General features: G+C 32.6%; 2 protein-coding genes and 2 non-coding genes across 5 annotated transcripts; 2 read left to right on the forward strand and 2 right to left on the reverse strand.

The window, feature by feature from the left end:
• Positions 1–1089: 1089 nt before the first annotated feature.
• Positions 1090–1196, reverse strand: LOC123212621. The gene has a single exon (XR_006501581.1). It is a non-coding gene; the product is annotated as a small nucleolar RNA R71 (small nucleolar RNA).
• A 6652-nt stretch (positions 1197–7848) lies between these two features.
• LOC123212619 lies at positions 7849–7955 on the forward strand. The gene has a single exon (XR_006501579.1). It is a non-coding gene; the product is annotated as a small nucleolar RNA R71 (small nucleolar RNA).
• An 18169-nt stretch (positions 7956–26124) lies between these two features.
• On the forward strand, positions 26125–40760 carry LOC123210046 (beta-galactosidase 9-like). Of its 2 annotated transcripts, XM_044628208.1 has the most exons (15): positions 26125–26680; positions 27156–27299; positions 27522–27610; positions 28672–28777; positions 29285–29372; positions 29562–29683; positions 30636–30839; positions 31852–32084; positions 33295–33410; positions 33876–33973; positions 36826–36936; positions 38033–38143; positions 39090–39295; positions 39438–39786; positions 40391–40760. In XM_044628208.1, the coding sequence occupies exons 1-15, from the start codon at positions 26594–26596 to the stop codon at positions 40529–40531; spliced, it is 2205 nt and encodes a 734-aa protein (XP_044484143.1). In that variant the 5' UTR covers positions 26125–26593; the 3' UTR covers positions 40532–40760. The 2 variants fall into 2 exon arrangements, with proteins under 2 accessions (XP_044484143.1, XP_044484144.1); XM_044628209.1 differs by lacking the exons at positions 26125–26680; positions 27156–27299 and having other exon boundaries at positions 27522–27643.
• A 6150-nt stretch (positions 40761–46910) lies between these two features.
• LOC123212532 (RPM1-interacting protein 4-like) lies at positions 46911–53855 on the reverse strand. Its single transcript, XM_044631702.1, has 4 exons — positions 53679–53855; positions 48088–48651; positions 47260–47427; positions 46911–47136 (listed from the first exon to the last, which is right to left on the reverse strand). Exons 1-4 carry the CDS (start codon positions 53682–53684, stop codon positions 47107–47109), a joined length of 768 nt encoding a protein of 255 aa, XP_044487637.1. The 5' UTR covers positions 53685–53855; the 3' UTR covers positions 46911–47106.
• Positions 53856–72089: the final 18234 nt, after the last annotated feature.

Consider the following 72089-nt stretch of genomic DNA (forward strand, 5'->3'; position numbering starts at 1 on the left):
TACTAGTAATCTTTTATTACCTTTAACCAAACACAATAATTATTTATACCTATCAAATTTTATCAAACATAGTAATCATTTATACCCAGTAATTTTCTAAGTAATCTATCTTCAAGGTAATCTTTCTATTTTAGTAATCAAACATTACCCAAATCAAACGCCCCCTAAGGGTTAATTGGAATACATGTTTTTGATTAACTAATCATAAGGAAGGACAGGTAATTAATACCGTAACGAACATTTGAATAATTAATTTGATATTTTTGGTATCGATGATAAATCGTAGTTCTAATGATGGAAGTGACCATAGACCAAAGTTTGTTTAATTGATTATTTGTTTTAGATTTTTTTTTCTGAATTTTTTATTTACTATTTTTTAAAAAATTCGCGTTCAATTTAAAACCCCTCTTATTTCCTTGTTTTGATTGATTTGTGACAACGTACTAATTAAAACTCTTTGAGGGAACAATCCCTACTTTTTTTTACTACATTTTTGTTGCAGGAATTTAGAATTTTAATTTAGGTATTGACGATAGCACTTACCAAATTTTGGCATCATTGTCGAGGAGTTTTTACTTTGTATGTTTGTTACCCGATCTTCGAAATAAGCTGATTTACAATTTGATCCAAAGATTGAAAAGACTGCAAAAGGGTTAAGAAAAGAAACGAAAAAAAAGACTACAAGCACACAGATCTGCTTACGAAACAAAGGAAAACATGGTTGAAAATCGGACTTTAAGAGAGCTTGCTGCTCCAGATTTGAATCAACAACCACACTGTATTACTTTTCCTAATTTAGATGTTAATACTACATTTGAATTAAAATCTAGACTGATCCATCTCTTACTTATTTTTCGTAACTCCGCAGGTGAAGATCCTTATAAACATTTAAAGGAATTTCATGTGGTGTGCACAAGTATAAAACCGAATGGAGTAACCAAAGAACAAATCAAAATGAGAGCTTTTATGTTTTCTTTGAAAGATGATGTGCAAGATTGACTTTATTATCTCCCAGTTGGAAGTATCACCACTTAGCATGAGATGAAAAGGCTATTTCTAGAGAAATTTTTTCCAATATCAAGAGCTACTAGCATAAGGAAAGAAATTTATGACATTAGGCAGCATAGTGGAGAGTTTTTATATGAATACTGGGAGCACTTTAAAAAACTTTGTGCAAGTTGTCCACATCACCAAATTAGTGACCAACTCCTTATTCAATATTTCTACGAAAGACTCTTATCAAATGATAGGAATATGATTGATGTAGTGAGTGGTGGAGCATTGGCTAATAAAACACCTAAAACAACCCAAAATTTAATTGCAAACATGGTTTCAAATTCACAATAATTTGATAATAGATTGGACCATTCATCTCGGCGTGTCAATGATGTAAATGTCTCTTCTATTGAAAAACGACTTGATGATCTAACTTCTCTTTTACGTCAAATGGTTATAGGAAAAATAGAGGCAACAAAAGTTTACGGAATCTGTTAAGTGAGAGGGTATCCAACTGATATGTGCCCAACACTTCAAGAGGACTATTTTGAACAAGCTAATGCAGTAGATGGATTTATAAGACAACAACAGCGAAATCATAATTATATTCCTTATTTACTTACAACCTAGGTTGGAGAGATCATTCTAATCGTCATTATGGGAATACACATGTGAATCAGCCTGCGAACAACTTTTAACCATATCAGCAATCTTACATTCCTAGACAACAACAACTAACTCAAAATTTTGATTTAGGTACGTATCTTGAAGACATTGTTAAAACTATGGCTACTAACATTGTGAAATTTCAGTAGGAAACTAGAACTAGCATTCAAAATCTGGAAAATCAAATAAGTTAGATGGCTACTGCAATCAGTAGGCTGGAAGCACAGAATTCAAGCAAACTACCATCACAAACTATAGTGAACCCAAAGGAGAATGCTAGTGCAATAGTGTTAAGGAGTGTAAAAGAGCTAAAAATGTCGAATAAAGCACCACTTGCACCAACGCAGCAAGCAGAAAACAGAGAGGAACTGGCAACAGAAAATAATTCTTTCGAAAATATAGTGATAGGTAAAAATCCTTCTTTCAGCGAATATAAACCTATTCCTTTTTTTCCAAAAGCTTTAAATCTGAAGTATGAGATCAATGCAGATTTATATGAGACCTTTCGAAAATGTGAAGTTGGTACGTGTTGTCGTTGACACCCAAATTAAATCCTAAATTCCTGCAACAAAAATGTAGTAAAGGAAAGTAGAGATCGTTTCCTCGAAGAGCTTTGATTAGTATGTCGTCACAAATAAATCGAAACAAATAAATAAAAAAATGGGGGTTTTGAAGTGAATGCAGATTATAATGGAAAACACTAATTAAAAATTCAGTAAAATAATCTAAAAGGAATAAATCAATTTAACAAACCTTGGTCTTCGGTCACATCCACCATTGGAACTACGACTGATCATCGAAACCAAAAATATCAAATTAATTATTCAAATATTCGTTGTGGTATTAAATTTACCTGTCATTCTTTACGATTAGTTAACCAAAAACATGTATTCCAATTAACCCTTATTGATTAATAATTCGGATACGATCTCGAATTTAATTAAACAATAGCATTACGAATTAGAAAGACCAACAAAACAAGACAACACAAACGTACGACGTTGCATTTAATCTAGTTGATTATTTTCCTAGGATTTAAAGTTTCTGAAACAGCAAACGATAAACCTAGTTGCCACTTCGATTAGATGGATTGAACAATTACGGATTCAGCACCTAAACTAGCAATAGATTATATTAATTGATAAACTAATTGCGCACCTCAGAAATCAACCAACACAATCATGAAAAAATAATTCAGAAAGATAACCAATACTTAAATAATTACAAGATGCATTAAAGAACAAAAATAAATTTCACAATCATTGTAGTTCCATGGTTTCAGATCCCTTCAACCAAGATAAATTATTCAGCCACTATAAACCATCTTTTGCTCTCTAATTCTCTAATTACAATGGTTGATAATTCTCAAATAAAAATAAGAGTATATATATTGTCTTCCTACTAAAAATCTGGAAATTGAAAGTCAATCCTAATCTCCTAATCCAATCAAACAAAATGATGCATATCTTCCCAAAAAGAAAGGAAAAGATATGTATTTTTAATGTATACATTTCCTTATCCATCTTAATTAATCCTCTTTTCCAACTGGTAATTATCCATTTTCTAGGAAGCAAATCTTGATATTTAGTGGACCCTTGCAATAGATCTGGATGTCCAGATTTTATTTCTGCATTCTGTTTTCGTCTTTCACGTGCCCACGCCTAGTCAGCATCACGAAATTTTCAGTTTAATAGATCTGCTCCAGTTTTTCATCTTTTTAGCCCAACTTATTCCAAAAATGCTTAAAGCTTCCTAAAAGCAAAAAGATAAGTAATTCCATTAGATTGAATCAAATTTCCACACAACACAAGCGAATTATAAATCAAAATAGTAACAATTAATGGCCTTATCAAATTCCCCCACACTTATCTTTTGCTCGTCCTCGAGTAAAACAAAAACAAAAACAAAACAAACACAAAAATGTTCCATCAATCTCTTTTCTCATGATACCAAAAAGTGTGCATACCTTAAGATTCAAACCAATCAAGATTCAAGCATCAACACACATCATTATCAAACTTTACAAGGAAGTATGCTCAAAGACAAATCAAGACAATCACATTCTAAAGCATGTATAAAGCTTTGGTGAATCATCCTCACGGTTATCACTCATATCTCTCATGTGTTTAATGGTTCGGTGTTTCGCTCAAATTCTTCCAATGCAAACATTCTACCATAAGCTTGCTTATACACCAAATCTCCACCACTTAGATTATATACATGCATAAATCAAAAGGACTTTATTTTAGGTTGTAATGGGGTTTTGGGTAAAGGTGAGGATTAATGGATACAAAAGGTTAAAACCATGAATATTAACAAAACATTTAAACACCTAAGGGGGTTTTCTTTTCTGTTACAACATTTTTTTTTTCATTTCTTTTTTTTTTCTTGAATAACTAAGAGAATTGGATAGCAAAGATAACAACATAAGGCAATCTCAATAGCACTCTCCATGCCAACTTCTTTTCATCATCTCTTCTTATACAATTAAGTTTCCTTTTCCCCCACACTTAAATTTCTCAAGATAACAAATTCACCAAGCAACAAATTTAAGTTTAAATGCCTTGCTCATTTTCATGGTTGGGTGAGGATTTTTACTTGAAGGCTTGGGTTTGAAATATGGTTTTAGCACAAAGAATCAAGGGCTTTGTAAGGCTCAATGGGCTAACTAGGGAAATTAAAATGGGTTGGGCTTTTAAGCTAAAGGGTTTAAACAAGAATGTCTTTATCATTTTCATGCATGCATATTTCAATGTGGTCTCAAAACGGTTCAAAGCAAGTTCTAGAGATATATTCACATGGGAGAATATCACTCATCAAAGAAAATATAGATTGATATGAATGTTTCAATCTTTTTCGGCTCAAAACTCACGAGTTAATTAAATTCACCTTAACTTCAAACAAACTCGAGCACTCAATTATCAAAATTTGTTTAAGTGCATACCCCTAATTAATCTAACAAATCAGTGTACAATGCTCTCCTATTGAATCGGCTAAATTCCAAGGCATGCATATAAATTAATTCATTCAAAGTGAGATTAATGGACTGTTTAGCTGACTAAAAACAGGGAAGGATACGCTAACTGCCATAAAAGTCAAACTTTATCCAGCAAGGAGCAGCAACATAGACAAAACAAAGCAAAAATTTTAGGCATAACAGAATGCGCCTAACACAAGGAAGACAGAACAACAAAAAAAAACTGACAGAGAAACAGAATAGAATAAAAGCAGAACAGAGAAGACTAGAACAGAGAAGAACATAACAAGTAAACAAAACAGAGCAGGAAAAAAAATAAATAAATAAAATAAAACTGAAGGACAAAATAGTACACAACAGAAAAATAAAACACAAATAAACCCTCCCCCACACTTAAACCAAACATTGTCCTCAATGTTTAAACAAAACAGAATATAATGAGAACTGAAATTTAAAAGAAAAGGGAAAGAAGACTTCTCTGGATTTGGGGAAAAGGAACAGTAGTTTGAATTTTTGGAGAGTTGCAATTGATGGAGGATTCTTCAGATTTTGATAACAGCTCTGGTGTATGAGGCCTCCGATGGGTGGGTTTTTGCTGCTCTTTGATGCTTGTGAACGGGTTCTGACCATGGCATTGCAGAATGAGGAAAGGGGCTGCTAGGTTTTTATTTTAGTTGGAGAGAAATTGTGACGCGTAGGTTTGGCGAATATGGTCTCTGAAAGCAAATAAACCCAGCCTTATAATTACGCTAAATCATATGGCCTCCGTGAATTTAAGAAAATAACAAAGCAGAAGTTGGACTTTTGACAAAAGCACATGACCCAGTTCTAGAATACCAAACTGCAGATTCCTCCCTCGTGAACATTTACAGAAAGCTAATTGGGACCTGCAGGAAGAAGAAGACGATTGAACAGTAACATTAAAATAAACCTAAGCAAAAATCATAAAATAATTGCTAATTAAATATCTAAAAATCATAAAACTAAAATTGGAAAACATAAACCGAAATTAAAAACAAATTTCTAGAAAATTAAAGTTGCAGCATTAATCAAAATAAGATTGAAAGCTTGGGTTGCCTTCCAAGTAGCACCTTTGTTTACAGTCATTGGCTCGACGTAATGTCTTCATCTATTTATCCGGGATCTTTCAGCTCCACTTCTCCGATGTTTTCAGATGGCACTCCTTTGTAAAACAGTTTGAGTCTATGGCCATTAACTTGAAATACTTTTGATGTCGCTAAGCTCTGAATCTCTAACTTCTTTGGAATTTGCACTAGTTTCTCTTCTTGTTGCTCATTTAACTTGCTGGAAATGATCACTGGTAAGATTTTTCCATCTCCTAGGTACACATATTTAAAGTGATTTGGAAGAGGTTTCAGCTCCAGCTCTAGTACCTGCAAAATAGAAGGTAACAATTTTTTATTAGACATTGGCAGCTCAATATAAAATAAATTACCTGTATTTTTCAGCTCTCTGAACTCATTCATCTTTGTCCCTGCATTCTGCACATCTGAAATTAATTTAAATTCATCTCTTTCTTTCAAAATATTTTTATGGTTAGCCACCTTTAACTCATCATCACCATCAAGTATATCTTGTGCTAGAGAATCAATTAAATCAACTGAATACACAGGAAAATCCACATCAGAATATTTCATACCATCATAAATATTAAATTGAACAGCTTCACCATCAAACTCCATGGTCAGTGTGCCTTTATGAACATCAATTTTTGTTTTAGCTGTTTTCAGAAAGGGTCTTCCTAGCAAAATAGGTGCAGATTGGTCATTATTTTTCATGTCAAGAACATAAAAATCAGTTGGAAAAATTAATTTATCATTAACCTAAACAAGAACATCTTCAATTAACCCCTTAGGATATATATTTGATTTATCGGCCAACTGAATAACTGTGTCAGTTTTTTCTAAAGGTCCAAGATTAAGAGCAGAATAAATGGAATATGACATTACATTAATAGATGCTCCTAAATCTAACATGACTTTTTCAATTTTTGTTCCTCCTATGGTGCAAGGGATGCAAAACATACCTGGGTCTTTGCATTTTTTAGTAAGATTTTTGCGAATTATGGCTGAAACATTTTCTCCTACCTTTATTTTTTCATACCTTTTGAGTTTTTGCTTTCTTTTCAATGTACACAACTCTTTCAAAAATTTAGCATAGAGAGACACTTGTTTTATTGCATCAAACAGTGGAATATTGACTTCACAGTCTCGAAAGGTCTCATATAAATCCGCATTACGTTCGTACTTCAGTTTTAAAGCTTTAGGAAAAGGAGGAGTAGGTTTGTATTCGCTGAAAGAAAGATATTTACCTGTCGCTACCTTTTCAGAAGAATTATTTTCTGCTGCCAATTTTTCTATGTTTTCTACTGGTTGTGTCGGTGCAAGTTGTGCTTTAATTGGCATCTCCAGCTCCTTTCCACTCTCAACATTATGGCACTAACATTCTCCTTTGGGTTCATCATAGTTTGTGACGGTAGTTTACTTGAATTTTGTGCTTCCAGCCTACTGATTGCAGTAACCATCTGACTCATTTGATTTTCTAGATTTTGAAAGCTGATTCTGGTTTCATGTTGAAATTTCACAGTGTTAGTAGCCAAAGTTTTAACAATATCTTCAAGAGATGTACCTGAATCAGAATTTTGAGTTGGTTGCTGCTGTCTAGGAATATAAGGTTGCTGGTATGGCTAAAAGTTATTTGAAGGCTGATTCGCATGTGCATTCCCGTACCAAAAATTAGGATGATCTCTCCAACCTGAGTTATAGGTATTCGAATAAGGATTATAGTTATGATTTCGCTGTTGTTGTCCTAAAAATCTGCCTACTGCATTAGCATGTTCAAAGCAGTTCTCCTGAAGTGTTGGGCACATATTAGTTGGATGTCCTCCCACTGAACAGATTCTGTAAACCTTCTCTACCTCCATTTTTCCTACAGCCATTTGACGTACAAGAGTAGTTAGATCATCAAGTCGTCTTTCAAGAGAAGATACATTTACCTCATTGACATGCTGAGACGAATGGTCTAATCTATTCCTAAATAGTTATGAATTCGACGCCATATTTGCAATTAAATTTCGGGCTGCTTAAGGTGTTTTGTCAACCAATGCCCCACCACTTGCTGCATCAATCATATTTCTCTCATTTGATATAAGTTCTTCGTAAAAATATTGAATAAGCAGTTGGTCGCTAATTTAGTGATGTAGACAGCTCGCACAGAGTTTTTTAAAACGCTCCTAGTATTCGTATAAAGACTCTCCACTCTGCTGCCTAATGCTACAGATTTCTTTTCTTATGCTGGCTGCTCTTGATGCTGGAAAAAATTTCTGCATAAATAATTTTTCCATCTCATGCCAGGTGGTGATACTTCCAGCGGGTAGATAATACAACCAATCTTGCGCATCATCTTTCAAAGAAAATGGAAAAGCCTTCATCTTAATTTGTTCTTCGGTTACTCCATTCGATTTCATTCCAGTGTACACCACATGAAATTCCTTTAAATGTTTATGAGGATCTTTACCTGCAGAACCACGAAAAATAGGTAAAAGATGAATTAGCCCAGATTTTAATTCGAAAGTGGTATTAACATCTAAATTCGGAAAAGTAATGCAGTGTGGTTGTTGATTTAAGTTTGGAATAGCAAGTTCTCTTAAAGTCTGATTTTCAGCCATGTTTTCCTCTGTTTCGCAAGTAGATCTGTGTGCTTGTAGTCTCCTTTTTGCTTCTTTTCTCAGCTCTTTTGCAGTCTTTTCAATTTCTGGATCAAACTGTAAACTATCTCGTTTCGAATCATGTAACGAACATACAAATGAAAAAACTCCTCGGTAGCGGTGCCAAAATTTGGTACGTGTTGTCATTGACACCCAAATTAAATCCTAAATTCCTACAACAAAAATGTAGTAAAGGAAAGTAGGGATCATTCCCTCGAAAAGCTTTGATTAGTATGTCGTCACAAATAAATCGAAACAAATAAATAAAAAAAAGGGGTTTTGAAGTGAATGCAGACTATAATGGAAAACACTAATTAAAAATTCAGTAAAATAATCTAAAAGGAATAAATCAATTTAACAAACCTTGGTCTTCGGTCACATCCACCATTGGAACTACGATTGATCATCGAAACCAAAAGTATCAAATTAATTATTCAAATATTCATTGTGGTATTAAATTTACCTGTCATTCCTTACGATTAATTAACTAAAAACATGTATTCCAATTAACCCTTATTGATTAATAATTCGGATACGATCTCGAATTTAATTAAACAATAGCATTACGAATTAGAAAGACCAACGAAGCAAGACAACACAAACGTACGACGTTGCATTTAAGCTAGTTGATTATTTTCCTAGGATTTAAAGTTTCTGAAACAGCAAACGATAAACCTAGTTGCCACTTCGATTAGATGGATTGAACAATTACGAATTCAACACCTAAACTAGCAATAGATTATATTAATTGATAAACTAATTGCGCACCTCAGAAATCAACCAACACAATCATGAAAAAATAATTCAGAAAGATAACCAATACTCAAACAATTACAAGATGCATTAAAGAACAAAAATAAATCTCACAATCATTGTAGTTCCATGGTTTCAGATCCCTTCAACCAAGATAAATTATTCAGCCACTATAAACCATCTTTTGCTCTCTAATTCTCTAATTACAATGGTTGATAATTCTCAAATAAAAATAAGAGTATATATATTGTCTTCCTACTAAAAATCTGGAAATTGAAAGTTAATCCTAATCTCCTAATCCAACCAAACAAAATGATGCATATCTTCCCAAAAAGAAAGGAAAAGATATGTATTTTTAATGTATACCTTTCCTTATCCATCTCAGTTAATCCTCTTTTCCAACTGGTAATTATCCCTTTTCTAGGAAGCAAATCTTGATATTTAGTGGACCCTTGCAATAGATCTGGATGTCCAGATTTTATTTCTGCATTCTGTTTTCGTCTTTCACGTGCCCACGCCTAGTCAGCATCACGAAATTTTCAGTTTAATAGATCTGCTCCAGTTTTTCATCTTTTTAGCCCAACTTATTCCAAAAATGCTTAAAGCTTCCTAAAAGCAAAAAGATAAGTAATTCCATTAGATTGAATCAAATTTCCACACAACACAAGCGAATTATAAATCAAAATAGTAACAATTAATGGCCTTATCAAATTCCCCCACACTTATCTTTTGCTCGTCCTCGAGTAAAACAAAAACAAAAACAAAACAAACACAAAAATGTTCCATCAATCTCTTTTCTCATGATACCAAAAAGTGTGCATACCTTAAGATTCAAACCAATCAAGATTCAAGCATCAACACACATCATTATCAAACTTTACAAGGAAGTATGCTCAAAGACAAATCAAGACAGTCACATTCTAAAGCATGTATAAAGCTTTGGTGAATCATCCTCACGGTTATCACTCATATCCCTCATGTGTTTAATGGTTCGGTGTTTCGCTCAAATTCTTCCAATGCAAACATTCTACCATAAGCTTGCTTATACACCAAATCTCCACCACTTAGATTATATACATGCATAAATCAAAAGGACTTTATTTTAGGTTGTAATGGGGTTTTGGGTAAAGGTGAGGATTAATGGATACAAAAGGTTAAAACCATGAATATTAACAAAACATTTAAACACCTAAGGGGGTTTTCTTTTCTGTTACAACATTTTTTTTTTTCATTTCTTTTTTTTTTTCTTGAATAACTAAGAGAATTGGATAGCAAAGATAACAACATAAGGCAATCTCAATAGCACTCTCCATGCCAACTTCTTTTCATCATCTCTTCTTATACAATTAAGTTTCCTTTTCCCCCACACTTAAATTTCTCAAGATAACAAATTCACCAAGCAACAAATTTAAGTTTAAATGCCTTGCTCATTTTCATGGTTGGGTGAGGATTTTTACTTGAAGGCTTGGGTTTGAAATATGGTTTTAGCACAAAGAATCAAGGGCTTTGTAAGGCTCAATGGGCTAACTAGGGAAATTAAAATGGGTTGGGCTTTTAAGCTAAAGGGTTTAAACAAGAATGCCTTTATCATTTTCATGCATGCATATTTCAATGTGGTCTCAAAACGGTTCAAAGCAAGTTCTAGAGATATATTCACATGGGAGAATATCACTCATCAAAGAAAATATAGATTGATATGAATGTTTCAATCTTTTTCGGCTCAAAACTCACGGGTTAATTAAATTCACCTTAACTTCAAACAAACTCGAGCACTCAATTATCAAAATTTGTTTAAGTGCATACCCCTAATTAATCTAACAAATTAGTGTACAATGCTCTCCTATTGAATCGGCTAAATTCCAAGGCATGCATACAAATTAATTCATTCAAAGTGAGATTAATGGACTGTTTAGCTGACTAAAAACAGGGAAGGATACGCTAACTACCATAAAAGTCAAACTTTATCTAGCAAGGAGCAGCAACATAAACAAAACAAAGCAAAAATTTTAGGCATAACAGAATGCGCCTAACACAAGGAAGACAGAACAACAAAAAAAAACTGACAGAGAAACAGAATAGAATAAAAGCAGAACAGAGAAGACTAGAACAGAGAAGAACAGAACAAGTAAACAAAAAAGAACAGGAAAAAAAATAAATAAATAAAATAAAACTGAAGGACAAAATAGTACACAACATAAAAATAAACAGTAGAAAAATAAAACACAAATAAACCCTCCCCTACACTTAAACCAAACATTGTCCTCAATGTTTAAACAAAACAGAATATAATGAGAACTGAAATTTAAAAGAAAAGGGAAAGAAGACTTCTCTGGATTTGGGGAAAAGGAACAGTAAAATTCATGAAGTTATGAATAATCCTGATGTGGATTTTCCTATTTATTCAGTTGATTTAATTGATTCTCCAGTGCGGGATATTTTTGAACTTGATGGTGATGATGAGTTGGAAGTGGCTAACCATAAGCATATTTTGAAAGAAAGTGATGAATTTAAATTAAATTCAGATGTACATAATACAGTGGCAGAAATGAATGAGTTTGTCGAACTGAAAAACACAGGTAATGTATCTTATATTGAGCTGTCAGTGTCTAATGAAAAACTAGCACCTTCTGTTTTGCAAGCACCAAAGTTGGAGCTAAAACCTCTTCCATATCACCTCAAAGATGTGTACCTTGGAGATGGGGAGACTTTACCAGTAATTATTTCTAGTAAGTTGAATGAGTAGCAAGAAGAAAAATTGATACAGATTTTGAAAAAGCACAAAACAACCATAGGATGGACCATTGCTAATATTAAAGGAATCAGTCCCTCTACCTGCATGCATCGAATTCTTCTTGAAGATGGAGCTAAACCAATTCAACAGCCATAAAGGAGGTTGAACCCGCCGATGATAGAAGTAGTAAAAAATGAAATTTTGAAGTTGCTTTAAGCCAGAGTAATTTATCTAATTTCAGATAGCGAATGGGTTAGCCCTGTTCAAGTTGTACCAAAGAAGACCGACATCACAATGGTAAAAAATCAAAATAATGAATTGGTACCCACCCAGCACTATAAATGCACTCCAAATTTCATTTGGAGATTGAATTGCCTATAGAGAACATATAAACAATCCAAGAGAGGGTTTATGAGGTACCCTCTACAATGAATCTCATCATCTTCTCATTGTTTACAAGTGGCCTTTGGCTCATCACTATTTTCATCACTTGGTAAAGTCAAATCTGTCAAATTCAAGTCCAACATATATTAGACACTTAATTCAATGAGGAGACAGATAATTTTATCTTTCTAGTGAATGAAGTTTATGCCATAAAAAATGCTCCAACTTGTAGACTTATAGATTAAGGAATTTTTTAAAATCTGATTTTGTTGAAGCCAACAAAATATCATCTTAAAATTGTTAGAGAAATGTGCTTGAATAAAGAAACGTCAGAAGGCTTTAAAAGTGTAAAATCACTCTCTTTGATGTGATTTTGCCCTTATTAGTTATATGGGGTTGTAGGGATATGACAGATCACCTCTAGAATACAACAAAACTCTTAAATTAATAATGACACTACTAAAAACTTGCCAAAAAACACAACAATGATTAATTTTGATGTGATGATGTTGAACTAAAGAGAAAGTATGATTGTATAGGGAAATTGGAATGAATTAAAAAATATGAGTCAAACCTCATTTTATAAACTTGAAATAACATCTCTATTGACGCCATGAGTCATGATTCTTTTAAGCCAAAAGTTATGTTTTAAACATAACTTTCTAATTAGACATGTCCAATCTTGAATAATCATAATTTTTAGTTTAAGTTGAAACAATGTAATTTTTAAAAGCAAAAGTTATGTTTAGTTTTGTAGGATCATGTCCAGTATTAAGAGTCATTATTAGATTATATATATATATATATATATATTCATGACTTCTTAAATTTTTCTTCCTAATTTTTTTCCGAACTAAATATACACTAACATAAACATAAAACAATTACAAGATATGGTGTTATGATTTGTCTTTCACTTTGCAGAATAGCTTACATGATGAATGTAACTAAAAAATGTGACATACATAGTTTTAGAATATTAGCATTAAAAGTGATCAAGAGAAAACATATGGGTGACATCGTTTCTTCTTTGTCCTCTTCTTTCACTTGGTAGAACATGTTGCAAGACAATGTTTTGGACCGACGCCTTCACTTCCTCCATCTACTATTCAAGATAGACCGATGGAAGTCATAAATCTAACAATTAAAGGCTTGGGTTCCAGTCCAGAATACAAGCTAACCATGACGTGGTTTCTCCTATCTTTTGAACAACATTAAATCATTTATTGATAATAAGATGATAGAATAAATATAATTTATGTTATTTATTTTTATTTTGGTTCATTGCACGCATCTAGTTTCTTAGGCATGCATTTTATTTCATTTTAATTTTTATGTATTACTCGAGGTTTTATGAAAAATAAAAATTCCAAAACTAAGAAATGCATGTTCAAATTACTTCAAATTATAAACTATAATAAAAATATATATGGAAATATCTTTTGACCATTATGGGTAATCTTCAATAGACTTGAAAATTCATGTCATCAAATCATGTTAGTGTCGTGTCAATTCAAGTTTTGGGTTAGAGACCCTTAATCCTAACCTGGCCCAAAATATAATTGTGTCAAAAAATTTTAGTCCTAACCCAACCTGAATTATTTAGATTGAACTGACACAATCGGAAATGACCTAAAATTATCTTATGTTTCCACTTATGTAAGTGTTTTTGACATTTTAATTTATTCACTAAATTACCCTAACATACAATTAACAATTCATATAATATAACATTTTGTCTTATTTACAAAAGGTCTAAAAAATTTACATATCAAAACCTTTAAACATGCCAATAATCTTGGTAACTAAATTTCATTATCACTAACAAAAAAATAAAATTAATTTTTTAAATAAAAAAAAAAATAATTGATCCAAACCTAGATCTAATTGAAGGTCCATGCCCAATCCATAGTCTATCCAAGACTCCATCAAGTGCAATCCAATCAAGACCAATAGAAGAATACCAAGTCCAATCTCATCACTTGACAAATTCGACCCTACATGAAGTGTGAAGTCCAAAACCTTGTTTTGAAGAGAAGCAAGCACTGACCCAAGCTATGTTCAAACCCATTTCATCCCTACCTTCATTTTGGGGTCTCAAGCCCTCCTTTGGTCATTCTCTTATCACTTGAGTCTATTAAAAGTCCAACAAGCCCAATAGAGAGTTTAATTAGTTCTATGTATTTTATTGTCTAATTATGCACTTTACTTGTTGTTTGTGCTAAACTATGTTTAATTAAGTTTAATAGTTGTCTTGGGTGAAGCTAAGCAAGTCAAAGAAGCTCAAAGAAGGAGACAAGAGTTGACATATCACATGGCTCTAGGAATTACTTCTTTTGGCAAGGCAATTCATGACAATTTGGCCTTCCCTTGCCTTACATTCTTCTTTAGGACATATCACATGGCTCTAGGAATTACTTTTATTGGCAAAGCAATTCATGACAATTTGACCTTCCCTTGCCTTACATTCTTCTTTGGGATTAACTTGAAGATTAGAGCCAAATGACTTTGAAATGAGCTTGAAATGTAATTTACCTTCATTTATGTTTCATTTAAATGTAATTTGAAGCCTATTTAAAGGCTCCTCTGGTGATGTATGTTTTTTTTTTGCTTGAATATTGAAGAAAATCTTCCTTGCAAGTATTTTGCAATTCCCCCTTTATCCAACTCTTGACCAAGGGGTTGGTGGTGATTCAAGGCTAGTGGATTCCTTTTAGGCCTTGGTTTATTGGTTAAATTGTTACTTGTTTGTTTTTACTCTCATCTCTTATCATTTTCTCCCTTAGTCGAAGTTTCTCTTGAAACCTACTTGGGTGAAACTTATTTTTCTATTGAGTTATGGTAGTTTAGAGGTGTGATTGGAATTGAACTTGCTTGATCATCCCGATATAACTCACCTAATATTTGAACTTGAACTAAAACCACATCAATAATTGAAGTAATTATAACCATATAAAGATATAACTATAGACAATATGTAAAAGTTTTAATTGTTATCAATATTTATCCTTCAACATTTCTTTAATTTGTTTCTAACAAAATCTATTACAATAAAATTTTTTTTTTAAACATTTGAGTCAATTCAAATTATTTTCGTATCAACACTAATCTAAGCCGGTTTAGTTTTAAGTATTGTCGAGATAACTTAAATTAAATTTTGTATAAAAAAATTCACAATCTGATTTTTTTTAATTTTATATGGTATTGAGTTAACAAATTATATTAAAAATTATGTGTTCTAATTATAATAACATATATTAATAATTTATAATATTCAATCGATTGGTTAATGCAAGTCAACTAACATTTGACCACATGTTGACGTCAAATCAACTACTGTTGACTATTGATTGACACTAATTAAAGTCGGCAAGTCCCATTAAGACCAGAAGATACCAATTCGTCAAATTTTGGTGGTTTTGATGAATTTGATTTGACCATAGAGAATGATGAATTAGTGAGATTTTGTGCAAGAATATAAAAAATTAAAATGTGGAAAAATGACGCATGTGGTTTTCTATGTGGTTTGGTTAGAAAGCTTTACAGGGTTCTACATCCACAGTTACTATTGAGCTTAATAAAAATATTACAAGATAATGAGAAATGAGAAAAGTTGACTTGCCTTTTTTAAGTCTCATCTTAGTCCTCTTGATCCCTCCCTTGTTGTATATATTTATAGTGAGGAGGTTATATTTGAGTAAATATAGTAATCATGGGTAATTATATAATAACGTCATCCGAAATAGTAGTTAGGATAAGTGTATTGCATCCGTTGTTGTTAAATTTTAGGATGTTGTTTATGCGATGATATGAAACTCCTCCTTCGTACTAAAATAGTGTAATTCTAGTTGAAATTACATCAACCATACTAGTACATTTTTAGTTAGTATCACTTTGAAATGGTTCAATTTTGATGCAATTCTAACCCTAATTTCAATTGTAATGAATGTGACTACGGATTTTTGGCTAATTGTATATGGGTTTATGGTTTTGACTTTTTTAAAATTAAATATTGGGGTTTAAGTGATAATTTTAAAATTGGTGGGAGATTAATTAAATTATTTGTATTTTAGAGAATAAGTGATATGAATACAATAATATATAAGAATGAATAAAACTATGCATACAAACAAATTATACAAATTTATTTGTATAAACTGTAAAAACTTGTGATTGGGTGAAGTGATTATTTATTTTTTTCTCACTTTAAAATTATTTAATCAGATACCATCACATTAGACTATATACATAAGTTTGTACAATTTAATTGTACATATAGTATTACTCTATAAATATTGCATAAATCAACAAAAATGCACTTTCACCATTAAAACTAATGTTTGACTTTTGACATTTTTAGAGTTAGAACTTGTTGTTTTGACATAATTTTGAGTGAAAAATCATTCTTCTCCCTATAAAATTTTATATTTGATTTTTTTTTTTAAATTAGACAAAATTTTAATTAACTAATTGGGTATATATTTTGGAAGAACTTAAAATCTTGTATATACTTTTGAAATTGTGTAATTTATAATAAAATGTTGAAATTTGAATAAAAGGATTTATATATAGATGGTTTTACATTTCAACAATAATTAAAAATGATATAAAAGATTATTATTAACAAAAAAAAATCCTTTATTACTATTATAAATGTCACAATAGTTTATTAATTAATTTTCTATTTAACTTTTGTGGTGTTTACAATTTCATTAAAAACAATAACAATTGGTTGGAATATTTTTTTAGTTTTTAATGACAATTGCAAATGTTAGTATAAATTATTATAATTATCTATTAACAATAATTGTAAATACTAGCATAAATTATGATAATTACTTATTAATGCAATTGTAAATGTCGATATAATTTATAGTAGTTATTCTATAATGACCATTGAAAATGCGGCTAAACGTATTTTAAGTAACTTTTGGAAAAAGAAGAATTGAATTGGATCTCATAAATAATTGTCACAATATCATGAAACATTTAGTGGCAATTATTTTGGGTTTACATCAACACCGTAAATAATTGTCATTAAAACTTATAACAACATTTTTCTATATGTCGATAAAAATATTAGTGACATTTATAAATTTCACTAAAGTTCATAAAAAGTGCTACCAAATATTCTTTTGTTGTGATAATTAGAGCTGATATTTCAAATAGAGTCTTCTAGAGGATGATAATGGTCAATTAAACTTATAATCATAGTGGGAGTGGGATTAAGTTGATGTTCAATTAGATACTATCCAATCATTGATAGAAGTTAGTCTATATGATTTGAGAATCCCTGAAGGAGAAACTTCATTTATAACTTAACTTTAAAGAGACATTGTATGACAAAAAGATCAAATTATACATATATCTGTATTACTGACAAGTTAAGAAGTCAAACGATGACACTCCGTTAATCAATCGGTCATGATATCTTACTAAAAACTAATCTTGGTCTATATTCAGATGGATGTTGAATTGAGAGCTTGACACGAATCCGATCACTACTAATTTAGTGGAGAGCCTATAGGTTACATACAAAAGGAGTTTATCAAACTCTAGACGGATAAGATTATTTGAGTTGAATCCAATCTAAAACTTGAATAGAGGATTTTGAGTCTTTGGAAAGGTCACTGGACATGCATAGATAGTTGATAAATTTTACAATAAAAATAAAGAAGGTAATGATTTCTCTAAATACAAGAAATTTAGGTGAGCTAAGCGATAGTGTCATCGCATAATAATACTACTTCAGACCCTTCAATTTTGTGAATAATGTGAAAAGACCAAAAGACTTATTCTCATTCAAGTTCTAGTCCATTGTCAAACTCCCATCCACTAAGTTTAAAAAATTCAAATATCCATTTATCAACTATTAAAATTAATAAAATTTGTCAATACTAAAGGTATAATTTTCATTTAACTAATAATATTAAAAAAATAAAATTTTATCTCATTTTCATACCTTAGTTTGAAAAACTAATAATTTCTCTCAACCTAAGTTTTGAAATAAAACTTTTCCCCCTAGAGTTTCATTATTTTCCTTATCTTTTTTGACAAATAGAATCTGAAGACAAATCGACAATGCATGAAGACAAAGTTGGGACATACAAAAAATGCCGACAAAAGATAAAAATCCAAAGACAAAGAACATCAAAGATCTGAAGATGAGACAAATGACACCTTTGTCATCTTGCTCGTCTTCGTCGTTCAAAAATGAAAGGCACGTGAAGATTGCATAAGCCTACTCTTCATTATGATTGGGTTATCGATTCGTTTGTCTTCGGCTCAGGACAATGAAGAAAAATTAAAGAGCCAACGACAATGACAAATCAACTCTTTTTCTTTGTCCAAAATGAAACCTTATGGAAGATTCTAGAGAAGATGGGATGTTGGCACTAACAAGGAGAGAGAGAGAGTGTGCCAATGGAAAAAGAAGATGGGTTGTCAGTAGGATTACAATCGCTAGAGAAGAGAGGAAAGAAATAAACCCTAGGGGGAAAGTTAAGTTTTTAAAACTTAGGTTGGAGAAAGTGGTTAGTTTTTAAAATTAAGGTAAAAAATATGATAAAATTTTATTTTTTAATATTATGAGTTGAATGACAATTATATTTTTAATATTAATGAATTTTGTTAACTTCAACTGCTGATAAGCGAGTATTTAAATTTTTGAATTTTAATGGATGAGAGTTAGACAATAAACTAAATCTCAGATGAAAATTAGTTTTTTGGTCTTTGGGAAAATGATTTGACTTAACCTCTAAAGTGGATGCACTTTTCCCCTTTCCAAAAATGATTAATTGTTGAAGAAAGAATTGGTTAAGATCTGGTGGTTCTTTAGTACTATGAGGATATTTTTGTTAAAAATGACAACAATCATTTGTTTATTTCATTGAAAAAAAGTCTCAGCAACATGAGAGTTTATCTACCACACAAATACGAGCTAACCTATCTACCACACCAATTTCCTTCAAATAAGGAAACAACTAATAAAAAAATTAAAAGATAATTTCCCTCCTTTATATTTGGTAACTAGGAGTAACTGCAATTTCAAAAGGGCCAAAGGACTATTTCCCACCCAAACTATGCTGAATTCTCAAAGTTCCTTCAGTTAATTTTGAAAATCTTATTTACCCACCCATGACTATTTAAATCTATTAATTTAAAGATAAAATTATCATTTTATATTTAATATTAAAAATAAACTTAAATATGATTTTATTTCCCCCCTAAATTTAAAAACTAACTTTTCTCCCCTAAACCAAGTTTGAAAAAATCACATTGCCCCCCTAGGGTTTAGTTTCAAAACGCGTTCAATTTCTCCAGTGCCATTGTCAGCCATCTCTCCTTCTCAACAATTTCCCTTCCTTCGACGGCTCACCTCAACTCCACCTCAACCCCTCCGGTGTCGAGAGACGTCTTTTGGAAAGACGAGTCGTCTTTACCTGGGAAGACAATTTCTCTTCCTAGACGATGTCTCTCAGTACCGGATGGGTTGGGGTGGAGTTGAGGTGAGCCGTCAGAGGAAGGAAAACCGTCGGGAGGGAGAGACAGCCGACGATGGCGTCGAAGAAACTGAACACGTTTTGAAACTAAACCCTACAGGGGAAATGCGATCTTTTCAAACTTGACTTAGGGGATAAAATATTAGGTTTTAAACTTTTAGGGTGGAAAATGAGATTAATTTTTTAGGGGTTAGAGTTTCGTTAAATTTAACTGGTCATGGGGGGGTAAATGATATTTTCAAAATTAACGAGGAAAACTCTGAGAATTCAGCATAGTTTGGGCGAGAAATAGTCCTTTGGCCTTTCAAAAAAAAAAAAAGACTTGTTTTATTGTACTAAGTACTAACTACTAACAAAAATACATAGCTAGAATAACCTAAAACCCAAGATTATTGCTCGGAATTCTATATGGTTTGATTATCATCGTATTTGTAGTTTACTAATACCAAGTGTTGAACCTTTGTGGTGGCACAAAAAGTTATGTTTAGTTGAAGTACACTATTTGGTTGCTTTTCAAGCATGTGGGGAGGTATCGTCAGTTAACACAATCCATTGTTTGTGATTGAGACTCACAAATTACCGAAAAGGTTTAGAAAAAGTTGTTTAAACTTGGGGGATATGCATGTATTTTTCCACTAGTTCTCGTTACAGACGAGTAACCAAGAAAGTGAGTCTCAACCGGTAAGATTGGGGATAAATTTATTGGATATTCTGCCATTTTTGTGAATTTGCAACTTCGTCGCACCACCGCCGTCGCACCAAGAGAAAGAAGAGGCCGGTGACGAAGTTGGGAAATGAAGTTGAAGAATGGGGGTGAAATGCTAATTTTGAAAATTATGGGGGGACGACTGTATTTTGAAAAATATGGAAACCCTAGGTTTGGGGGTGAAAATGTTGGTTTTCAAAGTTTAAAAACTTTAGGTAAAGTGAAAATGTTAGTTTCTAAAACCTAAGGGGGGTGAATGGTAAGACCCTCACATCAATTTTGGGAGATTAAATTGAGGGGTATTTTTGTCATTTCATCTATAAGGGTAAAATAGACATTTTACCCTTATACAAACATAAATCATCCATATTAACTGCTCATGGGTGAAAAAAGTGGATTTTCATCTGAAGTGGGTGGCACTTTAAGAATGCATCAAAAGTCGGGGGTGAAATAGTCCTTCTCCCTCAATAGAATTACAATTATATAGGAGGTTAGGATAGCTAATTTAAGAAGACTATTAACTACTCCTATCTAAGTTTAGGAAGGAGATTATAGCATTCCTATTTTATACAAGGGAAAATGACTATTTCCCATCCATTTTTTAGCCGTATCTCAAACACATACCCACGTCTGATGAAAAACCCAAACACCCACCCAAAGTTTAATCTGTTTGCATCCGCCTACAAATTTTCTGTTAGATGAAGGGGCAAATTCGTTATTTTATCAATAATATTAAGTAATTAAAATTTTATCTCATTTTCCCCCATTAATTTGAAAAAATAACATTTGTCCCCTAAATTAAGTTTTAAAAAATTCACTTTTTCCCCCTGAAATGCAGCCACTTTTTCTGGCGATGGCGGAGAAGTTTTCATTCAGAGGTCGACCACCTTCGGATGATGATCGTCGTCCAAGAAGGGTGACCCTCGTCCACATCTGGACGACGCTTCATCGTCCAAATCTTTGGACGACGAATCGTTGTCCATTCTGGACGACGAGCGTGGTCCAGAGAATGGACGAGCGCTCGTCACTCTCCCTCCACCCACGTCGTCGCAGGTGGCCGAAGGGAAAATGAAAAAAAATTAGGGATTTGAGGGCGTGAAAGTCACTTTTCAAAGTTTAGGGATGGGGGGTAAAGTTTAACTTTTAAAATCGGAGGGGAAAAATGCGATAAAATTATATCACTGGATTATAACAGCAAAATGACAGTTTTACCCCTCTATTTAACGGAGAATTTAACGTCAGTTTAGAGATGGGTGGGTGTTTGGGTTTTTCATTTAGCGTAGGTATACTTTTGAGATAGGGGTAAAAAATGGGTGGGAAATAGTCCTTTCCCCTTTATACAATCTATATAACTCTCTATGATTCACTATCTATGCAAATATCTCAACATATCTCAATAATATCTCAACATTCATCAAGCTTTGGAACGTGGTAGGGGCGTTCGATAAACCGAACGGCATGACAAGGAACTCGTAGTGTCTGTCGTGTGTCCAGAAAGTTGTCTTCTCCATGTCGACTTCTCTGACCCTTATCTGATGGTATCCTGAGCGCAAATCCAGTTTACTGAAAATTTTGGCCCCTGCCAATTCGTCGAGGAGTTCATCTATCGCTGGAATCAGAAACTTGTTAGGTACCGTCACACGGTTTAAAGCCCTGTAATCTATGCAAAATCTCCAGCTCTCATCCTTCTTTCTCACCAACAAAATTGGGCTTGAGAACGGGCTCATGCTGGATTGGATAATCCTCGCCTTAAGCATCTCTTTGACAATTCTTTCTATTTCAGTTTTCTGAAAATGTGGTTTGCGGTAAGGTCTCAAGTTTGGGGGCTAGTCCCCCTCCACCAACCAAATGGCATGGTCTCTATCTCATTTCGACGGTAGTCCGTATGGTTCTGCAAACAAATCTTCAAACTCTTCCAACAATGGCGTCAACTCTACTAGTATATCTTTCCTGTCCGACTCCGAAATTCTCCCTTCATTGCTCGCTTTTAAGGTGAAACCATCACTCCCCTGCGCTATTAGTTTCAGTAGACTTTCCACAGACGTCTCCAGTCTGGTCAACAACACATCCCCTTTCAATTCGACCATCTGCCCATCCCATTCAAAACGCATGGTCTATTTTCCCCAGTTGGTCTTCACCTCCCTAAGCTGACTCAGCCATTCAATTCCCAATATCACGTCTACTCCACCTAATTTGAAAAGAAGGAAGTCTTGAATTATTTTTACCCCCTACACAATCAACTCAACTCCTTTACATTTCCTAACTCCTCTGACTTTTCTATTATCTCCCAATAAAACTGCAAAGGTGGTTGGCTGGACGGAAATTTGCATCTCAGTTACCAATCGATCTAAGATGAGATTGTGCATCGCCCTGTTATCCAGTAGTATCAGCACCTGCCTTTCTCTGATGGCTCCAATAAACTTCATTGTTTTCGGAGAATCTATTCCCACCACTGAGCTTGAGTTGAGGTTGGCTTCCATCTCCCTTGCTTCGGTGTCGTCTTCATCCACCTCTTCTTCCTCATCCACTGAGGTGTCTTGCTCGCATGCTATCATTATCCGTAGTTGTCGATACTGGCATCGGTACCCTAGGGTGTATTTCTTGTCTCATCGGAAACACAAGCCCTTCTCTATTTTGGATCGGTATTCATCATCGGACAACTTTCAAAAATTGTCGTCTCTTTGTTGGTTAGAGGAAAACGCGATTGAGGCATTCGGGGGTCTCCTCGCAGATGTCGTGTTCGTGTATGGAAAGGTGTTTTTCGACCTGCCTTAACCAAATGGGCGTAAATTTAAGGGAGAACGAGTTGGGCTGACGGCATGGGTTGGTGTTGGGCTAGGTACTGGGCGATTGGGTTGTGTATTTGGGTTTGGATTTGGTTGGGTATTAGGCCGGTAGTATGAAAGCTGAGTAGGCCGTTGGATTGCGTGGGTTGGCCTGCGTTTGGGGGAACTGGTTGTCGCGTTGGAACTGTCTGGATCCTCGGGTAAAATTTTCTAGGTCGGTTTCCCCCTTTGTTTTCAATCAACGCGTTTTTCCTTTCTATCTCCTATACTCTCTCCATTGTCTCCTCCAAAGTTGCTAGACAAAACAACCGCACTTCTTTTCTGAGTTCTTCCAGAAATCTGTTCATGAAAATCACTGTCAATGTACCTTCTGACAACACTTCGACCTCCGCCGACAATAGCTCAAATCGGCAACGGTACTCATGGACGGATTTCGTTAAGCGAATAGCAAACAACTCCTCCTGAGCAGTTCGTTCGTCATCCGTTCTGAACCTCCTAAGGGTGGCGTTTCAAAAGTCCTCCCATCTAGTGAATGGTTGTCGCCCCCTCCATAGAGACCCCCACGACTGTCAGCCTCTCGCCCTCCGCTACTCGGGTTACGTCAAAGTAACGTTTAACCTTCTCTAACCACTCCAAGGCTTGTTCACCAGCAAACAGTGGTAGGTCCAATCGACGGAACTGAACGTCACGTCGCCCTTCCCCCTGGTAATCATCTCCTCTCTGTTCGATTTTGGATGTTTCCTCCCCCCCATCAACATTCTCTTCTCCATGTGGCGGCCGAACTGGGGTAGCCCAAGTAGGAGGGTGCCTGTTGGGAGTCGGCTCTCTCCCATTTGGTGTCATGTTGCTTTGGTTCGCAACTGGAACTGTGGAGGGTCCTGGGTCCATCGGAGTTTTACCTTCGTCGCCTCCTTCCTTACCGATCATGACCTCCTTAAGGTCCCGAAGATACCCTTTGATGACCTCCATACCACTCTCCATCCCTTCCAGCCTCACCTGCGTGTCATTTGCCTTCTCCCTTACCTCCTTGTCTAATCTTTCCAAACGATCACCCATCCTTGTCAACCCTTCACGAACCTCCGTTACCTCCTTCTCCAGCCCTTCTACTCGATTCTCCATTCTGGTCATGCTCTGATATCACGTGTTAGGAACCTGGAGTTGTCGCAGTTGGCACTAGCAGACTTCTACCGCAGGGAAGTGTGCGGATGATGTTCCCAGATAAACGAGACTCATTTGTGGGTTGTTGTTCGTTTACTTTCAATGTAACAGTGAATAAACACAAAAAACAGAATTCAAATTGATATTCCAATCGTAATCATTCTTGTTAAGAAACAAAGACAATCAGTTTTGTATCCCCATGTCATTTGGATTACAAAATCGAGCAGCACACTTTATGGACTTAGACTAATAATCTCCTCACGAAACAATATAACTGAAGCCCCCCCAAACAGTTACAAACAATCAAAAGAAATGCAACAGCAACATAGCTAAAACTCTCACTGAATACAATGACTCAAAGAAATTCAAGAAAGTTTAGTGCTATCCAGCTTTCGAGAGGCTGGAACTCTCCCCCACTTCCCTTCTACTTCTTCTCCAAAAACCCCGCCTCCTCCTTCTCTAGGTCCCTATTTCTTAATTCCTCACAACTGCTCTCCCAATCCCTGCGTGCCAGCTCAGCTTTCAATATCTTCATGATTTCTTTCTTTCTCAATAGGTCCCAAAACTTTTGTTGCATGTCTGCTGCTTTTGATGCTTCGGAGTGCTGCCATCTGGAGCTCCCATAAATTGCTCACTAAAGTCACCACCACTGCTGCCATCTGCATTAAAATTACAGCCCTCTGCCACCATGATTTGCTTTCCAGTGTCTTCCTTTGCTCGTGCCTTTATTCTTGCCTTCCTTCCTCCTTTCTTCTTCCTCACGTATACTCGGGCTCTAACAGTGTCACATGCCAAGATGATTGCATTGGTAATGGGATAGGAGTTTTCTAAACACGATTTTCTTCACCTGATATCTCCCTTCAAATGCGAGTGCTTGAAAAAAATGGTTGTGATTAAAAAAAAATTGTGACATCTTTAGAGACAAAAAACTTGTGTATGTGGACAAAAACACCTTTAGCCTTTTTGTGTAGAAGAGTATCCTAAAAAACACACTTAATTACCCTAGTCCAACTTTCCTTGTTTATGTGAAGAAACATGTACAAAGGCAATGCATTCAAAGGTTTTTAGTGGGAGTGAATATAGATGTCTAAACCCTGGAAAAGCTTGAAGAAAAGAGAGTGCTTGGTAACCTATATATGAGGTAAATGGCTGTAAGAACAACCTCCCCCAAAAGATACTTAGGCAAGTTAATTGTGAGCAGTAAGGCATGAGACACCTCTAGAAGGTGTCTATTCTTTCTTTCAGTCACACAATTCTGTTATTGTGTGTTCACACATGAACTCTGATGAACAATACCATATTTTATCACATAGTTTCTTAAGATTGACTGAAAATATTCCTTACCATTGTTTGTCCTAAGTACTTAAATTTTAGTTTGAAATTGTGTTACAATCATACCATGGAAGGCTTGAAAAATCTGACCTGTGTTAGATTTGTCCTTCATTATGTATACCCAACATAGTCTTGTGTGGCCATCAATGAGCGTGATGAACCACCTTGATCCAGTAGGGGTAGGGACTCTAGATGGTCCCCAAATATCACTATGTACTAATACAAATGGATTTGAACTTTTATAAAAATTGATAGGATAAGGGGACTGAGTATGTTTAGCAAATTGAGAAATTTCACACTGAAACATAAAAGGATTTTTATTTCCAAACAATGTAGGAAACAATTTCGTACAAATAAAAGAAGCTAGGGTATCCTAACCTAAAGTGATGTGATGAACCTAAGGATTTTTATTTCAGCCAGGCATTTGTATAGTTTATCATTAAGGAGTCTGATGTCTTCTTGGGCAACTTTTTCATTTTGAGTTCCATTATGCCAGCCTAATTTCAAAATAATTCTTCATCATCTTATTGATCTTCACTTTGTTCAACTGGAAAAATATATCATCTCTTCAGTAAGTTTTACATATGGTAGCTCCTCGGGAATCACTTTATCTTAGAGGAGCTGAAAGAATCTCATGTGCTTTTTATGTTCCACAAGCTTTCTACAAAAGTTGTAGAGTCTAGTCATAGACCCCAAGTTCGAATTTGCTAGACTTTCAAGAAAGGTTGGGGGATTATGGGTATCAGGAAAAAGAAAAAAGTAGTGATGTTGTACAATAATTTTCATTTTTGGATGAGATTCACCTTAAAACTGATATTGAACTCTATGTTGGTGCTAATAACAACTCAATGATGCCTCAAATTTTCTAGGAGGAGATGCAACGGTTTGTTAAGAAGATTGTGGATCTGATGCGAGAGGAAAAGCTGTTCTCCTGGCAAGGTGGTCCAATCATTATGTTGCAGGTTGTAAGAGAATGTTAAGTTCACTTTGTCCATGATTGCTTTCAGTGTCTTGACTATATTCATGATTTGTATGGCTTTGTTTATAAAGGTGGCCCAAATCTAGGGTGTGATAATTCCTATTGATTTAACGAACTTATACTGCTGGCAATGGCACCTAATTTCATGTACATTTTTTTGGGGTAGGAAAACAAGAAAATTTGTTCTAAGATAAGAAGAAGATATGAAAGAGGGACAGCCTGACTTAAAAAATGGGACAATTTGACCAACTTTGTACCCCTGTTCCCTATAAAACCTAGTTTCATGCACATTTAGACTTGAGAAGGGTATATAGTATATTGCACTTTTATATGCCACATTTGGACTTGAGAATGGAGATATAGTATTTGTAGTTTAATATGACACAGGAGCATGTTACTTGTTACTAATATACCAGTCTTGTAGCCAAAAAGTTTGTAATGGAATTATTTTTTACCAGATTGAGAATGAATATGGAAATATAGAATGCTCGTTTGGCCAGCGAGGGAAGGACTATGTTAAATGGGTTGCTAATATGGCCCTTGGGCTTGGTGCTGGAGTTCCATGGGTGATGTGCCGGCAAACTGATGCTCCGGAAAATATCGTAAAGCCTATCCTTGATAATTTGTGTTTGAATTTTTTTCATCTAGTGTTTGTGAATATTAAATTGAAGAAACAATTTGGAAAGTAGCTTGAATTTAATTGCATATTGGTTTCTTAAATGCAAAACTTTATATATATATTGATATTCTTATTGTCTTATAGTTCTTGGATATAAACTGTTGACAACTTGTTTTTACTTTGGTTTTTCTTTTTCTCTGTGCAGATTGATGCTTGTAATGGATACTATTGTGATGGTTTCAAGCCAAACTCCAATAAAAAACAAATACTATGGACAGAGAATTGGGATGGATGGTATGATAGTGCATGATGATTCCACAGGCCTTGGTTTGTCTTGTTCTATTAGTATTTGTTTACAAATTTTAGTTTGTGCTCTCTTAATTTATGAAGTGTTTGATTCTAGAGCATACACAATCTCTTTGGAGAATTTGAAGATTATCTTTTAAGACAAATGTTAAGTTTACTGTCAACTATCAGTTATTCAGAAAATTATCATGTATTGGAAAAAATTATTAAAATTTTGGGAGAGGATGTTGAAATTGTTTTGGGGATAGACTTAGTTTTCAGATTTGAGTAGGATTCTTATGTGATTTACTAATTGCTATTTGAGTTCTTGGGAATGAAAATTATTGACAAAAACAAAGTATCATACTGTATCTCATTTATCCCAACCATTTTTCACATATATTCTTAGTAATTTCGAGTCAGTCAAAACAAAAATATGGGTTTTAGTTTTGAAGGTACCCTAACTGTCCCTTGGTTTCTTGGAGGCATCTTTTATCAGTGAAATATAATTTGAATACAATGGCTTTTGAAAATTTTGTACTTTATAATATACTACTGCTTTAGAAACAAACTATGCAAATTTACTCTTTATTAGAACTCTGTTTTGGTTGATATAGAGGAAATATCCTTTTTTTTCATGATTAAAGATTTTAAATTTTAAATGATTTCTAATTTGTGTTTATTTCATCCTTTTGATGAAGCATTATTCACCTAAATAAGAATCTCAAACCTTCTCTTCTGCTTGGTGAATGCTTAGCTCTGTGTTATGATATCTATTTAGTTGAATAGTGCAATTTATCTTTTGATTTGTGTAAAATGTTGCCATCTTCCCATTCAAAAAAATTTCCTTCTAATTCAAAATGATTAATTCTCTAAAGCTGAACTTAAAATATTTGCTCCCTTTTAGCCTTTTTTCTTATTTAACATTGCTGGAAGTACATGAGCAATGTTACGGCTGTAAACCACATTATGCCTGAGTTATTTATTATGATTCCTGTTCAGAAAGTGCTATTATCCCATGTGAGTTATATGTCAGATACAAAATCAATTTTTTTGGGTGAAATGTGAAGGTTTGCGACATGGGGTGGAAGGTTGCCTCATAGGCCTACTGAAGATCTTGCTTTTGCAGTTGCACGCTTTTTTCAACGAGGAGGAAGCTTTATGAATTATTATATGGTACAATAGATATGTGAATTTGAATTCTGTTTAAGATTGAAAGGAGCATGCATGGCAGGATAGCATTTCATTTGGAAAATAGTATGGGAGTGAAGCCTTGTTATCATGGTTTTCTGTGACTCTTCCTGATTACAATTAAATGCTTCAAAGATTCTGTTGGTGTTTTTAATCATAAGTAGTTGCAACTACATCTTTTTCGTTTCCTACTATTATGTATATTTCTCAAGTCATTAGTTAAAATCTACCGATAAATAGGAAGTGATTAGTGCCATCATGACATGGCAGTGAAGCTTTCCAATAGAGGATCTAGAGTTGGTAACCAATTTTGCTGTCCTAGTAAAATCAAAATATAAACTAACAATGAGTTCTTTTGTGGTTTTTGTAACTAATATAATTATATGATTGAAAGTGAACATTTTATATAGGTAACATTGGATAAAGCCGATATGTTTTCCTCTTATTAATTTGCACTTGCTGCCTCTTGATATGTCTTATGTATGGTTGCAGTATTTTGGTGGAACAAATTTTGGTCGAACTTCTGGAGGCCCATTCTATGTTACAAGTTATGATTATGATGCTCCACTTGATGAATATGGTATGTTAAACTGATTCTAGATAACAATTGTTATTTCTCACTTAGAAGCCTTTTTTCTTTTTTTTTGGTGGCACAAGTTCCTTTTTTCCTTCTTTTTTGTGACATAAGCTACTTGCTTAGAGATATTCTGTATCTTTAAGGTCAGTGATTGAGGTCCAAGCTAATGGATGTTGTGTATTTTTCAAATAGGTCTTCTGAGTCAGCCTAAATGGGGACATTTGAAGGATCTTCATACTGCTATAAAGCTTTGTGAACCTTCTCTAGTTGCTGCCGATTCAGCTCAGTATATAAAATTGGGACCAAAGCAAGAGGTTTATACTTAGCCTCAAGCTATTTATGGTTCTTGACTAACGTGATTATTGAATATGCAGATTCCATTTGCTATATAATGTTGGCTTTGATACATGCAAGTATGTACATATTGAATCATAAACTTCTCAGCATCAAGCATCTAATATATAAAAAAGAGAAAAAAGATGAAAGCATACCTAATCCAGTGTTCTCAAGACCAGTTCTCTAAAACGCAAACTTGTCCACAAACACTATAGAATATTTTATTTACCTACTTACTGGAAAAAAAAAAAATTTGACAAACTAATTTGAAAAATATTTGTAGCCAGATTCTGGTTTTCCCAGGGAAGTGCTTGGCCAAAACTTCCAAATCCTTCTCTCAAATTTGTTTATGGGTATGGTTTGTATGGCTTGCAGCACTTGATTACTTATTTTAATAGTGGAGACATCTCCTGAACCATAAAGAGGATATATATAGAGTTCGTGGCGTGGGAGTCAATTGTTGTGGTGCATTTTGTGGGAACAAGATAACTTAATAGTGTTTTAGACCTGATTTGTTCAGTAATAACTAATAAGACATTTCCACCATCACCTTGTAAGATAAATGATTTTCTTTTATTTTTTTATGTTCCAGAATTTCTCGACTTCAAACTTTTGTTAATATAAGGATTTGACTCTTTGAGAACATAGCTAAGTGAATAAATTGATTTTAAATGCAAATCTATTGTAATTGATAAATTTCTATCAGAATCATTTACCTCTTTAATTTGAAAGTTGGTGCTGACTAGGTGTTTGAACTATGAATATATATAGTGCTGCAGTTTTAAAATTATTAAAATCTATCGTAATTTTGGATTGTGAACTTACTTTTTGCGTATAATAAGTTGTCAATAATATCTTTAAGTTGGAAATTTCAAGGGTTTTGTTCTAGTTCTGTCTTTTTGTTGAATATAATGCTCTAACTACTTTCAGGCACATGTATACCGTGCAAATATTCTTAGTGAAGGCTTGAACTCAACTCAGGTTGGAAGTCAAAGTGTCTGCTCTGCATTTCTTGCTAATATCGATGAACATAATTCAGCTTCTGTGACATTTCTTGGTCAATCTTATGCTTTACCACCATGGTCAGTGAGCATACTACCCAACTGCAGGAACACTGTGTTCAACACCGCGAAGGTTTGCTTCTGATACTTACAACATTGTACCTGTTCAAGAATGCTTTATTTGACTCTAGTTGAAAGGTTCAGTAATCTCTGTGGATGCTTGAGATGTATCTGCTTTATTTAGCAATAGATTGCCTAGCCTAAATGCAAGACATGAAAAAATTCTAGTGATTACACCATTTCAGAATCCTGCCGGCTATAACTTTTTTATTTTTATTCTGTCATTTTCCTGCAAAGTGCAACATACATATATGTCAATTAATTGATTTTAACCTCTCTTTTTAATTAATTTATTTATCTTAGAAGTATGGCCTTGCTATTACATTACCAATTTTTAACTGAATTCATTTTTTGTTTCAGATTTTCAAAATAAGCTCTCAAAACTGGAAACCATATTAGTTTGGAAATAATTGAACTTAATGTGAATTCCTAAGTATGTTAACAAGAAAGAGCAAGTTATATTGTTTTAAACTTGCTTTTTCTTGTTAACATTTAGATATAAAGTAAGGCCAACATTTTCCTTTGCAGAATTTTAAAACATTTAATGATGAGATTCCTCATCACACTAAACATGCAGGTTTCAAATGGTTTTGATGCAAAAACATGAATGTTCTAGCTATTATTAGGAACCTCATAAAACAGTCACAAAAGCATGTAAGTTGCTTTTTAACAGGTTTAACAGTCAAAATAATTGCTGGAATCTAGATATATGCTCCTCTGGTTGCGTTGTACAAGCTCTGTTCGCTTTCATCCATTTTTTTCCCTGTTAGATGTTCTTAACAATGTTTAGGTGAATGCATATGTGCAATCTCTGTTTCTTCCTTGAAATTCTTCAAATTTAGTGATATTAGATTCCATTCTTCCATTGTTGGATATCAACAAGTAGAAATTATATAGACATCCTTAAGGTCTGGGATTCTCTTTTCAAAGGTTCTTTTTCTGTTTAATGTAGGGGAGAGTTTTTGGTTTCCTCTAGGTATGAGTGACCCATTTCTTCTTCTTAATTTTATATTTTTTGTGAACAGGTCACCACACAAACTTCCATCAAGACTGCAGAGTTTTCTTTGCCTCATTCACGAGATCTGTCTATACTTCAAAAATTTGTGACCAGTAGTGAAGGTTCCTCTGTGTCAAAATCCTGGATGACTGTAAAAGAACCTATTAGCCTTTGGAGTGAGAACAGCTTCACCATCCAAGGAATATTGGAGCATTTGAATGTGACAAAGGACTCTTCTGATTATCTATGGTATATGACCAGGTACACAAACATTAAATTTTGGTCTGCTACAATAGGATAAAATTTGCTGGTAAAAGAAATAGTAAATGAATTAATATTTGTGTGCCAAAACTTTGTTTCACCTGTGTTTGTCTACAATTTTTTAGATGAAGCAAATTTACTCTTAAGAATTAAGACTAACAATATCTAATAATCTGAATCTGTGGAAAAGATAAAAGAAATGCTAATAACTGATGAATCATAGGGCTACATACTTGCACCTCTTTAACTCTGACCTCCTTTCTTCCATCTTTATGCTCTTGCACTCACTTCTCATTTCTCTTGCTAGTCAATATTGGTAGAGGGGAAAGATTTATGCCTAGATTATGATGGTGAGACTTGAGAATAACATAATCTCTTCAAGTACTGAATTATGCAACTAATTATTTGGTCTTTCCTAGTTCAATTGAACAAGACTAAAAAATTTTCATTTCAGGATTTTTCCTAAATTGTGACAGTTAACTGAACTTGTAAATCATGTTTTTTATGAAATGTTTTCTTTATGTAATATGCTAAAGGGGTCAACACTGTAAAAGAAATATTGCAAATCCAATTTTCTTTTTATGGTTTTATCATCTTATCGGGTAAGTCAGAAAGGAACAATTTTCTTAAATGGCACTGTTTCTGCCAGGTGATCTGATACCTTTCACAGCTTTTTAGCTAAGATTACATAAGAATTATTTCTGGATAAAGACACCTTTGGTAATTAGTTATATACAAGTCTCTCCAGCAATGATCCTGATTATATTATGTTCTTTCATAATCCTTAATTTTTATTTTCATTTCTTGTTTCAGCATTAGTTATTTTTCTTTGTGGGTGCTACTCTTGTATACTTTACTGCATCTAAAGGAGTGCTCCCTTTTCTCAGCTTATTCAATTAATCATTACTTGTTGAAAAAAAAGTTTATTGGTGTTACTTATTTAATTAATTGTTACATTTACTTTTTGTTCTTGAGTTGATGTATTCCAACATTTTATTGAGAATATGTGATGACATAATTTTATGTCACGGTTGTGAAATTTTGACTTATCTAGTGTAATGGTTGTGGGTCTAGTTGTTGTGTCCCGGGTTTACCTGTCCAACCAATACGGAGGCAAGATCTCCGGTTACCAAAAAAATAATATAATAATAATTTTCTGCTTTCTGATTTATTTTAATATCAATGACTGTTTAATGTGTATGTGATGCAGAATCTATGTTTCCGATGATGACATATCATTTTGGAAGGAAAATAGTATTAGTCCAGCTGTAACAATAGATGGCATGCGTGATGTGTTGCGTGTATTCATTAATGGCCAGCTTACAGGTGATACATCTCTTTTACTCCCTCTTTTTGTATTTTCTCTCCCTTTTGTTTTTAATTTTGTCCTTCTAGATTTGTGTTTCAGTTGTGTTTTTATCTTTTCAATTCTCCACTTCTGTATTTCTTCTCGTTTTCTTTGGGTTGTGAAGTTATGCATATTTGAACATAAATGGGTACAAAAGAGACATGGATGGTGATAATTATGTCTTTTTCCATGTATTTTAAGTAGATGTTCAATTGAATAATCATTGCAATTCTAGGTAAATGAAAATTTAGTTGTCTCATTGTATTTTGATTTGCAGTGAGAATTTAATTATCAGCAGTCATAACATTAATGAGTTGTGTTGTTTGGAGCCAAAAGACAAATTTCTATTATATAAACCACTTATAAATTGTTCCTTACAACTGTCTTTCAAATTGCTTAACTACCTCCTATTCTTTTTCTAACTTATTTGTTGCTGTCTGAAGGTAGTGTGATTGGTGGTTGGGTTAAGGTGGTGTTACCAGTTCAGTTTCAGCCAGGATACAATGATTTGATGTTGTTAACTCAGACTGTAGGCTTACAGGTAATGTTTCTTTTGGTTTGATAATGGTATGGTACTAATTGTCTCAAATCTCCTGTATAACCTTGTTGTAGAACCTGCATGGATTCATCTTATGGGCTTCGGTTGAATTTATGCCTCTATGCTAACCCAATAACAGCAAAGGAAAGAGGGGGCTAATTTCTACTCTTTTCTGTGTATAATGTTAAATCAGAGGTTAAAAGATAAGGGCAGACTGATAAGAGTTATCCTCCATATAAAAGCATGGCAACATTAGTTGTAGCACACACACTTTATTTGAGTTTCTAATCAGAGGCCTGTAACATATAGAAAAGCTGCCTATGGGAAAACTTTTTCTTCCTAGAATTGTGAGTTAGGATAAACTAAGAATAGTAGTGTCAATGTGCTTGCAATAACAAGCAAAGATGTGATGATGTCAAGCATACAGACGTGGTTGCATGTTTATTTGGTCTTGAATGTCATCTTTTCTGACATATATAAGAAATAATGATGCGATGATCTTTTTTGAAGATTTTACTATGCTTATTTGTCTGTACAATTGAGTGAGTCATGTACCTTCACATTCGAAGGAGGTTGGGTGCATAGCTACCTTTTTTCATAAATCCAAAATGTGTTATTTGACAAGCTCAATCATTTTACTTTTAATGAGCCGCCAAGACATTACCTCTCTTTTTCATTAAATGTTGCCTAGCCAAGTTGGTCGACAAGGCGATGATCATGTCTAATTTTTCCTTCTAACGATTTGAACACCTTGTTTGTAAGCAGACAAGTGATCATGATTGTGTTACTAAAACATTCTCTTACTTGAAGAGTTATACACACATTGAGTAGGTGTATTCGTGTAGATGACTTCATCTGCATACTTGTGACACAAGTTGTCTACATGTTTGTGTCGAGTCATTTAGTCACTGATCTACTAGGTGCACATATTTATGCAACACCTAATGCTAACCAAGGTATAATTAGGGAGTAAACTCTACTTCCATAACAACTACCCTCCAGTTTTTAAAATGTGACTAAGACTTCAAAAACTTTTTATCTTCATTTTATGTGTATAGACAACACATAGATGACTAGGGTTTACAATGTACAAACTGTCAATGATTGCAACTTTCCCTGTTTGCATAAGTCAAGGCATTTCTTTTAAATTGTACAGCTATCATTACGTAGGGAGGCATGCATCTACAACTATTTCATAGTCATCCATTGGATTGCTATCACAAGGTCATCTAAACGGTGGGGATTTCCTTCTGCTTTGAGGCCTTTACCTATAAAGCAACCTAGCAAATTGTTTATCATTTTCATGCTGTATTCTCTAAAATAAGCCCTAGCAACTTCCTTCTTTTTTTGATTTTCTAGTCTTATTATTTTCAAATTTTGTAATCCACTTTTAGCAATCCTTTTCAAACACTTTCAAACATCAACTAAGATGAATTTATTTGTAATCTGTCCACTATTCCATGCATTCGGAAGATGAGCAAGGCATGGTAGGCCTTTTGCACCTGTGGAGTTGGCTAGAACTTCTGCATCAAGTTTCCATGACCTCATTTCGACATTTGAGTTAATAGGAGGTACCAATACTCCTGCTATGTTGGACTGAATTGAAGATTTTTCATGTCCCTTTCTCAGCTTGCTCCAAGTTGGAGTCAAAACTCCTTATCTAGGGAGCTCAAAAACACACAATGCTTCAAAAAATGAAACACCTTGAAAATGGTACGAAAAGTTTTAGACCCGTTTAAGAAATTATAAAAAAATTTGAAACGCGATTCAATGTAAAAAATAATTTAAATTCAATCAAACATAATTGATTTCGACTTTTCACATCTTCTCCTCTTCTCTCTAGCATTTGTAACTCCTCTCCTCTCTAGCGTGTTGAAACTTCTCTCCTCTCTGACGTCTTGAAACTTCTCTCCTCTCCAGCATTTCAGACTGTAGACAAACTTTTAAAAGATTTGTCTTCATTAGGCTAATGCATCGACTCGATTCATTTTCATTAGTGCATTGACAACAACTTAAAAGTTTGTTGGTATGGTACTTGCCCACAATGTTTACCACCTTTGCAACTCAACTTTGTTGGTTTTCCTTCAAAATTTCATAAACTCAACAACTCTAGAATTGCGATTTTGTTATCTTTGGTTTTGATTGGAGTTCAGTTGTGCTTCTCACCATCTTACCCCTTTCTCCACAACATCATGAACTCTCCTCCACTTTCATATCATATTGTTGTACAGTTATTTGTTCAGGTCTCAATTTCATCTCCTTATTATTTTAACTCTTTGGTTGGCTTGAATTGAGGCTTGGATTGTATTTGGTTGCTAAAGTTTTGTTTGAATTTGATTTTCAAACTGTCTGTGGAGTTTGGTTGACTGATTGGTTTGTTTTGGGAGTAATTGTTTCAAAGAACATTGGTACGTTTTGAATTTTTTTTTTTTTGGTTGTTTTTAAGGTGTTTGAAGAAAGACCTGTGTGAGTTTGTGGTAGTGCGTAAGGTGTTTGTGATTTTACTTGTGTAAATTTTCGTTGTGTTGCTGCTACCCACTGACCCAACCATTTGCTTTGATGTGATGAAGCTACTTTTTCTTTTATATAACCTATCTTCTTTGTTATGTTAATGTATATATAACATTTGTTCAATTGTTATCAAAACCTCGATTTTAGCATTCTGCTTTTTCCTTTCTCTATTCCTTTCTAGGATTGTGAACAATTAAATTGAACAGAACTTTAAGAAACATGTTTCTTATAAATCTTTCTTTGACTCTGTGTCATTCATCCAGTTCTTTTTTAATGTTTTCCCGATAGGGGAGGTTGATTATTAATTCAACCATTGCTTCATGTGACATGAATTGTTGCTGCAGAATTATGGGGCCTTCCTTGAGAAAGATGGGGCAGGATTCAGAGGCCAAATTAAGCTTACTGGATTTAAAAACAGGGATATAGACCTCTCAAAGTTATTGTGGACCTACCAGGTATGCATTCAATAGTCAGCATAGTTCTGAGCTTAATTCTGAATGTATCATTTGCATGTATAATTGGTCTTTAGTTGATTATGCATCTTAATTACATTAGTTGCTAGCTGTACTGAATTTGGTCCTCATCAGCAGCATTGTTGACATGCTGTCTAGCCAGATTCAAATTTTGAGCCTGTAGATCAAAAAGGCTTTTGTCCAGAATCTTTTCAATGGTGTATATGCCATATCAAACAATCAAGGCATTCAGGCATTTATTGTGGATTCTCCCTGTTGCTTATGTGTTGATCACTTTGTCCTGACCTTAATCTCTGAAACTTGGATCTTTCTGAATATTAAAGTGCAAAATTTGTTACAGTTATAGGCAGTATTGGCTGCCAGCTTCTTATTTTACCAAAGTAATGAAATAATTTCTGCTGCTCCAGTATTAATTTACTGAAGATCCTGTGCTTTGGAAAATTTGCTCCATCTATGTCAAAGATGCTCAAAGTCTTGTTTCACCTGGTTTTCTGCATTACAATTCGGTTGGTTAAATCATCACTTAGTGCAAGAAAATTATTTTTCACTTGCCTATTCTTTTTTTCCCCCCTCCCCGAGCTGCAATTTTTAGCTTCATGGTTGTGATCATATCAGGAATCATGCTGATACATAACCTGGCTTATGCTATAGTATTTGTGGGTACATCCTTGTTGAATATGGTACAAGATGGACTTTGTGAGTGCATCACAAGCCTGAAGTCTGACTCTCGATTCTACTGGTAACTAGATGGAAGCATGTTTACATTGAATTATGTTGGAAAACAATTCATATCTTTGCTCAATATGTAACCTCAACTCAAATTTCTGCCCCTGGTTTATGACATTAAAATGTGTGAGATTTATGTTGATGGTATAGTTTAGTGATACTACCTGGTGATGGCATCTTCATCTTGAGTTTATCCCCTTGAATTTTACTTGTATTCATATTATATGTGTATAACATTTAACACTCACCACAAAACACTCGCCACAAAGCCATTATGCTATTATCATTTTCTTTCTCCGAAAAGCATGCAAATAACATGGTAATGTCTGAATCACTTTCTTCCTGATTTTAGATCGGGCTTAAGGGTGAATACCAGAAGATATACAGTATAGAAGAAAATGAAAAGGCAGAATGGACTGATCTCACACCTGCTGCTATTCCATCCACCTTTACTTGGTACAAGGTACATCTATTATTTTGAAGAGAAAAACAGTGATGATGAATTTATATCAAAGTGTTGTTTAGATTTTGTTGAGTCTAAACTTTCTGGTGGAAGATTGGATGGCTAGTCATTAGTGAAGTATGATCATAGCTCTTAGAAAATCATCACGGCTTAACATTGCTATTGCAAAAAAATATATTTTAGTATCACAATGCTATCTCTATGGATAGCACTTACTGTTTTTTATTTGCCCCCTATATGTTGCTTGAAATTATAATGTTCACAAAATCGAATGATTGCGTAGCATTTATATCTTCAAAATGTCGCCATTTTATATGATAATTTGATTGCATATTAAGTTTAGTTAGTGCTGTTATTCAGTTGTTGAAAGCTAGATCCGTTATATGCTTCGTCAAAGAAGTAAAAAAGATTTTATGAAAGCATGTCACATATAGTCAAATTATTTTTAGAGTCCTAGAAATGTTGGATCTATAACCTAAATTGACATCATGTAAGAAGGCTATTCATGTGTTGGTTTGCTTCTTGTTATGGAAACAATAATTAAACTAGTTGCATCTTCTGGTAATGAAAGGTCTAAGTTTATGCTGAAAAGAATTGTGCATCTAATGGTGAGTTATATATATATTTTTTTCTTTTATATTCAGGATGCATAAAGGTCCTTGAAATTTGCATCTTCATTGTGCATCAGTGTCTTAATTTCGTGGTTTTTTTATGTTTTCCAGTGTTCTTCCTCAAGTTTATGGTGTTAATGGCTTTACTGGGGAAACAAGTCCGATATTTGTAGCATGCTTCCTTTTTGTGTGAATATGTAGATATATATTAATTATTTTGGTGTTATATCATACCAAGAAAACTCCTGCATCCTTGTGGCTGATGTCCAATCATATCATTTCATGGTTATAAATTTTACAGAAATTTTATTAACTTATGCCCTAAATTCAAGCAGACAAACTTTGATGCTCCTCTTGGTGTAGACCCAGTTGCTCTTGATTTGAGTAGCATGGGAAAGGGCCAGGCTTGGGTCAATGGCAAACATATAGGAAGATACTGGACACAGGTTGCCCCAACTGATGGATGTCGTCCATGTGATTATTGCGGGGCCTACAATTCTGACAAGTGTACTACAAACTGTGGGAATGCTACTCAAACATGGTATTCTTCCAACCCAAAGCATACAAAATACAGCAGAAAGTGGCTAATAGTTTATTTTATCTCATTGTGGAACTACCCTAGGGAATTTTAAATTGGATTATTGTTAACTAGCCTATTATGGGTATTTTTGATCAATCTTCAGGTACCATGTACCAAGGTCATGGTTGCAGGAATCACATAATTTACTTGTCATCTTTGAGGAAACAGGAGGGAATCCATTTGAGATTTCAGTCAAGTTACATACAACAGGAGTTGTATGTGCACAAGTGTCAGAGTCCCACTACCCACCTGTCCGGAACTGGTCCAGTTCAGATTTTATTGATGGAAAAACATCAATGAATGGCATGACACCAGAAATGCATTTGCATTGTGAAGATGGGCATGTAATCTCCTCCATTGAATTTGCTAGCTATGGCTCTCCTCAAGGTAGCTGCCAGAATTTTTCTAGAGGCAACTGTCATGCACCCAAGTCATTGTCATTGTTGTCCGAGGTAAATTTGGTTTTACATTTTGTTACTATTTACTTGGAAGTCTGTGTGATATAATTTTGCAATTATGCAATCCATCATACCCTATGTCTAAAGGCAGATAAAAAGCATCTCCATAAACTTTTAGCTGGCGCATTCGCTATGTGCCAGTTAATGGAGATTCGAAATGATTTGAATAGCTTGAAATAGAGTAGATTTGAGGTTCAGATGTAGGAGGCCTGTGTCTTCTTGATGATTGCAGCTAACCATGCTATCAACAGCCTGCAATAATACAATATTAGGGATGCTATCATCTGTTGATTGAAATGGACCTTCTAGCAAATCATCCTTTTGATGAGCAGTATTGGCTTCAAATGGTTGGCTCTGTTTGGCATTCGCAATGATTTCAAAACCAGTAAAACCCATTACTTATTTAGCCCATTATAAGACCCTAAATATGCATTTCTGGTGTCTTAACATTCATTAATGTTTTCAATGTTTATGTTCATATCAAATTAAAGTTCCAAGACTGGGATTTGTTTTCTGCCTAAATTGTCATAGTATGGGTGGTTTTCCAGCAAAAATCATTCTTTCTAGACTCTTACGTTATCAATTCTTTCTCTTGCAGACTTGCCAAGGAAGAAATAGCTGCTTTCTTGGTATTTCTAATGCTGTATTTGGAGGTGATCCATGCAGGGGCATTGTGAAGACATTAGCTGTTCAAGCCAGGTGCACCCCTTCATCAAATTTTCGTTTTGCCCAGCTTTGAAGTGACAAGCAATGGGTGCAATGTACAGAGATTCAACGACATTTTACTGCAAATGTCTTCAGTATTGCTCCCTTCTGATTCGCATAGGAATTCCGATTGCATCATATTTTGTGCATTCCATAACTTATAATCCTAATTCTGAACTGAGAAATTGAACATGTCCCATGTGCTTGTTGTACAGAGATTCTGAGTAATGCTCATTTGATGACTTTGTGAATGTGTCCATAAATAAGTTTGCCTCAGGTGCAGGAATGTTCAGAGCAACTCTTTACAAGATATAATATTCAAGCCAGTTTAAATGATGTAAGATAAGACATTGACATCGGTAACAGTACTAGACATGTCAACGGTCAGGACAACAAGCTCTCTTTTTGGCCACAGCTCACAATTTGATGAGGGGAAGGGAATTATTTTTACTCAAGTTTTAGCTAAAATTTAAAATCATACCAGTGACAGTTAAAAAACTTAAATACTTATTCTTAGTCTAATTTCTGTTAACTTTTTCTGTTAGAAATAAGGGTAGTTATTTTATTATTTATATTAAAAAGATATAAGATTTGTTATTTTTTTCCCTCTCCTTAGGGTTTAAAAACAAACAATTTTACTCTTGTGTAAAGTTTTCAAACTTTGAAATGTAATATTTTCACTCTCAAACCTAAAGTTTTCATATTTTTCAAACTCAATACCCTCTATAACTTTCAAAAGCAATAGTTTTATCTCTATTCTTCAGTTTCACTTTCTAACATCCCTTTCGTCGTCTTTTCTGGCCTCCTCCTTCTCTTTAGTCAACAGTAGGTAGTGCGATAAAAAGACTCTCTTTGTTGCACCATCTATTGTCAACTCAGGAGGAAGAAACTAAAGAGGACGTCAGAAAAAATGTCGAAAACTGAAATTGAAGAGTGAGAGTGAAACTGTTATTTTTGAAAATTATGGAGGATGGTTGAGTTTGAAAAATATGGAAATCCTAGGTTTGAGGGTAAAAATGTTATTTTTCAAATTTTAAAAACTTTAAGTAAAATAAAATTGTTAGTTTTTAAAATCTAAGAAAAAAAAGTAATAAATTTTATATTTTTTTAATATAAATAATAAAATGATCATTTTATCTTTATTTTTAACAAAAAAAGAATTAATAGAAGTTGAGTTATGAACGAAAATTTAGATTTTTTCAACTGTTACACGGATATGAGTTTGAATTTAAGCTAAATCTTGGGTGAGAAATAATCCCTTTCCCTTTTATTATGGGTTATATTAAGCTTATGGATTATGAAAGCTGTGTCTGGGACAAGACACATGAGCAGAATTGACATAGTCGGTTAAAAATAATAAAAAATTAAAAAAAATAAATATATGATTTGGTGGACTGATTCACAAATAGATGTGGTTGGGCCATTGTACGGACCTACTAAGGCAAGGCTAGGGGGGTTTTGAGTCTAGCTATGTTTGTGGGCAGGTCTGGTTTGCAAGATGACCGGCCCGTAAGGTTTACCAATTGGAAGGCCTCAGCTTGGTATGATCTGTTGCCATGTGGATTATATTACATTGGAAAACAAATGCTTATTACCTACGGTCTTTTAGGATATGTCATCGAACCTACTGGCATATATGGCGACATGCATGAATGTTGAATTGTGCCTAAATATAAAACTCATCACGGATCATTGAATAGGTGATTGTCACCATCTTATCTAACTTGGCATCTACATATTTTAACTTGATATGCAGAATTCTTTCATATCATTATTATTATTATTATTATGTTTTTTTACTTTTAAGATTAAAAAGGATCACTTTCTCTAACTTTGGTTAAATGGCAAATGTTTACTTGGTATCTTTGAAAAAACCAAATACTTATCTATTATCCAATTTTGATAGTAACTTTTGTTGGTTTAAAAATAAATTACTAATTTACTGTAATGATTAATTTATCCTTTATAGTGTAATACAAAAATACCATCAAAAAAGGATATATTTTAAATCACATATGTATACTCTTTTATTGAAATTATGAAAATATTTCTTCTATAAAAATTGAAAATTAATAATAATACAAATTACCCCTTATATCACAACCAAATTTCATTATAATTTTTCGAATGCTAGTTTGCTCTAGGATTTTGTATCTATTTGTTAAAAACGTGAAATTGCAATGTTTGAAACTATGAAGGTGCATGCAAAATTTCATGTCTTCAAAAGTGAGAACAAATTTTCATTCACAGATAATCGATCCAATATGTTTGTGTTTCATGTTGTGCTTAGGATGCACTTCTTTTGTTGTCGTTGTTGTTGTTATGGGCATATTTTCTTTAAAAATTTTCTTTCATAGATTGCTTTCCAAGCCTCCTTTCAATTTCGAGCACATAACATTTGATAACAATTATCTTAATAATTTAAAAAACTGATTTACTTCCTATGCTTTGTTAATTATCTAAAATGCTTTTTACTCTAACAGAATACAATAATAATAACAATTTATAGGTGGATATTCGATTTTTTCAAAGTCAATTGTTGGACTTACCATTTCATTAAACCTAGAAGAGAATAAATAAATCTTTTGGCCTTCATAAAACTATACTTTTCTTGATTTTGTTTTATGTGTGGGCTATTTAGGTATGATGGGCATAAATGCAGTTATCAAAAAACACAATTAATATTTGCATCGCATTATTATATATTTTTTAAAATTTAAGAATGAAAATTTAATAAATTATATTTGTTTAATATTATTATTAAAATAATGATCTTATTCTTAATCTTAATTAAAAATTTTAACTTTAAATTTTTAAAAATTGATGGATATGAATTTAAAATTACACTATATCAAGGGTGGGAATAAAACTTTTGGCCTAAACATAATTAATAGTTGCATTGTACCCCAATTCCCTTGCTCAAACTGAATATTCATTTTGGAATAATCTTGGTGGCAGGAAAATGATGTAAATTAAAACGACGACGTAAGCAGACAATCCCAACAATTTTGTACTAACAGATTTGTACACGGCCGCCGACTAAAAACTAGATTAAATTCTCACAATTACCCTATTGACCAAAAGTACCGCAGTGGATAATTTAGTTTAAATTATAAAATTAAAACAAATTATTTAAACATTATAATTTGTTTTGGTTTAGTTTAATTTGTAAAATGATTTAATTTAAAATAAAAATTTTTTAAACTATTTTTTTCAGTTTAAGTCACAATTTAAACGATTTTTAAAACAAACCAAACTATAGACCATATTTCATATATATATATATAATTATATTTAACAGAATTTTCTAATAAATAATTATATGTATAACTTATTTTTTTATATTTGTTTTATTATTTTTTTAAATGTTGTATATATATTTTATATTTATTTTACATGTTTATGTTATATTTTAAAAAAAATTATAATTCAATTAATTTTATTATATATATATATTATTTTTAAAAGTTCAACAATGGTAATCAAATTATGTATCTAAAACCTAATTTTTTATATTATATATCATGTATCATATTGAATGTTACATATTTTAAAAAATAAAGTAATAAAAAATTATAATTTATTGGGTATTATTTTGAAAAATATCACAAACACCTTTAACATTTGAAAATTTTTTATAAACACTTATACTATACCATCATTTTCTTTAAAAAAATGTATCGACTCATATCAGTAATATGTATCGTATCATATAATATATTTATTATATTATATTTATTTGAAACACTTTATGATATATATGATTTTTCACTTGTATCATATCATAACTATAGTTTAAATAGTAATTCGAACCAGACAAAACCGTATTTTTCAATTTAGTTTGATTTGAAATTTTTTCAAACCGTTTTTCAGTTTGATTTTAAAAAAATTCTTAAACTACATTAAACTAGACCGTGCACTCCCCTAGCCAAAAGAATTGTTTCTATTCAAGGTTTAGTAAAATGACAAATGCTCATTTGTTAACTTTTGAGAAAATGAAATACTCACTCGCCATTTAATTCTATTTGTAAATTTTGTTAGTTTAAAATTAAATTATTGATTTAACTTTTTATAGTGTAATAACAAAATTACCCTCAAAAGTTGATATATTTTCAATCAAATATTTATACTCTCTAATATAAATTATGAAATTACTTAATTTAAGAAAAATTAAAATTATTAATAATCGAAATTACGAAATTGCCTCTTATATGAAAGCTAAATTTTATTACAGATTTTTTAATGTTAGTTTGCTCCAGCATTCTGCATTTGTATGAATTGCTTATGTCTAAAACTGTGAAGGTGATGCAAAATTCTAAATGCTGTGTTTGAAACTGGGAAAAAATTTGTATTCATAGATAATTGGTCCAAAATGTCGCGTTTCATCCCATGCTTAGGATGCACCTTTTTCGTTGTTGTAGTGTTAGCTGGCACTGTCGCCACTGTAGTTCAGTTTTCTTTAAAAATTTTCACTTACAGATTGCTCTCTAAAGCTCCTCTCAAACAAACACTCTTTAAAATGAAAGAAAATGAGTTGATTAGCGACGTATTTGATAGGTTTATTACTACCGTAAATAAATTAAAAAATATTCGCAAAGTTTATTATAACCAAGAAAATTTTTAAAATTTTTTTATGTATTTACCTTTGTCATGAGATTCCGAAGTAACGACAATAAAAAAGATAAAAAAATGTCTAGATCTTGTCACCTGTAGAACTTTTGGGCTATTTCTCACTTACAAGCTCACATTGAAGCGACATAAAATTGAAGAAAGCGAAAAGAAAATAAGAGTATTGCTTTCAAATTCTCCATTAAAAAAATTATATCTAAGAAGAAAAAAAGGTTTCAAGCGATGTAGATGAAGATATTGCTCTCCTAACTAAAGATCAATATGAGAACTTCATAAAAGTAGAAAAATGAAAAGAAATGGCATCTTCTTCGAGTGATAGAGGAGAAAAACAAAGAAATGACCAAATGATTTGTTTCAAGTGTAAAAAGCTAAGATCCGTTAAATAAAATTGTATACTCCTTAAGAATGGTAGATTCAAGAAGAAAGTAGTGAAGACTATATGAGATGATATTGTCGAGTCAGAAGATAAAAAAAAGAAGTAGCCAATATGTGTTTCATGATAATCACAAATGATAATGAGGTAGATGAAAGTCCTAAAGTTGTATGATTCATTTGAACAAATGAAAGAAAAGCTTTGTCTTTTTATGTCAAAAAATACAACTTTAAAGATAAAAATTTTAAGCTCTGAAAAAAAAAAAAAGAATTCCTAATCCAAGAAAACTCTAAGCTTAAAGGAAGAGCAAGTGAAGAAAATAAGATTTTCAATTTTGAAAAGGCAAAACAAAAGTTCAAAAACGATATTCTCATAACTTTGAAGAAATGATACTTTAGAAAATGAAATTAATATATTAAAAAAAAGTGTAAAGAATTTCAGTGAAATAGTTTAAAATTCAACAATAAAGAATATATTCTTGATAAAATATTTGGAAGACAAAGGAAAGTTTTTAACAAAAAAGACTTTGTTATAAACATTTCATTAAAGCAAAATTTTTGAAAAATTATATTGTTAAAACCTCTACCTCAAGTAAAACCAATATAAACTTTTGAAAAATGACTTTGTTATATTGTTTGTCTAACATATATATTGATTTGAAGTGTTGTATGATCGAGCATGATAGGAATGCACACTGATACATGGGTTGCAAGGGCAATATATATATATATATATATATAAAATTAATCACAATGTGCAACCATGCATGGGAAACTGCAGGATCATGCATGTAAACGGTTATCAGATGAATCATGTCTTCAAAAGTCGAGACATAATAAAGACAGTTGAAATCGCTTGTATGACCATGCATCTAAGCTACATGGCTGTAAGCAACATCATTTGATGAAAAATATAATGGGAATTGAAGTGTTGGCCGAGAGATATAACATTTACTTCACACAAAAGACTATTTCGATCGCTGGAACTTCTCTAGCCATATGAAGACTTGCTTTTTCACTGGAAGAACAAGTAGGGCTTTTTCATTTCGATTCATAGTGGACAATGTTATGTCATGCTGATATTGTGTATGTATGGCTTGTGAGGATTTAGTTGTATTCTGAATATGCTATATGATGATGAATGAACATGAAATTTATGTCTGTGATATATATAGGATTGTTGTATTAAAGTCAAATGATAGAGAAAGTATAAGATGTTAACATGTGATTGACTGATCTATATGATAGAGCATGTAAATGTGTGATGTATTTACAGTTACTGATAAATTTTCTTGTTAAGAATTTCATGGTTGTTAAAGAATGACCATGTACTAAAATTTGTTGCTTAGTCTAGTCTTGTAAGTTTTGAAACACTTGAAATTCATGGCTATGAACATCTTTTTCCCTGTAAAACTGTAAGTAAATTCATAAATATTTCTATCATACAACATCACCAGATGAAATTCAATTATATGGTAAACAGGAAGACATCACAAATTATTCCTTTGAAACATTTTATGCAATAGAAATAATGATACACGACTCAAGTCCTATTGATTTGTGTATACCTTTTGTAAGCACTATGTTCATCCAGGAAAGAGAAACATCTTACTTGCACCATGGAAAGAAGCAACATCTCTGTGAAAAGAGTGAGACAAAGATTAGAATATCAGCCCTAGACATGCCTCATTTAAGCTTTGACAGATTTCAATTGCAACAATGCCATGGAAATTAATTCATTAACAGGCTTCTAATACATACCATGGGTGTCTCCTTGTGCTGCTTCGGCGTTGTAGCAACTGATACCATTCCATTTCCATTCAGCTTCTCTTCTCTCACTTTGTTGAAGGCATCGGTGAATCCATCTGCTGATGCTGGATTGGACTCATCCCAATCACCAAATTTCGGAACAGCAGCACTGCGATTACGCTGCCACAAGCATAGTAACATCATTCAACTTGATTATATATATTGATGTGCCATAATTAAACCTACTCAAAGCCTCTAATCCACCCACTTACCATAAAGATAGGTTATTAATGAGAAGTAGATAAGCAGAAAAAACAAGAACTGTCTAAGTTCCAGTTATTTCCAGACTATCAAAATGCAGAAATTTGTATAGACTTTGCTACAGAAAAAGGACCCTGGATGTATCAAACCGGACTCACAAAAAAAAAGTTCTGCTTTCTAGGTGATGTTTGACAATAAAAACCTTATAAATAAGCAGAAAAACTAATATCAGTTTTCAGAATGTATTTAAAGAAAATATATGTACCATTTTATTAGTTCCAAAGGCTATTCTACAGTTCCAAGAATCCACACTTCTACCAGTTGTAAAACAAAGAACTGTATTCTTTTTCGTGGAAGCAAATTTATGAGAACATAAAACACCACAAACCCCAACCAAAGCATTCCTAACTTTTACTCCAAATTTGCAGCCTATAATCTCAACTTAAATAACTGGTGCGTGAAACTGTTTCTTGAAATTGCAATGTGATTATCTTTGCATATGGATATGTGCAAACTGTAGTAAGTGTTAATGCAAATTTATGAATGTTGTTGACAATAAATCAAAGCGAAGAAGATTACAATGTCACTGCCTTGAGTAACTGATCGCATCCGGGGTCTTCCAGGAGTTGAGGGAGAGAAGTTGTTGCTACCTTCTGTTGAACTCTTTCTTGGCAACGAGGGACGAGATTTTCCACTGCCTTTTCCTCCGACCCTTTCTTGATGATTTTGAGGTAAGTGTGAGTGTTCAATTCTGCAATCAGAACCTACACTCTGCTGTATAGCCTTTTTAGGGCTATCATTGGAGATTGCACTGCGATCACGGTGAAGAGGTAAGCCACTGGCAACTTTCCGGTTTGCAGGGTCATGTCGCAGCAGAGATTCAGATGGCCTTCGTCTATTACCATTCTCTGGACTTGAGCCATGCACATGCTTTTTCCTTACTGCCTCTTGTCCCTTTTGTGATCCTGATTTGATAGGAGGAGCTTGGGCAGTAGATAAATTATTAGAAGACCTGTCTAAACTTCCAATGGTCTTATTTGAAATTGTCTTCGCACTTTTACTAATCACAGCCTTCTCAAAGTAGTCTGTGTAAGGGACGTCTGCATTTTCCCAACAGCCAAACTTGGGCACTGGTAAACGTTGCTACAAAAATCAAAAATAGGAAAGTTGAAGATAAGCAAACAAAGGGCATAGGCAGTCAAATCAACATTTTGTGTGTTTTATGAAAAACAAATAATCTGAGTAATCACAATTCTTGCTTTCGCAAATTCAACGAATTAAATTTTCAACAAAGATTATTGATGATCAAATGGAATAAAAAGTGAATATTTCTCTCAGCATTCTGGAAGGCTATTTTCCAGATATCAGCCTAGCTGATATGATCTCTTAGTATCATCTGCATGCATTGTTTCCAAATGCAAAATTCTATAATAGTGATAACGTGTTCATTAGCATGCATTTTGGTACTTTCATAGTGATTTATTGTTTTTACAATACAAGCAAGCTATAGTAAAATCAATAAAACAACAAAATGTTATCTTCATAATAGCACAGTGTGCAGCTGTATATATATATCCAAGCATTAAAAATACAGAGAAACTTAAAGGTTATCCCACATTATTCAAACTTAAAGTTAAGAGAAATGTAATAAATCAAAACTTTGGATGAGGTACTAAATACTTCTGATCTGTGCTAAGCTGTTATCTGAATGTCGAGTCAGAATAGAAACAATAAATGTGAAAAATATAGAAATTTCCCTAGAGTAGAGTTCTTATTGGGCATCGAGTACATTGCTTTCTTAAGCTCTCCCTAAATGGCTTAACAATATATTTACACATCCTTTACTCATTTCGGAAACTTGATTTTTGTAAGCCTAAACATGAAGGTAGGAATCATTTGTTTGAAACTTCCTAACAAGAAAAACAAAATAATTCTGTGTCCCTAATAAAATTCTTAATGGAAATTAAGATATGATACTGCAGCCAGAATCATCACCACTAGCACCCTTTTTTAAACCAAAGAACCATGAGTTCTATAGAAATTCCTTCTTTAATAGTCCATTCTAATATACACTTTTCAATGTCACATGTTTTTAATACATTACATACACAAACCCATCTACAGATCAATCAATAAGAACTTAATGTTAATCAGAAACTTTGGCATGCATAGGCTGAAACAAGGTAAAATATTTTTGTAGTAGCTTCACTTGATCAAGGGACAGAGTTTAGTCTGTCAAAAGCTAAACAATTTTGGGAGAGATTTCAGCCTCTCGAATAGCCAGACTCGGGAGTGTTTTTTTTTTTTTTGATATTGTTTCTTTGTTACTTTTTGTAGTTCATAAACACAGCCATAATCAATGCAAATTCCAACTTTTTTCTTCATTTCTTGCCATTTAATTTGTTGAAATTGGTTGAGTGTTGGATAATTGGCAGCTTTCTCACAAATTTGATACCAAAGCATGACGGGCATGGAGACCAGAATAGAGGGGTTAGAGAAGGATCTAGAGTTGGTGGAATATCGGTTGGATGGAGTATATGAGAAACTAGAAAAAGTAAACTCAAGAATGGAGAATTTGGAAGGAAGTGTGGAAACAATTAATGATTATCTCAAGGAGTTGAGGGCAATGATGATGAAGAAAGAGTTGGTGGTGACCAAGGAAAAGCGTCTATGGAACAATCCTCATTTTTGGCATAACCTAAGATAGTGAGAGAGACAACACCACTTTTACTAGCAAGACGAAACGAACAGATGAGGTTTGGAGAAACTAAAATTAGAGAAAGCACCAGATGACAGGAAGTGACGATCAGTGAAATAGGTGGACATGACATACTCCACCGACGACTGGAGTTACTAGTGTTTATTGAAGAAAATCCATCAGGGTGGACTTTTAGGGCAGAGAGATTCTTCATGGTGAATCGCATCTTTGAAATTGAGAAATTGGCGTCGGCGAAGATATGTAAGGAAGGAATGGTCCTAAGCTGCTTACAATGGAGAAAGGTTAGAGTTTCATTTAATGACTAGGCCGAATCATTTAATGATTTAGCCTTCTTATGATGGATCACCGCATGAGGAATTGATGACTTCCGACAATTCAATACGGCGGTTGAGTGCAAGTGTATGTTCGAGCAATTTCAAATGCTAGTTTGGGATTTCTCCAACAAGTTGTTAATGAGAGCTTTCATGAATGGACTTCAAGTGAAATTCAGGAGGAGATGATGTTGAAAATTTTTTCATGTGCACTAACATTAATTATAGTTTTGGTTTTATAAAATCGGATAATTGGATAGTTCAATGTCAGTTTATAAATAGGTTTGAGTGATCAATAAAGACATGTCTAATACACTTAAAAGTTATTGGTCTAGGTAGACGGTTTAGTGTGGACCTTCAATTATTTGACCTTTAATGAGAAGGTCCAGATAATTTCTTATAAATAGGCTAGGTCCCTACTCTAAAACCTAATTTTTGATACGCTTACCCATTCAAAGCTGGCATAGGGAGGTTCCTAGAGTGGAAAACCTGTCATAATATATTTTCAAGTTTCAGGTGTTATTCTGAAGATCTTTGGTTTCAAAAATATGAGTCAAACAGGTTTTTATATATCTCTAATTATTAATTCTATGTTCAATTTAATATAAAATTTAGTATTCTATATTCTAGGCATGGTTGTATTAAATTATGTTCTTAATTAAAGTTTTTACATATGATATCAGAGCAAATCAACATAGATATAGAATCTGGATTTTTTTTTTAGAGAATTGAAATTAGGGTTGGTTTTTTTTCTTTTTTATAATTCAGATTAGGGTTTGTTATGATTATCATTATTTTGTTCAATTATTATTGTTATTTTGATTAAAATACACATGCGTAAACAAACCCTAGGATTTGTAATATTACACGTCGGCAATGGCACCGCCGCAATCGCTATTGACATGAGCCGTGGCAACCATGACGATTTTTTCTCTGTGACTGGAAGGCTACCGACTATCTTTCCCATGCCAAAGTTTTCCAGTTTTCTTGTTTCGCTTGCTGCTGTGTAATAACAACCAAATTTTGTTGTCAGCGTCCATCTTGACGTCGAAATCTTGACGGAAAATAGATTTATTGTAGTTGGCGATTAAGTCAATGGCAGGTCGTGGCGGAATTAGGCGACAAAGATCATAAAATTCGGAGATTAGGGTTTTTGAATATCACGGGTCGGATCCGGGTTTTCCTAACCCAATAACCCAACCCACAAGGTCAAACAACAAGGTTGACCAAATCCGGGTTTCTGAATGTCGAAGTTCAATTAAAGTTAGAAAAGGGACTATGTTTTTTATGTGATGAGAAGCATAGATGGAACCACTGTTGCAAATTTCGGCAATGGGGAGTAATATCAAAGTGTGAAAAGAACAAGAGAGAAGAAGGGGAATTAGAAATGGTCAACATTTGATAAGGTGTTTGAATTATAATTCTTTGATTTTAAATTTGGTTCATCCAGTTTCATTTGATTCTAAAAAAACTGACTTTCCAATTTCCCCATCTTAAGGACAAGATGGATTTAAAAGGGTTATGTAATATTAGGAACACCTACTTGGCTTTAGGATACAAACAATTGGTTGACAACTGAGGGCATGGAAAAGCAAATGGGATGTTAGAGCAAAACTGGGAGGATCAATTACAAAATAGGGTCACTTGGCTTAATGGAGAAAGGAGAAAAAGGATAAAAGGCAAGGAAGATTGATACTGATTAACATAGGCAAGTTTGGCCGATCAAGAGATAGAGTTTAGCCTCTTGAAAGCTGAACAATTATGGGAGAGATTTCGACCTCTCGAATAGTTGGACTTGGGAGTTTTGTTATAATTTCTTTGTTCCTTGTTGTAATGCATAAACACAGCCATAATCAATATGAATTCCGATTGTTTTCTTCATTTTCTTGCGAATTGCTTTGTTGAAATTGGGTTAGTGTTGGATCATTTGGCGGGTTCCTAACAATTTTATATGCTAACTTAGGTTTTAAATGCTAGCTTATCTCACATAAACGAGCTTTACTCTTGTAAAACAGAACATAAATGTTTCTCTAAGAGTCTTACTAAGTTCAACCAGTGGCACAGCAAAAGTCATCCTCCATTAGGGATGGCAATGGGGAGGGGCGGGGAGGGAATATCAATCCCCGTCCCCGACCCGTCCCCGTTACGGGGATAACAAAGAATCCCCGTCCCCTCTCTACGAAGGAAAATTCTCTCTCTATACCCGTAAATATAAATTTTAATTCCTTCCTATATTTCAATAAATAAAATAAATCATACTTTTTCAAAATATCACTTGTTACAAGAGCTATAAAATATTCATTATTATTTTAATTCAAATACAAAGTTTTCACAAAATTTAACAATATGTAATAATCAATCTCTTCATTAGTAGCTCTTTATGTTGATATCATCATTAATTCTTTATGTTGATACAAAATAAAATTTTAAAAACTAACCTACAATAATCAATTTTAAAAGAAAAATTAATTTAAAAACAAGTTACATAGGAAATACTAACGAATTTGTAATTAAAAGTATTAAACTAATTAAAATATACTAGAAATTATTATATTAATATATTAGATTTAGGGGGTGGAGAGGGGAGGGGCGGGGACATATGTATGCCCGTCCCCGGCCCATCCCCTATTACGGAGATTTTTTTCATCCCTATCCCCATCCCCGCCTCTTTTTCCGTTTTTATCGGGGAATCCCCTTCCCGTTAGGGTCAGGGCCCCTAAAGTCGAGCCCAAATTGCCATCACTATCCTCCATCAGTCTTTCCCATATAAAAGTCAAATCATTTTGTTCTTCAGAACCAGATCATATTCAACAGACAGCATACATGCGTGTTCCAAGCTCCAAAAACAGAGCAAAATAAATTCAAAAGGATTTGCTCTAACAGATCAGAGTCACTAAAGCTAAAACCCAGAAGGTATATAATCACAACTTTAATATCGAACTTCATAAAAGGACATAAATCTTTAAACCAAATCAAACATACTGAATTGAAATAAAAACTAAAACATACTTAAACACAATACAGCATCATTACTTAACAAAAAAAGGTGAAGAAAAGATGAACCATCCCAAAATTAATTCTGATATAGATCAGATAAAGAAAATGTAAACATAAAGATGAAGTAAAAAGAGAAAACTCACTGCCATTGGTGTTGAATCGCAGCTTCTTTGGACAACCACCAAAAGAGAAAAACAAGTATTTCTTGTTTTATCGGACCAAAGTTTCTTCAAAGGGAAAAAAAATATATACTACCAAGCTCTGTCAAAAGCAACTCAAAAACACATTAAACAATGACCTTGACCTTTTCAGGTCTTCTGACTTCTCACACTGTTTCTTCTTCTTTTGTTTTTTTTTAAATCTTTTACCATGTCAGCTTTAATGTTGTTTAAGATTTCAAGTTGCAGAGCAATGATTTAATTTCTTTTATTACATAAAAAGTCAAGTCAATGCTGCCCGTTGTATACGCTATTCCTTAAATTAAATTAATGTGAAACCAGGCACTGCAGCGTGTCTTACTCACTGATGTTTCATCTGAGTTCAAAAGTTCTGATTTTGACTTTACAAAATCATTCTTCTTTATTAACAAATTTTGGTATTTTTGTGCCTCATTATGATTTTTTATTTAAAAAAAGGAAATATTCAAACATATTTCCAATCTAAATTTATTTTTTTATTTATAAAATTTATTAGTTTTTTTTGGATAACATTTTTTAAAATTAAACTGGTAATCAAAACGATTATTTCATTAGTTCATGATTTAACCAGTTTAATACGATGGTTTAACTTGTTTCTAAACTATTATGTGTTTTCTAAATATTAGCAAATATTTATTACATGTGTTAAACATAAATTATATGTATTTAAATAAAAAATATTTGGTGTCACCTATATAGGTTTCTCCTATTAAAAATTAGTTCACCAAAATTAATTCAATTTAATTATGACAATTTTTTTCTCATTAATTAATATTTATTTACTTTCAATAACAACTGTTGAACTCTCATCCAATTTATCACTCATAATTTTTGAATGTTATGGACTATTACCATTTTAGTATTCATTTCTTTATAAATACATGTAATAAAACAAATCAATTATTCTTTATATATAAGTCGACTCAAACTAAACCGGTTGATTTGCAATAAAACCGGTTGATTTGGTCTAGTTTTAATAACAATAGTTTTGGATAGAGAAACACATAGGTCTTATATTAATATAATCTTTAAAACATTTATAATCAAAAAACACTATAAGCCCCATTTTTATATAGAAATCTGGGAAAGATATGAAAGAGGAATAAAACAGAAAAAATATTCCAAATTCAATTATTGTAAAGTTAGTCAACATACCATATGAAAGCTAAGCCAAATGGGATCCATTTACATTTGACCAAATTGTTCTCAAACAAGAAATATAATATTAAAGAAAATTTCAAACAAGAATGATAAAATTAGAGAAACTCTCAACTATTCTCATATAAAATAAATACAAGTATAAAGAAACCTTATTTAGGTATGTGTATAATCTAAGTTAGGAAATATAATATCTATTGTTATTAAATAGAAAAGACAATATACAATACCTAAATAGGAAAGATAATAAATACATAGCATATGGTAAGTAAACACTATACTTACATTGAATATGGTATTGTCACCTCTCTTCACCTTTATTTAGCAATAAATCATTCTAACTTAGGATTAAAAAACAGTGTAATTAATTAAAATGATCATAATTTGAGGGAGTCATACCTAAATGACCAACTCTTTAGCAACTATTCCAATATGACCAACTTATTAGGGTCATCGAATATGACCACCTAGCAGACCAATGCCCATTTCTTCACATATAAATAGGGGTGAGAAAATTACCTGTTTGAAATCGAAATTGCCAGCTACCTAGTGTTCGGTTTTGATTCTTATTTGAAACCAAAGAAAGTAAGATAGGTTACAGATATTAAATTAAAGAAACCTGTAAGTTTCAGAACGGGTTTCGGTTCCTTGCTCTCAGGAACTTGAATCGACCTGCATTCACTGCACCAGATCCCGTACACGAACCATTTATTTAAAAAGAAAAAAAAATATAAATTAACCTAATTTCTTTTATTTCCCCGCCGCTGTTTCCTTTCTGCTTCCCTATTTTCTTTTCTTTCCCAGCTGTCGTCTTCCTTCCTGCTTCCTTGTTTTCTTTTTTTCAAAATATCACTTTACATGAACAAGTAAAGTCTTCGGTCACGCTGATATGAGTTGAAGAATTTTGAGGTTTCTAGTCAAAGTAAGCAGTAAGCACGCACCTTATCAGAAGCTCTTTGATGCCGTGGGTTTGACGCTTAGGTTTTACCGTTCTGCTAATATTTTCTTTGTTACGATTTGCTTGAGCAAATCTCTACTACTGTTTTTGTTCTTTGAAAACTGGGCATTTTAAATGTTTTTCTGGGAAAGTTGAGCTTATCTTCAGCATAGCTTTAATAGATATCCTTGATAACATCTTACTGAGTTTATCCATTTATAATTCGAGTTAGAAAATGAGTCAACTGTTGCAGACTCTATCCTGTGCTTAAGTTCACAGAGGGGCTGTAGAAATTAGCTAGCTCAATCACAAGAAGGAAGATAAATCCTTAGCAGCATATGCATGAAGTTTTTGGCTAATGGATGTATTGGGTCTAGCTCCACCCATGATGGGTCAATGCGATCTGATTTAATTTATCTGTCAAAAGCAGTTATTAGAAAGAGTTGGAGGTCAGTTAGACATTAATAAATTATCCAAAAACTGTCTCCTTCAGGGATATAATAATGCATTTTTTTTTTAATAATAGGGGAGGATGCTTCTCTTCCTCTCCCAAGGGCACAAAATACAGAGAGATCTTGTCTCCTATAAAAATGCAATATGTGAAACAAATTGGGTCATGGAAACAACTAACGTCAACGTCTCATGCCGTATTCGAATGGGTTTCGTCAGAACTCAAATCTGGGTACACAAATTTACTATTGACAGAATTTCACAGAATCTAATTTTTGGTATGTTTAATTGTTTCTAATATTGGTATCAGAGCGTAGGTTACGTATATGTCATGTGTTCTGTGAATTGAATTATGTATGTTGTAGAAATTATACTCTAAATTTTGTTTTTGGATCGAAATTTTTGTTTAAAATTTGTTTTGGGCACGGATTTAATTTGACCGAAATTGCATGAAATTGGTGATGGGAAACATGTTGGATTGTTGCTAGGAATGGTTTTACATGTTTTAAATTAAGAATTGAGTCAAATTAATGCCAAAATTGATGAAAATCAAGAAAAATTCGAGACCAAAAGACATGTTCATTCTAGCCACTGTATCGTTGAAATCTGGCGACTTTTGTGGTTGTCATTGGTGTGAGAAGGATGTTCAAACTGTAGGCTACAAAAGCCCTATGGTCCTATCGTCAGAAAATCGCTAGACGTCTACCAATTAAACAAACCGAATGCTAGGTTGCATGCACAAATCCAAGTCAAAATTCGGTTGGAAAAACCTAATTACCTGATCTATTGGTCAACAGGTTGGTCAAAACCCATCGATCAATGGGTCAACCAGTATAGTCAATCGAGTTAGCCCAAACAGATCAACATCCACCCAGGTTAGTTGACTGGTCAATAGTCAAAGGTTGATCATCACCGTTGACTAGCACGTGTGAGCGCATGGACGCACGTGAGAACCTACTTTTGACACATGGCAGCACATGCATGCACATGACAGTCTTTCCCCGATGTACGGCAGCGTATTTGGCTTATTCCTAGCACATGAAGGCACGTGTAGACTCTGTTAGGATGCATGAAAGCATGTGCAACACTAATTCAACATGTTAATATGCATAGGACCATGTTACGACTCGTGACAACACATGATCACCACTTTCCTATACGTTTTGGCATGTGAAACCATTTTTTGAATCTTGGCAGCTATGTGATGCTCAGATTTGTACTTGGAATGTGTTTCATAGGTCTTACGGTGTATAAAGACATGTAATATCTTATTTTGACTTTCGAAAACATATATTAGTATTTCAAAACATGGAATGCAAAATCGGATCGAACATACCGATTGAACCGACCAGACTGTGAACCAGAACTGTAGATGAGTACTAAAGAAGAAGGAACTGTTTTAACCTTAGAATTGGGTTGGACCACGGTTGAACACACGGTTGAACAATCGGTTCTCACCTGAACCGTGGTCCAACCCTGGTTTATGTTGTTTTTGGTTCAAGGTTTTGCATATAAAATAAAATTTTTATTTGTTTCTGTTTTCTTCTTCCTTGTTGTGTACACAGTAGAAAAGCAGTTTCTACAGGCGACGACATCGTCCAACTTCTCTCTGGTGATTCAGCTCTTTCTGACGACATCCAGAGGTGTTGGATTCAATCACAGACTCATAAGACAAGAGTATCTAGGGCTATATTTGAAACCTTTCAAAGCAACTTCTCGGGCTCCAACAATGGCTGACGACGATGAGTTCCTGTTACTGTTGTGATTGGCGATTATACATTAACAGCAACGACGACAGACTGGTCTTTTGTAAGGCGTTCTGAACTGTTTGTTTATATTTGGAAATTTGTTTAAAGTTCAAAGTTCCTTGCGTTTGCCGTGATTATTAGTATTAAGCTTCCTACTCGTTTTTATTACTATTAATATTTGTTGGAAGCGATTGATTTTATTACATTGTGCAGGGACTATTTATCATCAACAACAACGACGACACAGTGTTGCTTTTGTTTGAAGCGAGTGAACCAAATTTATTACTATTTGTTTGAACTTCAGTAGCAACACTGTTTGTTTATAATATTAAGCTTTGAACTTCAGCCAATAACATTGTATGTTTATAATAGTAAGCTTGATTATTACTAATTGCAAAGAGCAGCCAGCAACACTATTTATCATGGAATACCAGCCAAAAAAATTCTATTACATAATTTACTTAAATTACTATTTGATACTCTGCCAACAACACTGTTTATAATTATGTAAACACAATTTTATGAACTATATATAAACTTTATATATTGTTTGAAGCAAGGAATGCAAAAACGTTCAAACAATATTTAAATTAAGTCTGTCTGTGTTTTGTAAACGGTTTGTTGAAATTAAAAGGTTTGTTTTATATACTATTTGTTTCAACTCTAAAGCATATTGTATAGTGTTTTTTAAAAATTTTTCTTTTGATGATGTGGTCAAATAGTGTACAGTAAATCAATATTGTGATATTTTAAATTTTAAATTAACAGGTTTTAGCTTTTGGTGTTTGTCAATTTGTGTTATGGCTTTAGTGCTTGTCAATTTGTGTTATGATTTTTGGTGTTTAATAATAGGTCAATTTGCTATTGTTAATTTGTAATTACCTTATTGTTTTTGTCAATTCAATATGTTATTGTTAATTTTTAATTAACTTATTATTAATTTGTAATTTTATTATGTATCTGTATTAGATGTCTGAACTGAATGTATTTCATTCGTAATATGATTAGTTTCCAAGAATTTGAAAGTTGACTAACAAACTTCTATGATACCCTATTTATATATAATAAATCAATGTATGAAAATTTTATTCCGTCAAGCCAACTTGATGATCAAATTATGAATATTATTGTTTATAATGAATGTATGGTTATGTATGTTAAAATTATAAAAGTTTTTTATTTTTAATGCTTAGTATATATTTAATGAATATATATATATAAATTGGTATTCTGATTTTATTGTTATTTTTATATGCAACAGATGGGTAAAGTGGAAGTATGTCATCATCTAGATCTGGGGTTTCTTCGACACCATCTAGATCTGGCACATGTTTCTGAAAGTGTAGATGAGAATGGAAGAAAGATGTTGAATTGTTTGTATTATGGTAAGACAACTAGAGGGGGTGGTATATATAGAATGAAACAACATTTGGCTGGGAAAAAAAGAGATGTTGGTCCATGCACTAAAGTTCCTCATGATGTTAGATATCAAATGGTGAATGCATTAGATGAGATTGCAGCGAAAAATAAAAAAAGACAAGAATTTCGTAAGCATGCAACTCCCTTTGGTGCTAGTGCAACTATACTTTCATTTGAGGGTGATATTGCAGTTGAAGAATTTGAAGGGTTGTCTCCTCCTATGAACATGCTTCAAGGCAATACTAGATCTTCTAGAAAATAAATTAGACTTACAAATGATTCAAAAAGAAAAAGATCGATTGGAGTTGGTGATTTTTTTGCTTTAAGGACTATTAGTGGGGCTCAACCTTCAATAAGGAGTGTTTTGGCTGGAGAAAATAACCAAATGGAGAGCTGACATGGTTGTTGTGAGGTTCTTATATGATGTTTGCATCCTTTTTAATGCATTAAATTTTATTTATTTCCAACCTATGTTAGATGTCATAACTACAATTTGGTCTAGATATAAGCAATCGACATATTATAAAGCACGAGTGAATTTATTGAACGATTCAAAGAAGGAAGTGTAATTACTTGTTGATTGTTACAGAAAAAATTAGGAAGATGTTGGTTGTACATTAATGGCTGATGGTTGGACAGACATTTCTAGTAGGTTGCTAATAAATTTTCTAGTATATTATTCAAAAGAGATTTGTTTTATCAAATCAGTGGATCCATCTAATGTTGTAAAGGGGACAGACACATTATTTCGATTATTTGAGAAAATAGTATTATGGGTTGGGCCTAAAAGCATTGTCCATTGTGTGACTAATAATGGAGCTAATTATAAAGCAGCTGGAGGATTATTGTGTGAAAAATATAAAAATATTACTTGGTCACCTTATGCAGCACATTGTATTAATTTGATTTTGAAAGATATTGGTGAAATGGATCACATTGTTTGAATTTCCAAATGTGTATTTTTTGTGACAAAGTTTATTTATAATCATACATTATTGATAGCTTGGTTGAGGAAAATAGAAGGATAGAGAGAAATTATACAGCCTAGTACAACCCGGTTTGTTACGACTTTCATCGCATTATAAATCCTTTTTTAGCATAAGCATGACTTACAAGCGATGGTCACTGATAGATTTTTTATTGATTCCAGATATGCAAAGAGTAATCAAGGCAAAAAGGTTATGACCATAATTCTAAATAATGATTTTTGGAATGAAATAGGTATAATTGTAAAAGTTATGGGTCTTCTAATGTGTTTGCTTCGTATTATAGACTCAGATGAGAGACCTTTATTAGGATATGTCTATGATGGAATATATAGAGCTAGGTTGGGGGTAAAGAAGTTGTTCAAGAATAAAAAGAAATTATACAAGCCTTATACTCAAATAATCAAGTTGAGGTGGGATAGCACATTGCATCGAGGTATTCATGCAGCTGCATATTACTTGAATCCTGCCTTTCAGTACGATCACGAATCTTTCTGCACAAAACCAGAGATATTACAGGGTTTCCTAGATGTTGTTGAGAGTAAAACATATATGTTTAATGTTAGTAAGGCAAAGTTAATGGAAGAGAGTAGAATGTTTCGCGATTGTAAAGAGAGTTTCTCACGTCAGCTTGCTATTGAAACGTGCAAAACCATGCGACCTGGTATGAATTTATACGTTTTTTATGTCTCAATTCTTTTTTCTAATTTACAAAATTCTATTACATAAGTATTTACATGTTATTTTGTATCAGATGAATGGTGGAGAACATATGGATACAGTATTCCTAATTTACATAAGCTTGCAATTAAAATTCTCAGTCAAACTTTAACATCTTTAGGCTGTAAGCGTAATTAAAGTGTTTTTAAACGCATACATACTAAAAAGGGAAATAGATTAGATCATCAACGTGTAAATGATCTTATTTTCATTTATTATAACTTACGGTTGCAAAATAGGTAACACAATTGTTATTTATGCATCATTATATTTTTTAATATTTTTATCACGAGTATTTTATCACATTGATTGATTATTTACAATATGATTTTACCCTGCTTAATAGCTATATTGGTATATCATGTTGATTGGTATATTGCTCTTTGATGTTTTAAGTTTTTACTTCTTCTCATTTTGACTATTTAGGTTATGTTACAAGAAATCAAATTTTGACTATTTAGGTTATGTTATAAGAAATCAAATTTTGATCCAATTGATTATGAAAGTATTGATAAAACCGACTTCTAGATAGTGGATAAGGAAAAGGAGTTTAGTAAACTTAATGCAAATGAATTAGATCAAATGCTTTATGGAGATGGATCTATTCCCATCAATAATGATCAAACAATTTATGATTTTTCCTAAAATTTTTTAGGTAAAAACTTTTTTTTGGCACTTATACAAATATTTACATACTTGCATAAATGATTGATTTTTAGAGTGAAAGAAAATAAAAAATTCAACTATAAATTTTGTAGATAATATTATTGAAGATGATGTTGTAGAAGCTAAACAAATGATGGCAGGTATAACAGGAGCGATAACAAGATCTTTTATCATTAGTGATGATGAAGAACGATTAATTACTTATTTGTTAAACTTTATGTTAGACGAATTATATTTTTTATATGTTTTGTTAAATATTGAATTGAATATTATTTGTTCAATAATTTTTGTATTGGTTCGTTGGTGTTATATTTTAGTTAATGCATATATTATATTTGAGTTTTGTTTGGGTGTTCAATAATGCATATGTTTGTTGAATTGATTTTTTTAATATATATGTTTTGTTTTGATGCAAAGTTAATGGTTATTACTTATTAAATTAATATCTAACAATACATATATTTTGTTAATTATGAAAAGTATACATAACATAAAATTTAGTATGTAAAACAAATGTAATTAAGTATAATTTTTTTAGGTTATTGTATACAACTAGAATCTGTTGATTAAAGACCACCACATTGCATGTTGGGAGTATCTATAATCTGTTGAACTCTCTTAATTGAAAAAGAGATATTATATAGTCTAATCATATTCATGCATGACAATTAGTCTCGTACTCTATGATCTTGTTCGAGATAAGAATTTGAAAACTTTTGAGATTGAATGGATATATTACAACTTGCTAAAAAGCGACGCTTAATAATGTACGAGAGAAAATCCACTGCTTTGATGTTATTTCCAAATAAACAAAATATGAGATATTTAGCCTACTGCAAATTACATGGAGACTTTATCATAAATAAAATGACTTTGAAATGATATGGGTTGATGAAATGGTCCTAATCATAATAAATGAAGCATTTGTTGTATCATATATTTGTTAAATATAGGAATTCTGATATTGGTAGGATTTAGTGAAATTTTCATCCAGAATTAATATTGACGCAATTAGATTGAATTTCAAAATGTCAAGCATTTATGTCATAGAAGATGATTAGGAACATAGTGAACTTTTGATTCTATGTTTTATGCGAGGTATTTTAATTTTTAATACGTAATTGGGACAATTAATGTGTATTTGATTGCATTGATTAAATTGTGTCTGATATATGTCTCTATGATCTAGTTAACCATAACATCCTAGGACATGATGGTTGATTTGAATGATAATAATGTTGAATAGGGAGAATACCAACGTGTGACATTTAAAATGCATAATAATCTAGATGAGCAAAAGGCTTTGGAGGATATAGATCAGCTTAAGATAAAGTCGCGACTGACTGAGAGATGGAAACTCAAATGGTGTCTTACATAAACATAATGTGGACGCATATCATGCAAGTAAGAAGCAAGATTCACTTCGTGTGATATCTTGACTCTTTCCATGTCTAATGTTTTGGTATATGAGTGCTAGTAATGCTAAACTATATATACCATAAGTATGATTCAGATGAAAAAGTTTGAAGGAACTACAGTTCCCAAATAAAGATAATTGATTATTAAATTTGATAGAATGTCAAATATGATTATGGAACTGAAGTCAGCTACACGTAACCTAACAAATGAACAATAGGTTTATTTAGTAAAGCGATCTCTTCCCGATAGTAGGAGTGTATGAAAGTGCATATGACCCACAATAAGGAAAGAAAGACATTTGTTAGTTATTCTTGCCATATAGAACTAGAGAACAAACACCCTTTGAAGCAGCTGGACTTGTTACCTATGCATACGTTATAGAGTTGAGTTTCAAAAGTAAGTAGCCTAAGTCTTAGTAAGGGAAGAAAGTCATATAATGTTCAAAGATTAAGAACAAGGAATTGAAACAAGAGAATGACAAAAGTACTAAAAAAAGAGACGAAAATAAGATGAATTGTTGAAATAAAAGCAACGAGAGATATATCGCCTGTGAATGAATGGTGATGAAAATGGTAGTCTTGTTTTACATAAAGTGATAAAACTTTATTTTTTAGTACTATGATATTTAACTGAGTATTATCCTATGTGAATTATGAACTTAGAAACAATTGACCAAGTAGCTCATGATAAAAGATATTTAATAGATTTCTATTGAATTTTGAAAAAGGTAAATTGGATGTATGTAGACAACAACACAAAAGTTGTAGTAAAAGGAATGGACACGCACAAATAAGTTTTGTGAGGTGGTCAAATTCTATACCTACATGAAATCGAATATATTTTAAATATTCCATGAATTTTGATCAAAGTACTTATTCTTCTTAAACTAGAAGATAATTTGAATTTCTCTGGGTACTATATCAAAATGTTATAGAATTAATTTATATAGATTTGGTTTTTTAGTTGAATGGTTATATGGTGTTTATCACCTTACATTCTGATAATATTAAGTTTTGCATTATTTGTTTCTCCTATATGTATGGATATAAATGCAAATATATGACATACTAGTTTAAGGCATGTTAGCCAAGATGAGTTGAATAAATTGGCTTACGAAAGTTTATTAGGAATATTCACATGAATAAAACTACCTAGTTGGAAAAACTTCTTGAAAATCATTTGACAAAGTTGTAAGAATTTGACTTCTTTTGCAATTTATATACTTCAGTATATGTTTTCCTATGCATATAAAGTTTGAGAAGGTATTTGATATTTCATTATTTGTGTTAATGAGAATGCTTAATTTGGTCTTGTCTACTTGATCTCCCATAAGTCATAAACAATTGACTGTTTTAGACATTATATATAATTAAGGTTAAGAATCAATTAGACAAAATAGATAAGACTTTTAAAAGCTAACCGAAGTCTTAAATATTTGTCGAAAAAGTTTAAAGAACTAAGTAATGAAAAAAAATAGTATGACATCTAATAATTCTAAGTACTTCGCAGCAAACTAGTATAGCGAATAAGAGTAATTGAACTCTATTGGAATTGGTTAGGTCAATTAAGGTGTAAGCAAAACATCAAGTCACTTTGTGATGATATAACGTTAATTGTTGTTTATGTATTTAACCAAGTGCCTATTAAATCAGTTGTTTCCACTCCCTATGAGTTATGGACAGATAGAAAACCTAAGTTAATTGTTACACCCTTAGTGGCTAGCAATACTTATCTATAGTTTTTTCCATAAATTTAAACAACTGAGATTGAAAAAAAAAAAATATCTTTATTAGATATACTGAACACTCCAAAGGATATGTGTTCATTAGAGAGAATTTCATTGGAAGATTAACTAAAATTATATTAAGAGATACTATATTCATAGAGGATATTTTTCTTAATAGGGATGATGTTGATAAAAGATGTCATATAAATGAGATAAGAAAAGAATAAGGATAAGCACATTTTAACGACCATTAGTTGAGTCCTAAGAGATAATACCTATACTTACTTCAGATAGTGATAGCAAAAGCAATTGAGCTCTAACCTATTTCAGATAATGAGAGTAATGATCCTTAATTGTTTGCTTCATTCATCTCAACCTAGTGAGTACATTGAGATTAAGCTTTAATTTATTTCGGATAGTAGGAGCGTTAATCTTGAATTACATAGGAGTGGACGTCTGAAAGTATTCAAGTGACATTTAAAATGAAAACAAAGTTTTCATAACCACTCTCCAAGAGGATAAAAAACCTAAAATCATAAAAGAAGTTGTCTCATCCTTAAATAAGGAAAAATAACGTGATGCATTGAAAAAAGAGATGAAATATGTAAAAAAAAAAACAATTTTAGGTTTTGGTTGACTCACTGTTGGATTGAAAACCTATTGGGAACTAATAGATTCCCTGAATTAATTGTAAGGTGGATAACTAAATAAATATATATGATTTCGCTTTACAGGGAAAAACTATACCCAATGAGTAGGTATAGATTGTAAAAAAAAAAAATCATTTATAAGATTTACTTCAATATTTTTAATTTTAGCTATAACAATACATTTGAATTTAAAATTACACTAGATGAATGTTAAGACAACTTTTCCTAATGGAGAACTTGACGAAGAAATCTACGTGAAACGAGATATAAATATCATTGTTATAGTTCTAAAGCGCAAAATATACAAGCCTCAAGAACGTTGAATGCCCTAAAACTGTCATTCAGATACTGGTACTTGAAATTTTATAAGTGTTAATATCTTATGACTTTTAAAATAATTATTCGAGACCATCAATCGACAAAGTCTGATAACAAATTTATAATTCTATCAATGTATATAATGATGTGTAGATAGTTAGAAATGATTTGAAATAAGTGATGATCATCAAAAAATGATTGTCCATACTTTTGATCTGCATTATGTAGGAAAGCAAATTACATATTGTGAATTAAAATCTAGAAAAATTGTTCAAAAAAACTTTTGACTCTATCACGAAAGCATAATATTTAAAAAAAATTTTAGAACAATCTAATATGGTAAGCTATGAACTCACTGATATTCCTATGTCAAATAACAAATTATTAAGCTGAGAGATATGTCCTAAAACTTAAGATTAAAGTAGAGAAATGTCAATAGTTACCTATTCAGATGTCATCAGATGTATTATATATGTTATGATGCCTACATGCGTAGACGTTTGTTTTTTTTTTGTTGGGTTGGTTAGTCGATATGAGTTAATATTGAAAAAAGCATTGAAAGGTTGTCTGTAGAATATTGATATTTTAAAAGGCTCTGTGGATTATTAATTATATGCTTAAAGATCGAATTTGCATTTGATTGGCTATTGAAATGCGAGTTGGGGAATTAATTTAGACCAATGTAAATCAAATTTTGATTATGTTTTCTTACTCTAAAAGGGTTCATATCTTGGAGTAATAAGAAACAGAGATACGTAGTCTTATCCACAATAGAAGCCAAGTATATAGTCTATTAATTAATTGTGCAAAAAACTATTTGGTTAGAAAGATTCTTCATGAATTTCTTGAATCTGTGTAAACAGGATGATATTGTCAGAGTAATAGTTGTCTGTTGAAATAAATGATCTTAAGTATTATAGGATAACCAAACATATCAACATTAGACACTATGTTATAAGAAACTCTATTTCTAAGAGAAAAATGAATGTATAATATAATATTACGTATTGTATACTCATTAATCTATTGATCAAGATTATTCCAAGAAAAGTATATCTTGCACATGTTAAATCTCTTGGTTTGTGTAAACTTTGATTAATAAGTGTTGAACTTATATATTATACTAGTGACACAATATTGAAAACTATGAATTCAAGTTTAGTTTATGTTTGAACTTGTGTCTAAAAATTCTTGGGTTTTCAATGCATACACATCATTTTTAGCTCAACAAGATTGTAATATCACACAAGTTAGAGATTAGCTCACTTATACGAGCAATCGCCTTTGACACTGAGAGAGCAAGCAAAGATAAGACATTATTATTAAGAAATATGATGTTGAGAGAGCATGCTAATGGGAGACAAATTCTTGAAAAAAGATTTATTAAAGATAAAATGTCGCCTTAATAATCAATTAAGATCAGATAATAGAAAGACACATTTGAAAATGACTTATTTGGATTCTTCATGTCCAAATAACTTATAAATGTCAAATGTGACTTTTTAATATGGATAAAATATTACAAGTGTAAAGATGATTAAGAACTCGGGTTAGACGTTGGGTGTAATGACTGAACTAAGATTTATACAGTATTGTGAATGACATTTGAGAAAATACACACTATAGCATATGATTCATATCATATGTGCATAAGTAAGATGACTAGTTAAAGTAGTGAGAGAATGAATCTCTGCTCTTTCACTGTGTGAGACTTTATGAGAATTACTTTATGTTGATACCTTTTAACTCTTTGTTATTGTTCAATGTTTACTCTTAATACTACTAGCTTAGGTTGGAACCTATGGCTTTGTACGATTCAGTCTATGAAACATAACTAGAAAAACAACTAAGTTTAAATTGAGAATTTTTAATAGAAGAGGAAGATATATATTACGTGTGTCTATTGGTTAGTCAATTATCTCACTCATATGGGAGAATGAACTTGATTATAGATACATAGGAAAATAACACAATGATAAATAAGGAAGTCTGGGGTACCGTAAGTCAAATGCTTTATTTTGTTTTATTCAGATTAAAACAACTATGTTATTCCTAACAAATGCATAGTATTTAGCTTCTGAATACAAGTTACTTGCAAGGTCATGCGACATATTTGCAAGTATGAAACATACTGTTATATGCGATTTCTATGGCTAAGTATTTGGTTCGAGTCTTTTGTCATATATGAGTAGGAGATATTGGGTTTAGGTCCACCCATAATGGAGTCAACTCAACTCGATTTGATTTAACTGCCAAAGGCAGTCATGTTGGTATCTTTTGACTCTTTGTTGTCGTTCAATATTTACTTTTAGTGCCACTATCTTAGCTTAGAATCTATAACCACGCACAATTCAGTCTATGGAGCATGATTAGAAAAACAGCTAAGTTTAAATTGAAAATTTCGAATAAAAGAGGAAGATATATATTATGTGTGTCTATTGGTTAATCAATTGTCTCACTTATATGGGAGAATGGACTTGATTATAGATACATAGAAAAATAACACAATGATAAATGAGGAAGTATGTGGTGCCACAAGTCAAACACTTTATTTTGTTTTATTGGGATTGAAGCAGCTATGTTATTCCTAACAAATGCATAGTATTTAACTCCCGAATACAGACTGCTATATATGATTTCTATGGCTAAGTATTTGGTTCGAGTCTTCCGTCATGTGTGAGTAAGAGATATTGGGTCTAGGTCTGCCCATGATGGAGTCGACTAAACCAGATTTGATTTAACTGCCAAAGGCAATTATTAGAGGGAGTTGGAAGACAATTGGACACTAATAAATTATCCATAAACTACCTCCTCCCAAAAGATATAATAACGTTTTATTTTTTTAATAAGAAGAGAGAATGCTCCTCTTCCTTTCCCAATGGCACAAAATACACAGAGATCATGTCTCCTATAGAAATGCAACACATGAAGCAAATTGGGTCATAGAAAAGAATAACGTTAGCATCTTGCATCGTATTCGAATGGGCTTCATCGAAACTTAAATCTGGATATGCAAATTTATTGTTAACAAAATTTCACATAATCTGATTTTTGGCATGTTTAATTGTTTCCAACAAGATGAAAGTTGTGCTTATCTTATGCTGTGAATTATTAATGAAGTTTCAACTGTCAATTTTCAATGTTTCAAGTGTGCATTGTAGTAGATAATTGGTGTTGGAGTGACCATCATTCTAAACTTTTTACATGATTTGGAGTAATGTAGTTAAGAATCATCTCTCCAAGTGACTTACACCAACCTATTTGTGAAATGATTATTGCCAACTTTGGTTGTTGAAAGTGGAAGCTTTCTGATCCAGTTATGTGTGTCATTGGACAATCTTCCTAAAGTTTTGAGATACATATTCGGTAGAAATCGAGTTGCAAATTTTTTGATTTAGTTAGAAACTAATCATATTGGCAATACTTTGTTTCCATTGTATTTTTCTTTTCTTTTCCCCTAATTTTATATGTTGAAACCAAATTTCTGCTCACCATGCATTGGATTTGATCTTATGGCCCTCTTTACGACTTGAGAGATTTAACTAATTGAATTAGCTAGATCCTACAATATGTCTGTTGTATTAAAACATGGACAAACTTTAATTTAGCAATTATTCTTTCTATACGGACAATTGATGGTAGATTTGAATATATTAAAAAATGGTTTTATATATATATAAGGCAAGAATTAGAATCTGTAGGGTCGATTCCTATCAGAAATTGATCTTATAAGTCTCAGGTTTTGATTCTTATTTCTAAGAACTGGCCGGTTTCAGTTCTTGAAAATTTTATAGGGTATCTAGATCCACTTACACACATATATAACATTGTATATCTTTTTACTTTATTATCCTTCGGAAGATGTAAGCCAACCTCAGATAATCAATTCCCACTATCTAAAATACTTGGTTTATTAGTGTGATTTTTTAGGTTCACCGTAACGTAACTGTGAGCCTTTTTTGGATGATCTAAAAGACATGTCCATAGACTCAATGATTATGGTAAATATCTAGCAATGCATCATAATCCCTAAACCATAATGAAGAAGCATTCCAATGAACCTATTTTTCGATCGTATATTTTGTGTAGGTAAAATCCTTTTATTATCAAATCTTGATCGAGTACGGATTCATGGTTCATTAAAACCCTACTTTCGATACTTTACGAATTATCGATCAATATAATTCGTATGACTTTGAATCCAACGTGTTATCACGAATATCTTTCGTATAACTTACATTATATTCTAGTGAAATTTTTTTGTTTCCAATATTTATTGACCAATTTATTCTTGAGTTAACAAATACTTTGAATCAATAACTTTGAGTCAATGGATCATCTTTTGATCATCATTCGTCTCCGTATACAAACAATGTATGATCAACTTGGTTTTATTGTATGAAACATGAGTAGTTTTGTATTTATACACTATATAAACTACACGCATCTATATTGGATTCGACTATGATATTTTAGATCAAATGATTATTCCGTATACTAGTACAATCACATGATAAGTCATTGACTACATTGCAATAACTATGTGGCTTATCGTTATTGGTCACTTTCAAAAAACAATTCACTAACTGTTAATTCATACTAATGTCCTAGCACCATGCCCATCATTGTCATTCACATTAATGTCATCTCATAAATTTAATAGAGGTATTAAGTATGTCAACTATGTGATATTATTGTCTAATTAATATCACGACTGTAGAAATAATTTGATAATCCTATTTTTACTGATTAAATGAATTATTTAGATAGTTCGCATACATACTTTATTTTAATAAACTAATAAAGGAAGCATTTTACATATATGAACAAAAAAAACACTTTCTTTTATTAATAAATCATAATTACATATATATACAAGATGAAATGCTATGAAACAGATAACACATGGTTCCTAGGGCATACACTAACACAGTGTCAATAGAATAAATTCTCTAATTCATGAGTACCTGTAATCCTTAGACTTAAGTTCATTAGACCATCTCGTACAAAGATCTGTATGGTTTGACACTATCCAATGTGTCACCATAAAAAAGGTAAGTAAAGTTTAAAAAAATATTGAAAAAAATGGAGAAATGACTATCATTTTTCTCTCTATATATTCAATTGATATACAACATCTATATTTATTGGTGATACAAGCTATAAAATTAGGAATAAATTAATTACTTCTTTTTATATATTTTTTGATTTTACAACTAATTTACAGTTCACATATCCCTAGAATCTCGATCATATATCTAATTTACAACAAACATATCTCTAGGATCTCGGTTCTCAAGCTGGCTTGAAAATGTCTATCATTGCTAGTTTAATAATCCAGTGATCAAATTGCTTTTTGTGTAATCCTTTGGTAAGTATATCTGCAATTTACTCGGTGGTTGGTATATATGGCATGTATATCAATCCCTTTTCAACTTTTTCTTTAATAAAATGTTTGTCAACTTTCACATGTTATCTTTAATCATGAAAAACAGGATTATGAGCACTTGCAATAACAACATTGTTATCATAATAAACCTTCATTGGTGAGGCACATGGAATTTTCAGTTCTTCTAATAACTTTCTAATCCAAAAAACTTTGCAAATCCTATGAGCAACTGCTTTGAACTCAACTTCAGCTTCTAGCTACCACGTTCTATTTTTTACTCTTCCAAGTGACTAAATTTCCTCCAACAAAAGTATAGTAACCTAATGTAGACCTATCTCATTAAGCAAGTCAAGTACATAGTTGCGTTAAGAAACAAAGATTCCTTTTTTAAACCTTGCAAACTCCATTCCTAGGAAGTATTTTAGTGCTCTCAAATCTTTAATCTCGAAATCTTTAGCAAGTCCTTTCTTTAATTTTTTTCTAGTTACAATATGATCATTACTTATCAAAATTATATCTTTCACATAAAAACTCAAGATAACTATTTTCCCTTCTTTGAATGTTTGTGAAACATAGTATGATCTACTTGACTTAGACAATAACCATGGCCTTTGACAATCTTCCCATAGCATTCAAACTAGGCTATTAGGGATTATTTATGACAATATAAAACTTCTTCAACTTACAGATTTTATTTTCATCAAACCCTTTTTCAAAGCCTAGAGGTGGACTCATATAGACTACTTCTTCTAGATCTCTATTTAATAAGAT

This window comes from Mangifera indica, chromosome 3 (assembly GCF_011075055.1).
Source record: "Mangifera indica cultivar Alphonso chromosome 3, CATAS_Mindica_2.1, whole genome shotgun sequence".
Classification (NCBI taxonomy): Eukaryota; Viridiplantae; Streptophyta; class Magnoliopsida; order Sapindales; family Anacardiaceae; genus Mangifera; species Mangifera indica.

Excerpts from the sequence above, each read along its gene's own strand:
- LOC123210046 (XM_044628208.1), top strand. The coding sequence starts at position 26,594 with ATGCAACGGTTTGTTAAGAAGATTGTGGATCTGATGCGAGAGGAAAAG. Across the intron at positions 27,611-28,671 it reads ACAGAGAATTGGGATGGATG|GTTTGCGACATGGGGTGGAA; the intron begins GTATGATAGTGC and ends TGAAATGTGAAG. Across the intron at positions 28,778-29,284 it reads GCTTTATGAATTATTATATG|TATTTTGGTGGAACAAATTT; the intron begins GTACAATAGATA and ends GTATGGTTGCAG.
- LOC123212532 (XM_044631702.1), bottom strand. Across the intron at positions 47,428-48,087 it reads TTACTCAAGGCAGTGACATT|CGTAATCGCAGTGCTGCTGT; the intron begins GTAATCTTCTTC and ends TGCTTGTGGCAG. Across the intron at positions 47,137-47,259 it reads AGCACAAGGAGACACCCATG|AGATGTTGCTTCTTTCCATG; the intron begins GTATGTATTAGA and ends CTCTTTTCACAG.